Here is a 69,846-nt window from a genome sequence, read left to right on the forward strand (position 1 = left end):
TTGAGCTGCCCTCCCCGCTTCTGTAACAAAGACGCACAGGAGAGAGTGAGCCTTAGAGTCCAGTGGATCTCTGTCTGAGCATTTCTCTGCATTCAACCAGCTGTGTGATCTAAGGCAAATGATAGCCTTTCTGCGCTTTCGTTTCCTTAGCTGCACCTTCCTGCAGGGCTGTGTGATGCTTAAAGTAGAGCAAGTTTATAAAGCGCCTAAAGCAGGGTCTGGCACATGGCACGCACTCCCCAAATAGCCTTTATCATTCCGTGAACCTCCAGGCATGGATCCAACTCTTCCCTGATGAGCACAGGAGCTGGGAGTGCAGTCAGAAGGCCCTGAGCAATGGTCTGTGCCTTGCTGGAAGTCAGAGGCAGAGTCAGGACTTGTCCCCAGTGGGTGCCCACACTTGAGAGCCAACCCCTTGGGAACTGCAGACCTCTTATCTGCTTCCTTCTTATCTGCTGGTCAGGTGCTCATGGGGCCTGAATGGTAGGCAAATCCCTGAAAAGACCTCCATGTCCCTGGCCTCTCCCCCGACAGCTTTCCCAGGATGAGATCTCTACCCCTGAGAATGAAACTGGAGGTGGGGAAAGTTAAGGGAGAGAAAAGTGGGGAGCATAAATCACCATCATGCAAGAACAGCTACCGGTTACCAGCCACCTGGCTGTGTGCCTGGCAGCACGCTGGGTGCTTTACCTGGGTCCTTGAGTATAATTCTCAGAACAGCCCTGGGACATAAATACTGTTATCCCTGTTTTACAGACATGGAAGTCGAGGCTCAGAGAGGTTAAGAAACTTGTCCAAAGCCACACAGCCGGGATTTAAATGCTTATCTGTCTGGTCCCATAGCCTGTCTTCTTGACCATTGCACTCTAAGGCTTCCGGCCTGAAACTCTGGTGCCCCCTTCATGCCCAGTCATGGGGGTGGGGAAGAGGCGAGAGCTTTTACCTAAAAGTGCTTCTGAGTTTGTCTCTGAGTGGGTCTCTGAGCCTCTGTCCAGGAACTAGTGTGTGTGCATCCAAGCGTGTCACTCTGCGAGGCACTTTGGACGCGAGTCTGAGGGTCATGCGTGTAAGAGTGAGTGTGCAGGTGGATGACTCGCCCGCGTGTGTGCTCGGGGACTCTCCCGGTGGGTCTGCGTGTCACAGTGTCGCGGTGGCTCAGTCCACGTGTGGACGTGGGGCGCGGGGCGCGCGCCGCCCCCGAAGGTGCGGGCGGGTGAGTGCGAGCGTGCGCACGTGCGGCGGCGGTGTCCGCGGGCCTGGTGTCCGCCGTGCGGACTCCGTGTCCCCCCACCCCGCCGCACCGCCTCGGTGCTGATTGGCTCGGCGCCGTGACGGGCCGGCCCCCGCCCGGGGCGGCGGCGGCGGCGGCGGCGGCGGCGGGCGCGGGTGCCCGCGTGTGCTCTGCGAGCCGGCGTGTGCGCCGGTGTGTGCGCCCGGCCGCCGGGTGTGCGGGAGAGCCAGGGAGCGCGCCGACGCGCGGGCCGCCGCGGCCGAGCCCGAGGGTGCGCGGCGCCCGCGCCCGCCCGCCCGGTCATGGCCCCCGCCCGGGGCCGCCTGCCCCCCGCGCTCTGGGTCGTCACGGCCGCGGCGGCGGCGGCCACCTGCGTGTCCGCGGCGCGCGGCGAAGGTGAGCGGCAGCGGCGGCGGCGGGGCGGGGGCGGCCGAAGGGCCCGGGGCGCGGCGCGCGCTGCCCGAGGCTCAACTTCCTTCCCCTGGACCCTGAGCTCCAAAGGGTCTGGGATCCTCGGGCCTGAAGGTACAGGGATGGTACCGCGGGAGAGACCCAGGGCCAGGGATCAGAGCGATGGAGACGGAGACAGGACCGGGGCACTGGGACCCGAGGACTTGAGGATGAGGGACAGGGGCACGGGAGACTGGGGGACAGGGCTGAGGGATCTAGAGCTGGGGACAGAGAACTGAAGATCGGACATTGGGGACGAGGGACAGGATGGGGACAGAGAACAAGAGAAGGGGTATAGAGGAGAGAGGAGACAGAAAGGGCAGGGGACAGGGGTGGGGACAGAGAACAGAGTGACAGAGGGACACAAGGATGCAGAATGAGATTCAAAGGGCTGAAGAAGGAGGAGGCAAGGGATGGAATTGAAAGATGGGGACCCAGAACTGCAAAACAGGGACCAAGGAGAACAGGACAGGGTTTGGGGGAGACAAGAATGAGGGGCAGGGAGTGAGAGTCTTGCAAGTGGCTAGGCAGGAGGGCTGGGAGCGAAGGAGGGACAGCGGCCAGGGAGTAATAGGCGGTGGGGCGGCAGTTGTGGTAGGCAGGAAGGGGTAGCCTCGGGAAGAAGGGACAGTGAGGAGAGGGCTGAAGGGTGGGCAAAGGAACTGAGGCAAGCAAGGCCCTGGAGAGCAGAGTCTTGTCCAGGGGTAAGGCTGGGGCAGTCCAGTCACTCACAGGGGTGGGAGGCGGGATCAGGGGTTGTAAACTGAACAGTCAGGACTAAAAGGGTCTGGCGGGGTGGGAGGGGATAAGGAAAGCTGGGAGGGAGCACCCATCAGTTTTCTCCAACTCCCAGAGCCTCACACCTACATGTACATACATACAGGATGCTATCCTGGGTTCAGATCCCTGCCCCAGCCTCCGCCCCGGACCTCCTTTGCTGCCCAGAGGAAGCCTGACCTGGGCTGACGTCCTGGGTCCAGAGCCGGTCTCACCCTGGCAGAATGTACTGCCAGATTCGAGGGAGCTCCAGAGCCAGTGTTCCTCATCCATGCTTAGTTACACCACAGATCCACGCCTCCCCCCCGACACACACACGAACAGCTCATGGAGATACAGCTGTACCCTCAAGCACACATGGACACACATCGGGATTTACACACATAGACCCCAGCCTGTAGAGACATGCATGGACAGCGGCCCCTCCGCCCACTGTCAGATGCACAGAAGTGCAGACAGTACATGTGTGCACACATATGTGCACAGATGCATGCACTTGAAAAATATATACATCTGTGGGCAGACACCACATATATAAGGAGACCCTCAAACTTGCATTCATGCCCACAGAAATGCATGTGCACAAAAACAAAGTCATAATCGTCAGTGAAACTGGGGCCACACCGGGAGCAGGGACCATATAAGGGGAGCTGAGGGGTGAGATGGCCGGCTGAGGTGGGTAATGATGAGGTGCAGGTTCCTGTACATCAGGAGAGAAGGGGGACAGGTTGAGTAGGGGAAAGGGAACAAGGGGCCTGTGGGCTCTCAGAGCTGTGACCCGAGAAGACATTTTCCCCAGGGTTGGGTAGCCTCATCACCCAGCAGGATTATGAGGGGACCCACATCAAGGCTCTGGGCATTGGGCAGTACGCCATCAATTCCTTGATTCTACTGTCTACCCAGGGAGGAGCCAGTACCCTCCAGAATTACAGGCTGACAAACACCAGAGTCCCCTGGGGAGGGGACTTTAGGGAGGACAGACCACTGGCCTGGGAGAGAGGACGTATCAGGGGAGCGGCAACAGTTGGGGAAGAGGGAAGATCCATGAAGAAAGGCAGACGACGAAGTCTGTGCGGGGTGGAGGGGGCGTTGTCCAAGGGCCAGTCCGCACCTATCTGATCAACGCAGCAGCGTACCTACAGCAGGGCATGGGTGACGCATGCATGTGGGACAGCCATGGATAGAGACCTAAGGCATAGGTTCCACGTAGGACAGCCAGGGGTCCCTTCTGGCAGCGTCCTTGGGCTGGCCTAGAGCCAGGGAGACTATTGGAACTTGAGAAGGGGGCTCTGTTCCCAGCTAGGGTCCTGCAAAGGTGACAGCGCTCCAGGCTGGCCAAGTACCCCTACACCAGGTGCCTCTCAGGTCTAAGGGAGGGCCCTGCACCTGCAGAGATGCCCCCTGGGCAGCCCCATCAGGCTCACAGCCCATCGCTCGGAGGTGATCTCGGAGGCATTCATGTCCTGGCTGACATCCCCTGGCCACCCCGAATTCTCCAGCCTCACCAGCATGCACTGTGTCCTCAGGGAATGTAAATCAATTTAAGTATTAGTCTCAGCGAAATGGAATGGGGGAAGGTGACGGCGCTGGAGAAAAAAAGAAATCGCATAATGCCTTCCACAGTCGAACAGGAAAGGCTTAGGAATTATCCGTGCTTCTCAGAGCAGGAAAGGGACCCATCTGATCCCCAGAACAGCCAGGGCAGGTAGGCCCAGGAGGGATGCCTATGGACATCTCGCAGATGAGGAAACTGAGGCACAGAGGAGTTTAGTGATTTGCTCCATTGAAGGCTCTGAGAAACCATCTAATCCAACCCTGACATTTGCAAATGAGAAACGGACCCGAAGAGGGGAATGGATGTCACAGATGTCATACAGACCCAAAGTCCGGCAGTGTAAGAGGCAGGAGAGAGGCTAGCCCTGATGACCAGAAGGGTCCGAATCTGCTCGAGGACTCAGGCCCAGCCGGGTGGACCTAGTGCTGGAATTCTCTCCAGCCCTGATGAAAGCTCCTGTGGACCTGGAGCTTCCTGCGACAGACACTCTGTGTTTTCCCCACAGGAGGGAACATGAGGTAGGGTAAAGGGGGACAGAGGGAGAGGAGGGGAGGGGCAGAAAAGGCCCAGGAAGGTATTGGAACAAGCAGCCCTGGAATCCTGTAGCTCTTCTTGAATCCGATAGAATCGATTTTTGACTTATCTTTGGATTACCTGAGCCCCCTGGCTGGCTGATCAAGAATCCACTGCAAATGTGGTGGGGCTTCCCAGGGGAGGGGAGGGCCTGGAAAGTGAGATCTGCAGTGTGTTCCAGGGGGAGGAGTCCGAGCAGGGGACATTCATTCAGATGCCCCCTATGTAGAGGCAGGTCTGAGCTGCATGGAAAAGGGACCCTCCAGCTCTGAGCCCAGTTCAGGATGTGGGTCAGGGTCTGGGAGCCCACAGGGGTCCCCTTCTCCACCCTATCCCCAAACTAGGCCCTGCTGGTCTGGGGGAAACTGCAGTGCGGCCCCCCTCCCCCTCCCACCAGGCAGCAGGAGAGAGCTGCCTGACCCAGTTTTCTCTCCATTGCCTGAGAGGGAGGGAGGGAGGTGGGAAGGCTTCTCTGCCTGAGCCCCTGGTGTGGGGCCAGCTTGGGGAGGGGAGATCCTCTGTGGACATTGGCTCCATCCCCTGATCCTACCTGGCCGCGGGGGACTCAGGGCAGAGCCCAGAGGCCCCTCCCTGGTTCTGCAAACCCTTTCTCCAGCCAGCCTCCTCCACGCCCCTCCGACAATAGGGTGGGGAGGATGAGAGGAGGAAGAAGATCAACAAATAAGAGCGTCCTCACTCCAACATTTCCTGAAGACACTTGTCTCCATCTTTGAGGGGCAGGCACAGAGCTATGCAAATCTCAGGCAGAAGGACACCCAGCCTTCCTGCAGAAAGTTCCAGGAGAGCTCTGGCTTTAACCCTCTGTAACCTCCCCAAGCCTGCTTGTTGGGTTAGTTGGAAGCCCAAGATTGCTGGCTGGAAGAGGGGGTACATGGAAGAGAGAGTGAAATGGAAAGCTAAGGGACTGTGGAGCCAAAAGCCCTCTCACACAAATATCACTAGATAGAGCAAAGGAAGTAGGGGCCCAGAAAGGTAAAGGGACTTGCCCAACGACACACAGCAGTTAGAGACAGAGCAGGGACTCAAGCCCTGATTTCGTAACAGTTTTATGCATCTTTATCATTGTAAAGCGAGTAGGTGGATCTGAGGTACAAGGAGAGAGGCAGGAGGGACAGGACTTAAGGAAAAGGAACTAGCTTTTGTGCATTGACTCCAGCCAGGCTTTACAGTTTACCTGTAGAGATTATAATCCCCATTTTATAGATGAGGAAATTGAGGCTCAGAGAAGGGACAGTCACCTGCTACTAAGTAGCTGTATTGAGATATGAGTCCAAAGGTGTCTGGGTCCAATAGCAGGCTCTTTTTTCTACTGTGAGAGTCTGGCATATACTAGACTTGCTTTCTGGCCAGTGCTCCTGGCGTTAGTGGTGCTGTCTGTTGTTGCCGCAGCAGGTGCTCTGAATGCCAGCCCTGCCAGCTACACCTGGGGGATTCTGGGCACGTTCCCAAACTTCCCTGGGGCTCAGTTTTTTCATCCTTAAAATGGAGATGAGACTGACCACCTCTTGGGGTTGTTGTGCGGGTCACAGAAGAGGCATCTCCAGCTCCCCAGCACAAGAGGCAGCTCTTACTCTTCTAAATCCCTCCACGTTGAATGTGCACAGAGGACCTACTAGGTGCCAAGCACCTCCTGGGGGATACTGATGATTGTAAGGCTGGGGCCAGTCCTCTGGGGGAGGCATGACCTCACAGAGGGAACGTTAGTAGGGCTTTTGAATACCATCATGTCCCATGAGTGGGGCAAGGGTCAGGTCATCCTCACAAACCCTGTGGGACAGGAACTACTGTCACTTCCATTTTACAGAGGAGGAAAGTGAGGTCAGGAAGAGACACACAGCTCCTAAGTGATCCAGACCTCCTGAATTCTGAGCCCATCTCAGGTATCCCACTGAACCACCAACTGAAGCAGCCTGGCACTCGGAGCAGCTTGCGTTCTGGGAGTTTAGAAGATCATGTTTTGGCCGAGGTGGTAAAGGAAGGCTTCAGGGAAGAGAGAGAACTTGAACTGAGCCTTGATGGGCAGAGGAAGTGAGAAAGGGCACAAAGATATGGGGCAGACCTATTGGGGGCTGAGAGCTGACCAGTGTGGCTGGGTCAGGCTACTCTTGGTCCCAGGGATCTGATGTACTCTTGTCTCCTGTTTTGTAGTGAACTTGCTGGACACGTCAACCATCCATGGGGACTGGGGCTGGCTCACATATCCAGCTCACGGGGTAAGTGATGGGCAGTGGGGCCAGAGTCATCCCTCTGTGAATAGAGAAAGGCTACAACTCACAGAGGAAGCAGAGGCCCAGAGAGGTGAAGAGACTTTCCCAAGGATACACAGCAGTTAGAGACACAGCTATTGATTTTTTAACCGTTTAGTGCACACAGAGCCTTGGGGTTACAGAACCAGCCCTAGTGCTGGGCTCCCAATTCTTCACATCTGAGGCTCTAGATATGGGATCCTCGTATGTATGTCCTGGGCCTACAGATTCATAATGTGCCACGGCCGGGATCAGAGTAGCGTAAGATGCATCAATAACAAGGAACAAGACCAGGAAGGACCCTATCAAGTCTTTCGCTGCTTATAGATAGGTCCCCTCCCTCACAGCTACGCTGCCCTCGCCTGGAGCCCATGAGCCTGGTGGGCTCCTGGCTCTGCCATTGACAAGCTGCTGAGTGGCCCTAGGTCGCCACCTCACTTCTCTGAGTCTCAGTTTCCCTGTCTGTAGAAAGCAACGAGCATGTGATGACCTTGTGGGGTTTGCTGCAAAGTTGAGGGTAGATGACACATGATATTGGCACTGCGCCTGGCACATAGTGAGCCCTCACTAAATGTATTATTGTCGTAATCATTGTTATTAGTGTGTGTTATGGTTATATCTCATATAAATTTCCTGCCACCACTGTGCTCAGAAACACACATACGCATCCCACTTATAGACATGAGCACATCATGCATACACAGCTTCTTTCATGAATACTTTGGAGACAAAGGGATAATAATGTTAGTAATAACAACGATAAAAATGCCATGAGTTACTATTTATGAAGGGAGTCTTTACTGGGGAGTGGGGTTTTCATCCAGGCTGTCTGTGGCCTCTGGCCTGTGGCTAAGATCAGGATGGAGCCCTGGTCCTTTCTCTCTGGAAGTCTCATCCCCAGGTAGCAGTAAGCTGAGTTCGCTGTCATCAGTCCCCACTCACCAGGCTTCAGGGAGCTGGAGAGACAAGCCCTGGGGCCCGAGAACCAGAAGGGAACCCCTTCTCTGCCTGAGCAGGTCAGTTCTGCCTAAGGACAGAGTCTGGGTCCTCGAGGTGTCCCTTTACCTCCCTGGGCCTCAGTGTCTTCCTGTGAAGCGCTCCACTGTGTGTGCCCCAGATGGCTGTCTCTCAGGGGGTACGCATGGGTAAGAAAGGGCTTTGGCAAAGTGAGCCAGTTTGCCAGTGGTAGGGGGCCGACCCATGAGGAGATGACTGGCTGGCTTTTTATTGACTGGGTTAGCATGTTCCCTGAGACCCAGCAGCTAGGATGGAGTGGGCATGGTCCCAGCTTGGTTCTGGGTGTCTTTGTCCCTCTGTCCCACTCAGATCTTAGGACTTAGTTTTTCGAGTAACAAGGAGTGGTTAGGGTTTTAAGCAGACGAGGAACAAGACCGGACTCGTGTTTTGGATGATGACACTGGTAATCTAAGGTTCTCTGTTTGCAGGGCACTGTGAAGTATGGCTCAGAGTTATCTCATTTCATTTGGGAGTTAGAACAAATAATAGCTTATATTCACACAGCTCGTAACAATTCACAGATGTTATCCCATTTAATCCCTGCTAACAATCCCGCAATTAGGTATAGCCACCCCCTTTCACAGGTGAGGAAGCTGAGGCTCAGAGCAGTGGGAGACAACTTGCCTACCATTAGACAGGTTCCAAGGGATGGCCTGGAACTCATATCTCTCTGACCATGGAGCACACACTGAGTCCGTTCCACCCAGTTTGGTCTCTGTCTTCATTGTGAAGAGGTGGGAGGCAACCCTGCATTGTCCGCTAAGCCAAGGACCACCTTCCATCTCTATGGGGCCTGGAGACTGAGCTTACTCAGGGAGGGAAGAAGGCTGGATGAGACCCCTCATTCCCAGACTCTAGACCTTGAACCTGTGCCAGGCTAGCAGGTAGAACATGCAGATGCTCACATCTGAGGGTCTGGGAAGGGACCTGGGGAATCTTTGGTTTAATAAGCTTTCCAGGTGATTCTCCTCCCCAGCGGGGTGGGGGGCCTTTGGAGACGGTCCTTGAGGTTCCAGCCATCCCACTGGTTCTGGAGTCTGTTAAACACTCTGGGTACAAGGGTCATCCTAGGCTGTCTCCACCATCAGCAAAGTTATAAGATTGTCAGGCAGGCCACACATGCCTAAAGGCCATGGTGCTGGGTCTGGACATGCTGATGCTCTGCCTCCCCTAATCCGTGTGTCTCAGGCAAGTCCCTTACCTCACCCACCTCCTCAATTATAACACAGAGACAATTACAACCTGCTTCATGCAGTTGTCACCTATGAGATGGTGCATGAAAAGGACAGTTTACTAATAAGAAACCAGAAGCTCTGAGAGGTTAAGCATCTCTGCTAAGGTCGGGGGAAGTCTGGCCCCAGAACCCATGCTTTTAACCAGGCTGTGCCCCTCCCTTTGCATCCCTCCCTCCACCCACTGGTATATGCTCCACCTCTGGACCTAACAGCTGCCTTAGATGAGAGGACACATTCCTTCCCATTTTCTCACTTGATCCTCACCACCCCTGGAGTAGATGGAAGGGCCAGGCATTAGCTACCCCATTTCACATGTGAGAAGCCCAAGACTCAGAGAGGAGATGTGATATACCCAGGGCTGCCAGCCGGTTTACTGCATTCTGTTCAAGGAAGAGGACAGAGTTCCAGAGCAATGGTGGGGGTTGCGGGAGGAATATGCCAGGGGCTAGAAAGGCAGCTTGGGTGGGAGTGGCACCCAGCATAGGGTGAGGGCACCAAGGTAGAGAACAAGGCAGATTCTACCTTCGCACCAGCCTCCAGGAATTTGTGCCATTCTGGCGTCCGCAGCAGCCCTAGGGTTGGCAGGGCCAGGTCAGGCCGTTGGCACTGGCGGGGCAGCTGGAGCGGGCTCAGATAGAGCTGATTCATTTATCCCTGTCCCTGGCAGGAAACAGACAGGGAGCAGCTGGTTGGCTCTTTGGTGCTCCATTAATTGTGGCAATGACTTTAACCCCAGATGTGACACAGCACTGCCCAGAGACCCCAGTTGCAGGGTGGGGGTGCAGGACAGGGCTTCTCTTGGGGTGGGGGGTACAGGAGGCATGATCTCTTTCAGGTGAGGCTGGCATGCCCTGGATCTTTTCCCCAGTGGTCCCCAGACGCAGACACAGGAGGGCTGGGAAGACACCGCCAGTTCGGCATCCTGTCAGTCCCGCTCCTCAGGTGCCTTCCTGTGCCAGACCCAAGCTAAGCACTTTGCAGGCTTGTTCTCCCTTCAGCCTCTGATGCCTTGCTGAAGTGGGCCTGTCTGAGCCCCATTTTACAGATGTGGTTGCTGAGGGTCTAGACCAAAGAGCTGGCCAAGATGAGGTGAGAAAGAGGGGCTTTTGGCGTTCAGGAAAGACTTGAGATGCCCGTGGTTCCTTCTCTGGCACTTGTGGAACAGCTTAGAATCCCACAGATCCTCAGGGCACCACAAGGAATGGTCTTTATCTTTCCTCAGCCCCTGCTTATGTAATAGGATCTCTAGTTCAGGGACAATTTCACATAGAGGCCCAAGAGAAAAGATCTCTGCTGGAGCTGGACAGGGACCCCGGAGCCTGTCCCCTCCATCTGGCCTTAGTCCCAAGCCCCTCCTCAGGCCCCTCACAAATCCACTAAACTCAGCCCAACAAGGACTGCTCCTGGCCAATGAGCATTCTGCAGCTGAAGAAGCTGGGGCCCAGAGAGGAGCAGCGACTTGCCCAAGGTCGCACAGCAGTTTAGAGACTGGAGCCAGCTTATTTCCTCTAGCTCATTTCTCAACACTGCATCTTCAACATGATTCTTCTGTGTCTAAACTGGGCTGTTTGGTGCTCGCTGTCTCGGGGCTCTTCCCTCCCATCCCTGCACGAGGTTCCTGCTCGAGCCCCAGAGGAAGTTTTGCCTGCCCCGTGTGCCCGTTCCCTTTGGCATGTCACCGTCCCCCACCTTGTCTGTGAGGCACTCGAGGGCAGGGAGTATTTCTGGTATATTTCTGTCTGTTCTTTTAAGTTGCAGTAAAAAACAGGTAACATAAAATTTACCGTCTTAACTCTGTTTAAGTGTACAGGTCAGTGGCATTAAGTACATTCACTTTGTTGTGTGACCATCACTGCCATCCAGCTCCAGAACTTTTTTCATCTTCCAGACTGAAAGTTTTGTACCCATAAACTATGACTCCTTCCCCCTCCACCACCCCTTTTCCTCCGTCCCTGGCAGCCACCATTCTACTTTCTGTCTCTATGAATCTGACCACTCGTATAAGTGGAGTTGCGCAATATTTGCCCTTTTGTATCTGGTTTTTCACTTTGTGTAATGTCCTCAAGGTTCACCTATGTTGCAGTATGTGTCAGAATTTCATTCCTTTTTAAGGCTGAATATGATCCCATTGTATGGCTAGGCCACATTCTGTTTATCCATTCATCCATCCATGCACGCTTATGCTTCCATCTTTTGTACGCTATGAACATGGGTGTGCAAATATCTGTTCAAGTTCCTGCCTTCATTAATTTTGAGTGTACACCCAGAAGTGGGATTACTGAACCATATGGTAATTCTGTGTTTAACATTTTGGGGAATCGCCATACTGTTTTCCACAGAGGCTGGACCATTTTACATTCACGCCAGCCGTGCATGAGGATTCCAATTTCCCCACATCCTCTCCAACATTTTTTCCTGTTATTTTGATAATAACCATTCTGTTGTTTTGATAATAGCTAATGGGTGTAAAGCGGTATCTCATTGTACTTTCGATATGAATTTCCCTAATGATTAGTGATGTTGAGCATCTTTTCATGTGCTATTTAGCCATCTGTATATCTTCTTTGGAGAAGAAATGTCTATTCCATCCCTTTCTCCATTTTTAAATAGGGTTGTTTGTATTTTTGTTGTTGAGTTGCGGAAGTTCTTTATATATTCTGGATATTAATCTCTTATCAGATATATGATTTGCAGACATTTTCTTTCATTCCATGTGTCGCCGTTTCCTCTGCAGATAGCATCTGGTTTATTTGTGAATCAGTGATGCCTGACAAGCACCTGACATAGAAACAATCACACTCAACTTCCCCATATCCTGGTACTCTCTTGAGTGAGACCCAGGCCAGCCTGTGAGCTCCCAGCTTCAAGTGAGGGGCAGAGGGACCATGACACACAGCAGGGTAGAGAGTTCACCCATCAGTCACTGAACTAGCGCCAATTCAGGAGGCACTATGGAAGGACTTGAGGCTGGGGTGTGACGTGGTCTGGTTTGTGCATTAGAAAGATTCCTCTGGCAGCTGATATGGAAGTGATAGGAGTAGCCACATACAAACAAGGTCAGAGTTTTGTAGCTTTGGCATCATTTCCAGCCCTGGCTACATCGTTCACTAGTTACGTGACCTTGGGCACGTGGCTCGTATATCTGAGCCTCTATTTGCTCATCTGTAAACAGGCAACAAATAATCCTTCCCTAGAAGGACATGACACTCTGTGAGATCACATCTGTAGGGTGCCTGGCGTCTGGCAGCTGTGACAATCCACTAGAAGGTCAGCTTCTCCAAGCTGGAGACTGTTTCATCTTCTTCCCCAGGATACCTCCAGCTCAGTGCATGTGGCATGTGGCATGTGGCATACGCCAGTCAGCAAAGAGGGTGAGGTACTGACTCTCATTTCAGCCAGCTGTGCTCTCTCTGCCCACAGTGGGACTCCATCAACGAGGTGGATGAGTCCTTCCAGCCGATCCACACGTACCAGGTGTGCAACGTCATGAGTCCCAACCAGAACAACTGGCTGCGCACCAGCTGGGTGCCCCGTGACGGCGCCCGGCGCGTCTATGCTGAGATCAAGTTTACCCTGCGCGACTGCAACAGCATGCCCGGCGTGCTGGGCACCTGCAAGGAGACCTTCAACCTCTATTACCTGGAGTCAGACCGCGACCTGGGCGCCAGCACCCAGGAAAGCCAGTTCCTCAAAATCGACACCATTGCGGCCGACGAGAGCTTCACAGGCGCGGACCTGGGTGTGCGACGCCTCAAGCTGAACACGGAGGTGCGCGGGGTGGGCCCCCTCAGCAAGCGAGGCTTCTATCTGGCCTTCCAGGACATCGGGGCCTGCCTCGCCATCCTTTCCCTCCGCATCTACTACAAGAAGTGCCCCACCATGGTGCGCAACCTGGCTGCCTTCTCAGAGGCAGTGACGGGAGCCGATTCTTCCTCGCTGGTGGAGGTGCGGGGACAGTGCGTGCGTCACTCAGAGGAGCGGGACACGCCCAAGATGTACTGCAGCGCCGAGGGCGAGTGGTTGGTGCCCATTGGCAAGTGCGTGTGCAGCGCCGGCTACGAGGAGCGGCGGGATGCCTGTGTGGGTGAGCGCGCCATGCGTGGGCGTGGGCGGGCTGGCGGATGCGCTGGGTCTAGGCAGAGCTTCCGGGGGGTGGGGGGATGTACGGAGGGGCGGGGCGTGCCGTAGCCAGCAGGCGTCTGGGTGGTACACACAACACCTGGGAAGGTGGGTGACCCTCCACTGTCTGTGTGTCAGCAAATACACCAAGCCACCTGTATGTGTGTTGGGGTGTGGGGAGGAAACACGCTACGGGCCTGTGGTACCCTCCGGGGGCATTATGGGGAGGTACATCGACAGGCACCTGTGTGATTGGGTGTACTACTGGCTACATACCTGTGTTACGGAACGATACTGTGAGCTAACTTAGATCGGCATTGTTCTAAGCACTCTGCACATACTAACTCATTTAATCCCCACAACTACTCTATGAAATAGAAACTACTGTTATCCTGGTTTTATAGATGAGGAGGCTGAGGCACAGAGAGGCAGAGCAACTTCCTAAGGTCACATGGCTAGGAAGTGGCAGAGCTATGCTTTGAACCCAGAAGTCTGGCTCCAGAGTCCGTTCTCAAAACCACTAAGCCTCTAACCTACGCGTGGAGGGAAGTGGCACCAGGCCCTGGGCAGTGAGTGTAGTACAGGGCCATTTTGAAGGTATGCGGGCAGGGCACCTGAGGCAGCCTGCCTGTGTTCAGGCGGATCTTATCTAAGGACCTGGGAGAAGACAGCCGAGGTCCTTGTGAAGGAGGACAACTGAGGGCACCCGGGTCACAAAATAGAGTGGCACGTGCTAGGGTTCCCATGTTAGAGATCAAGAGCCAGGCCCAGACCTCAGGTTACGTGCCCTATGCCCTTCCTTGGCCTCTGGGGGCTGGGCACATGGCACATCAGCCACTCAGAGCACAGCAAAGCCTGCTGTTAGGCTCATTGGTTCTCCTGGGGGAAGAGGATGCGTTTATGCAGGGATCAGAGAGACTGGGGCCAGTCCCCAGACAGCCTCAGTGAAAACGGGAACGGAGCCCTGTCAGCCACCAGAAATGTCCTCACCGCTACCACACAGGCCCCAAGGCCACAGTTAGTGGGGACTTCAGGTCTCCTCAGCACCACCGCTCTGCCCCTAGCAGGCAGGAAAGGCCCCTCGGTGCTCACAGAACTGATCAGGGCACAGGCTGACAATTTCAGGGGATGCACAAGGTCATTCTCTGGGCCAGGATCTTTCATGCAGCCACTAGGCCCTTTCTGGCCCCTCTCTGGAGCTGATTTCCTTAAGAAACCTTTCTTCACACTCCCAACTTCTATGAGTCTTTCCCTCTCCTAGACCCTGAACTCCAAAGCACCTTCTGTGACATTTGCCTGTTTCTGGATTTGTTCCACCCTCTGTGGCCTGGTGTGCCAGGTTGCCCAGGCTTCCAGCCTCTCCTGGTTCCTATCATAGACATCCCTGTACTTCTCAACTCCCGACTGGGCAATAATAATAACAGACAGCACTACTGCCTTTACGCCTTGCAAGGGGATTCCTCACACAACAATTCATTGGTTCATCATAGCAAAGCAGGTATTATAATTCCATTTTACAGATGGGGAAACTGAGGCCTAGGAGGTGGCACCACCTGCTGAGATCTCATAGCCGGTGAGAGGTGGAACTGGGTGTCCAGTCAGGTTTGTCTTGTTCTAAGCCAGGCATAGGCTTTATACCCACCCCTGGCCCACCTCGACTACTTGCCCCGCCAGAGCCAGCTCCCAACACCCTCTCATTCTGATGGGGATAATAGCAACAATTTTCCAAGTGTTTGCCGTGTCCTAGGCACTTTAATAAGCACCTCTTACACATCATGTCAGTTACTTGTTCTATTGAGCATCTACTGTGTCCCAGGGACTAGGGATATAGGCACAAGGATGTCCCTGCCTTCAGGGAGCTCACGTAATTTCTCATCCTTACAATAGTCCTCTAAAGTAGGTATCATATCCCCATCATACTCATGTGGGAAAATGAGCCCCCTCGACTGAAGTCACAGAGTAGGGATCTGATCTCAGGTTGTCTTACTCCAGAGCCCAGAGCTGCTTCCTCTGTCTACAAAGCCCTCTTCCCTCCTCCCTGAGTGACATTCAGACAGTAACTGGTGCACCGGCTGGTGGATATTTGCCCAAGGTCAGCAGCTGCCCCCAACTCTGCATTCAGCCAGCGAGCACAGCAAGTCACTTGTTTGTCCAGAGTGTACTGAGACACTTGTCCGTAGGTGGGAGACTGGTCCTCCTGACTTTAGGGTTGGAGCTTTGCTCAGAGGTCTTGGGAACTGTTCCAGCTCCATGTCTGACAGAGGCAGGAAGCGAAGCCCAGAGAGGGAATGCATCTTGCCCAAAGTTTCACAGCATGTCAAGGGCAAGGGTCTTGGTAGAATCCTCAAGGCCTGAGCAGTGGAATCTCCTGGGGTTGGGAGAGGCCAAGGCCACTCCCATTTCCTGACACTGCTGGCACGTTAATAAAAAATAATAAAAAGAAAAATGCCAAAGCATTAGAGAATTGCAGCATATTTTGAATTTTACATTTAAATCACAATACAGCACAATTATGCCAGTTGCAAGATAATTACAGGTTTAATAAAAAATATAAATTCATAGTGCCCTGCAGGAAATGAAGTTTAAGGGCAGAATGCCAGTTTTCAGTGACATGGAGAGAGACTTTTCTCAGCCCTGTGGTGGGCTTCTGTGATTGCGTAACCTTTGAGGAAGCAGCACCCATCCAGCACTGAGGTCCACAGATGGGAGCCCCGAGCCAATGTCCCCCATCCCCACCCTCTCCTTGGGTAGCCTGAGAGTGGGGAGGATGGGGGCCAACCAGAAGCTGGGACCTCTGGGGGTGCCTTTTCTGGGCTACTTGAAGGGGGTCCTCTCAGAGCTGCAGCCCACCCCCTCGCCCAACCTGAATGGGGCCCCTGGCCTTTTCCGTCGGACTGTTCTCTGAACACACAGTTGAGAGAAAAGGCTGAGACAGAGGTTCTGACTTGCTCAGCCCTGAGCACCACCCACCTCTCCTTCTAGTGATGGAAAGGATCCAGCGCTCAGCCCTGCAGCAGAGCCAGGCTCACAGTGACAGCCGCCCCCCGGCCTCCGGTTCCCATCTCGCTGGTTTCGCCCTCATGGGGCCCCTCAGAAGTAGCTGTCAGCACTCGATTTTACAGAATTGATTAGAAAGCCCAGGAGTGGGGAGCTACCCGGTCACAGGGCTCTTTAGAAGCCTTACTACAGGCTTCAGGGACCCACAGAAGAACACCAGAGCCATGCAGAGCTAGTTCAGCGTACCACTGGGGAAATGAAGGCCCAGAGAGCTGAAGCTACTGGCCCAAGGGCACACAGGTAGGAGTGGATGATCGAATCCCAAATCTCCTAACTTTGCGACCAGAAAGCTCTCCAAGCCTCACAGTTCCTGCCCCAGGGACCTCTCCCCATACCTGGCTGCACTCCCCACCCCCTCACTTCAGAGAGGAGAAGGACCTCTCAGAACATCACCCAGTGGAGCAGCAGCCTAGTGTCTGAAGTCCCAGTCGCTCTCCTTCCTGTCACCTGGACACTGAATATAAATCACCCTCCGAGGCCCTAATCATCTTTCTATAAATATCGGAGTCTCATTTTGAAGGAGGAGCATGAACAGCGAGCTCTTTTGCCTCATGACTGTGTTTAAAATCTGAGTTAGAATTAATTTCCTTTGGTCGTACACTGGCAGACACCTTATTTGTCAAATCTCGAGCTCTTCATGGGGGAGCGGAGAGAGGTGGCCAGGGCCTCTGGCAGCTGCCGGCCTGACAGGCGGCCTGGGCAAGGGCAGGAGCCCCTCCTGGCCCACCGCCCAACACGGTGCACACAGACTCCGGAAGCGCCTGGGGTGCCGGGCAGGGCCAGGCCTCAGCCCAGAGCTGCTCCATCTGTCTCAGCCATTAATTTCCAGCTCTGCCTCCAGGTCGTGGGGCTCCCCGAGGCCTGGTGATTAGTATTCTTATTAAAGATTATTTTATTTCATTGTGCGGATTAATCTGGCCTTGACACGTTAGAGCCATATGGGTATTAGTGGTGCTTGTGACAACCACCCGCCGGTAAGCGGCGGCATGCGGGGAAGCCATTGTGACACCCTGGACGGGCGTTGAGAGGCTGGTGAGGGAAAGACCCTGGCTCCAGAAGCTTCCCCCTCTGAGTTTGCATTCTGGCTTGAGGGGACCCCAGGGCATGGCACTCAAGTTCTCCAAGCTTCTGTTTTCTCTCTGCCAAACAGATGTATTAATTCTGACTATAGAATTGTAATAAGAGCCAGTCACTGTCCTGGCATGAATTCATGTATATTCACTCATGTCATCCTTACAGCAGCCCTAGGAGCCCCCATTTTACAGATGAGGAAACTGAGGCCCAGCAACTTGCCCAGCGTCACTCAACCAAGGGTTAAGGGTGAGATAGAAAAAGGAACCTGGCAGCCTGCTCCCATGGCTTGCTCTAAGCTGACAAGGACTAGGTGAACTCTGGACAGTCAGGGCTGGGGGAACGAGGGCTGTCGTGTGCTGCTTCGTGCTGCACATCACACCAAGATGTCACCACGTGTGTGCTTGTCTGACCCTCACTGCTCTGAAAGCTCCTTGAGAGCAGGACCAGCTCCTATTTAGCTCGGGTCTATAGAAGCTCAATAAATTTGGGTGAAGGAATAAATAAGAGGCGAAACAAGCAAACAGTCCCTGAGACACTAATCGACATGGGTCCGATTATTATGGTGAGGGTGACTGTCATTCAGTTCAACAACGGATTCAACAACTATTTGCTGACCAAGTGCAGAACCTGCATCCTGGGCTCAGAAGGAAGCTCTTAGGCTGTGCTCCAGACTGGACCTCCTGGGGGGCTTCTAGGAAGAGGAGGCAAGATCACAGTGTGTCAGTTAAAGGCCCCCACAACTCCCATCTCCCAGCCCCAGTCAGAACTGAGCCCTCTTGGGACCACCTGGGGAAAGGGGGAGAGGGAAGATATCTCAAAACCCGGGCACATTTTCCTCGACGCCTCAACCTAGAAGCCCCTTTCAGCTCCACGGACTCTGAGTCTCTGAAGCAATTTAAAGACATTCTCGTTTCACCCGATTTCAGGTTTTCTCTCAAGTTAGCAGAATTTTACAAATTAACCTGATTTGAGCTATTATAATAAAGAATGTAATTTTTTAAAAATATGACATGATAACTTTTCAAATGAAGCTTCTCTCAAGCATTGAGTTTTTCAGAATAGGGCTTAGTGGAGAAAGACTCCAGGGAGCTTCCTGGTGGTCCCTATTACACAGAAGTTCAGTCCCATGGGTGGAGCTGGGAGCTGGCTGGCTGGCTGGCATTTGGTCCTCTTGAACCCCTGGGGTCTCGCTCTACCCAGAGCAGATAATGGTGGGGTTAGCCCACTTCGAAAACTCCCACCGGCACTGGAAACTTCGGAGCCAGACACTAGGAACTTTGAGATGAATGCAACAGACCCGGGGCCTTATTCACAAGGACCTGTACACAGGGGCCTTCTGGTCTAGGCGGAGAGTCAGATACACAGACAAACACAGCCATAGTGTTGCAGGTGATGAGACTGAGCAAGGACTGCAGAAGTAGAGAGGGGAGTTGTCATCTGTGTGTGCGTGTGTGCGTGCACGCGTGTGTGCGTGCATGCCGAGAGGTCTAGAAAGGCTTCCTCATAAGGATCATTAAAATGAATCTTGAAAGAGTTCTACAGGTCGACAAAGAAGAAAAGACATCCCAGGAAGAAAGCTCACACACACACATACACGCACACACACAGAGCACGTGCAAAGGCCCCGAGGGAGGACACAACCTGCTCGTTGTAGGGAATGACCAGTCCTTTAGCTCAGGATGGAGAGCGAGAGGTGGCGCTGATGGCGACTGCAGGGAAGGCTTTGAATGCCAGGCTTTATTGCTCAGGCCGTGGGAAGCCCATGGGGTTTGAACTGGCAGTGACAGAGGTGTCATTTTAGAGAGTCCCTCAACCTACTCCCTACATGGCTGACTCATTCTTGCCCTTTAGGCCACAGTTCAAGTATTGTCTCCTCAGGAAAGTGGGAGGGGGAGGTAGCTCCCTTTGCCAAATTTACCCTTCGCCAAATCATCCTCTCTATTTCCTTCCTGGAAATGATCACGGCCTTTGGATTGCATATTCCCCCCCTCTAAAATGCCACTCTTGAGGGCAGAGACTGTGGATTTTGTTCGTGGCTATGTCTCCAGCCCCCAGATCAGTGCCTGGCACAGAGCAGGTGCTCACAGACGCAGGCAGAATGAATAGTGAACACACCAACCTCTGGGATTGGGGAGGCAGGGCTGAAGGCTGGGTGTGGAGGCTGCTGCAGTCATACAGGTGTGACGTGAGGCAGAGGCAGGAGAAAGGTCCAAATATGAGTCAAGTCGGTCCCAGCCACGGTGACAGTGACATTGGATCTGGGAGGAGTAGGGGGCCTGCAATTTCTGAATGGTTAGCATTGCATAGGAAGCTTATAAAACAGATTCCCACCCCACTCCCCAGCCCCGACCCCCACTCTTATCACATGTGTCTCTTTTCCGGGCACATTTCCACCACCCCCATTCTCTGTCCAGCTTTCACGTCTCACCCAAATGACATCCCTGGGGTTTTGTCTCCCTTTTGATTCTTAGCCTCTTGGCCCCTACCCCGGAGGCTGGTGTCTCACTCAAGGCCAGTGTCCTGTGAAGAACAGAATCAGGCAGGAGATGGGGTCTTGGCAAGAGGGGCTGTTGGAGGAGAGGCTCTTCCCGGTGCTAACTTTGGGGCTTGGACTCAGGTGTCAGAGTTACAGCCTCAGCTGTGCTCTCAAATTGCTGTACAACCCTGAGTAAGTCACAGGTCCTCTCTGCTTTAGTCTCTCCCTGTGCAAATGAGAAGAGGACTGGGTGATTCTGAAGGTCTGCACCTCTGTCCCTCGGGGGACTCCGCCCAGGAAGCCCTGGGTCAAAGTAAGAGCTGTCCTCGAGGCCCCCCACAGTGGCCCAGCCAGCTCACCTACAGCCACCTTCTCTTCCACAGCCTGTGAGCTAGGCTTCTACAAATCGGCCCCTGGGGACCAGCTCTGTGCGCGCTGCCCTTCCCACAGTCACTCTGCAGCCCCTGCTGCCCAGACCTGCCGCTGTGACCTCAGCTACTACCGCGCAGCCCTGGACCCACCATCTGCAGCCTGCACACGTGAGTACCAGCCCTGGACCCCAGAGCCCTCGAGGCTAAGACTGGGCCAGGACCTTGTCCTCAGTCCCACAAGCTGTAGGGAGCCAGTACTCTGCAGACAAGGCAGGGCAAGGTGGCTCTCCTGGGTCAGGGGCAGTCTGGCGTGGGAGGTGACTCCCAGTTTCTTGTCATAGGTCACCTGCCATCTTTCCCTCCTTTGGTCTCCCCTCTCTGCTTCAGAGGGCAGGTGAGAGCTGACTCCTGTCCTTCTCAGCACTGGGTGGCTCTGGTCATCTTAAGCTGGGGGTTCGCCCATGAGGCAAGAGGGGTGTCAGAGGAGCCCTCCAGCACCATCATCCTTGATGAATTGGTTGGAGCTGCTGTGTGTGTGCATGAGTATTTATATGGAGTGCGTATGGCTGCCTGCTTGGATGACGACATGCATGTCTGATTCCGTGTGTGCCCTGGACGCTTACAGTGATTGTGTGTTTGTGTCAGCAGCTGCTCCTACAGAAGATGCCTGCATAGTATCTGTATGCCTGAGTGTGAGTGTGCAAGTATTTGTGCACACATATGTAAAGGATTCTTAAGAGGGCATTTACACACATGTGTGTGCACATCTACTACCTGTAGGGGACTCCTAAGTCCCCATAGAGCTTGATGAACATGCCTTGTGAGCTCAGCATGCGCACGCCTGGCCCTGCAAGGGAGGTGTGTGCCTGGAGCAGGTGTGGTTGCATGCGTGCATGCTCTGGGTACCTGAGGGGACTCCGAGGATGTCTGACGCTGAGCCTGCAGGTCTATATGACTGTTTGGGCTTTCTGCTGCAACAGTTTCTGCATTGCCTTCTGTCCCCTGGCGTGAAAGGGCCTCACCCTCCCATCCTAACTGGGGAGGGGCTGCAGTCAGCTCAGCTCACCCCATTTGCCAGCTCTGGGCTCTTGTGGTAGAGTGAGGGGTCCTCATCTTTCCATCTACCCCGCCACCTCCATCACGACGCAGCCCCAGGCTCTCTGCACATGCACATAGCAAGTGAGGGCCCATGTATATTCACACCACACACACACACACACACACACACACACACTCCTTCCCTCCCTCCGTACATTTCCCCACGTGTGAACTGCCAGGGCACAAAGGATGGCTGAGCGATACGGTAACAGCTATGGACTCCTCGACCAGGCGAGCCTGGCACTAGGTCCTGAACATTCGCACTCAGCTGGCCGGACTCTAGTTTCTCTCCAAATTCACAATTCAGGTTCTAGAAATCTTAAGACTGTAAAAGGCTGGGCTTTTAGTATTCCATACCCTTCAGCTTTTAAGACTCTCTATGATTCTGAGATTCTACAGTTCTGTTTTCTTAAGATGTAAGATTGCCTCCCTGGGATTCTGAGAGTTGGAATTCTGAGGCCCAGGGGTCTCCATAGCCCCCAGGCCCTCCTGGCTCAAATCTCCACCCTCATGGGACTACCTCAGCCCCACCCCTCTCTCTAAACTCCTTGTGCTGCCTAGAGGGGTGGGGGCGGGGTTGGGGTCACCTGCTGGGCTTTGGGTGGGGGGCGGAGCTCGAGCACAGGGAGTTAAGGAACAAAGATGGGACACAAATGACTGAGGCATTTCACACCCTGGTGGCTGCTATGGGCACTCCCCAGGGCTGTGCATCTCTCTCTGGCTCTGGATGAAAACTTTGGGAAGCACAAACCCCAGGATCTCTGTGGTCCTGTGCGGGGGAGGGGGTGTAGATTTCTGTGCCCAGACTCTGACACTGTGGTCCTAGTGTAAGGGCAGAGACACTGCCTCCACCCTTGAGGAGCTTCCAGAGGATGGAGTAGGTGTGACTTTATCCTTAGGGAACCCCAAACATCACGGAGGTGCCAGAACCATTCCCTGGTCTGGCGGGGGGAGACTGGACCAGCCCAAATAAATACCCTCCACCCCACCTGTTATTCCCTGCTCCCCAGGACCACCCTCAGCACCAGTAAACCTGATCTCCAGTGTGAATGGGACATCTGTGACCCTGGAGTGGGCCCCCCCCCTGGACCCCGGGGGCCGCAGCGACATCACCTACAACGCCGTGTGCCGCCGCTGCCCCTGGGCGTTGGGCCACTGCGAGACATGCGGGAGTGGCACCCGCTTCGTGCCCCAGCAGACGAGCCTGGTGCAGGCCAGCCTGCTGGTGGCCAACCTGCTGGCCCACATGAACTACTCCTTCTGGATTGAGGCCGTCAACGGTGTGTCCGACCTGAGCCCCGAGCCCCGCCGGGCTGCAGTCGTCAACATCACCACGAACCAGGCAGGTAGGCGGAGACGCTCTGTCCCTCCAACTTCCCTGGCCCCTCGCCCTCCCAAGTGTCAGAGCACTGTCGCGGGCTTGCTGTGGCCTTTTGGGCTAGTGCCTGCCTCTTCTGGCCCTGCTCTCCTCACTAGGACCTGGAGCTACAGGCTCCCTTAGAAAAATAGAACATGTCCTATGATCCAGAAAGTACAGAGGCAGGCGATTGTGGCCACTACAGGCCTGGATCCCTCTCTGCCTGTTTCCTCCCCGGTGTGCTGGAATTAATAGTAGCTGCCTCAGGTACTGTTACAAGGCTTAAGGGAAGGAAATGAAAATGCTTAGCCCAGCACCTGGCCCATGGTACATGCTCAATAAATGTCATTAAAAAAATGAAATCACTCTGATTATCATTTTCCAGAACAGCTGCCACTACTGCCCAGGATGGATTTGGTCTCACTGGTTTGGACAACAGCCAGCCATTTTTCTGTTTCTAGCCAGTTGTTGGGCTAAATTTAGCCCGTGGAACCTCTTCCTTTCCAAATTTTGGTGGGTCCTGCCTGACAGGTGAAAGCCTGACCTAAGAGCCCACCAAGGCAGCTCCCTGTGAACGCCATCCTGGTACTCACCCTGGACCCCTACAGCTCCTCACCCTGTCTCCTCCCTACACCACACAGGCCCAGCAGACACCATTCCCATCACGTCACAGATAAGGAAACCGAGGTGCAGAGTGCCACCCAGTGTCTCTGTATAGGAAGTGACAGAGTTAATTCGAACCCAGGTCTCTCTCACTCCCAAGTGAAACAGGCCTCCCTTCTCTGAGCCTAGGGCACCCTCACTCTGATGCCAGAACTTCCTCCATTCAAGAGACTCTCATTCAACCAGCATTTATGGAAAGCCCACTAAAAACAAAGCTCTGTACTCAGTGTTGGTGACATAATGAGGAGCAGACTTCTGTGCCCGGTGCTCAGGGCCCTGACTTAACCCCAGTGGCTGAGGTGACTGACACGGGTGTTTAGCTGGTCGGTGGTGGAGGGCGAAGCAGAGAAGCCAGTGGCATTCAGACACCATTCAATACGCTCCATAATTTAAAAGAAAAACCCTCCCCTGACCCCACGCTCCCTTCCAGCCCCGGGCCATCTCTCTTCACATGAAAACTTCCTGAAAGGGCTTCTGAGCAGCTGCATCTGCATCCTCAGCTCACTGGGCCTCCTCCAGCGACTCCAGTTAGGCGCCCTTCCCCACCTGTCTATAGAAACTCAGCAGCCCCAGGTGGCGTGGACACTTCTCTCCCTGTTCTTCTTTCCCCCTTCTTGGAAGGACTTTTGCTGCCTCTTGCCTTCCATTGTTGCTGTGGACCACCCCTCCCCCAACCCGCCACTTCGCATTTTTTCTGTCTCTCCATCTCTGCCGGCCCCTTGTCTCTAAACAACCTCCGAAGGCTGAAAGACCCGGGCTCTTCCTAGACCCTCCTCTCTTTCCTGTTTACCCAGGTCTATCTTTTCTAAGTGGTCTTATCAAGGCTCACAGCTTTGATTCTCCTTTGATGCTGACATCCCCAAATTTATGCCACCGGAGCAGACCTCCCCACTGAGGTCCAGCTGTCCACTCCCATGGATGTGTGCTAAATGAACAGCACCTCCCAAACCTGCGCTTCCCACAGGCCGCCCACATTAGGACATGGTACCATGGTTCATGGGGTTGCTTAAGCCCCAAACCCAAGTTGTCATCCTCGACTCTCTCTCGCTCATGCCACGGTCATCCGCCAGCCAGTCTTACTGGGTTTCCCGTCAACATGACCATCTCTACACTCAGTCTCCCCACCAAAACTCCATCTGACTTCGTGTGCTCAGGCTGCAGAACAAAATACCATCAACAGGTGGCTTAAACCACAGAAATTTATTGCTGGAAGTCCAAGATCAAGGCGCTGGTTGATTCGTTCCTGGTGAGAACCCTCTTCTTGGCTTATAGATAGCTGCCTTCTTGATGTGTCCTCACATGGCAGAGAGAGAGAGAAAGGAGAGAAGAGAGAGAATTCTCTAGTGTCTTTTTTTTATAAAGGCAGAAATCCCACCATGAGGGGCCCACCCTCCCAACCTCATCTAAACCTAATTATCTCCCTGAGGTCCCAGCTCCAATTATTATCATGCTGGGGGTTAGGGCTTCAGTATATGAATTTGGTGGGGTGGGTGTGAGAAGACACAGTTATATCCATAGCACCATCCATGTTCCTATCATGTGTTGCCTAGGCAACTACAGGAGCCCCCTCCCACCTTGCCCTGTAATTGGTTCTCACACCACATCCTGAGTAAGCTTTAAAAATGTGAGGATTCCCTTTTCTCCATATCCTCTCCAATACTTGTTATTTCTTGTTTTATTATTAATAGCCATATAAACAAGTATCCCATTGTGGTTTTAATTTACATTTCCCTTGTAATTAGTGATGCCGAATATCTTTTTATATATCTGTTGGCCATCTCTCTGTATGTCCTCCTTGCACAATTATCTATTCAGGTCCTCTGCCCATTTTAAATCAGATTGTTTGTTTTGTTGTTGTTGTTGAGTTGTATGAGTTCTTTATATATTTTGGGTATTAGCCCCTATTGGAGGTATCGTTTGCAAATATCTTTTTCCATTCAGTTGGTTGCCTAAATTCATATAATGTTATTAACCAATGTTACCCAGTGAATTTAATTTAAAAAGGAATGTGCGATCAGGTCATACATAAGCCCTTTAACAATTTCAGCCTGAGCTCACATACAATTCAGACTCTCCCGGGCCCACTGGGACCCATGTGGCCCAATCCCGCCCGCCTCTCCAGCCTTTCCCTGTCCACTCTCACCTGGCTCCCTCCCTTCCAGCCACACTGGCCTCTGGTCCTCATCCTGAGCACGCCAAGCCCTGCCTCTCCCTGGGCCTTGGCCTTGCTTCTCCATTGCAATGACATGCTCCTCCCTGTGGCATTCCCATGGCTGGCCCCTTCAGTCCTGAGCTCAGCTGGCCTCCTCACCCTGGGTGAAATGGCCCAGTTCCCTCCAGACCCCTGTGGAAGGTCCTCTCCATCACGACGCCTTCTTCATGTCTTTCACGGAATTTCACCAACCTGTAATCACGCATTGATTTTCTTAGTTACTTAGCTCTGGGCTGGGGCTTTGGGGCAGACAACAGCCCTGAGCAAACGGTTGAGGTTTGTCCTCAGAGACTGCTTGCTCCACCCTGACCTCTCCCCTCTCCTCCACAACCCCCTCTTTCCCCGGAGCCCCCTCTGGTGTCCATGTCCATTTCTCTCCCACCTCTGACCCCTGGTCTCCCTCTCTGTCTGCCCCACTCACACCTCTTGCCTTGGAAATTTCTTCGTTTTTAAGAGGCTTTAGTGTTCCTGGCTCCCTCTGTGTCCCTTGCATACAAAGGTCTCTTCTGATCCTCACCTCTTCCTGGCAGAGGGCGTCCACAAGCTTAGCTGCCCTCTGGATGGAGAAGCTGCAGCCATGAGACAGTGATGGTCCCAGACAGCAAGAAAGGAGTTGGGTTATGACCTAAGTCCCAGTCTGTGGGACCTCTCCTGTACCACACTCTCCAACTTAACTCTGGAGTTGCTTCTTAATTTTCCATGTCAGAGTCATCCACAGCATTTATTGGGCACCTACTATGTGTGGTCCCTGCCTTCAGGGGATTCCCAGGCAAGCCGGGGTGACAGGATGCTTAGATATGAGGCAAGAGCTGGCCACTTGGGGCAGGTAGGGAACATGGGAGGTGCAGGGAGCGGGGTGAGCAGAGCGGGAAGAGGAGGCCTGCAGGCTAGAGGAGCAGGGAAAAAGGGATCGCCGCAGGGCAGGCACTTCCTGTTAGGCTGCGACCAGGTCTCTGTCTGACACTTTACAGCAGACTGGCCTTATGGGTAATCTGTGACCTGCAGGACACAGGGAGGGAAAGGATGAATGAGAGAATGGGTGCATCTGTCAATGAGTGAGAGGCAAATAGGTGGCCTCGTGTGACTTTGAGAACACCTGAGCCGAATGGTCCAGGCTCTGCTCATGTCCCTTCCTTACATTTCCAGAGCTGCCCCACTCGTACCTCCAAACCCAGCAGTGAGAGTATGGGTTCCTTCGATTCATCCCCTCCCTTCCTCCTTCCTCAAGCATTCCCGAAAGCTGCTCCATGCTGGGCTGGGGGTGGGAGACATGGAGATAGAGACATCAGATGATGAGACCCCAGGGTGGACAAGAGAGTCTGCTCGCTGGGGCTGGCGAGGGGCTGCCCTTCCAGTGGAGAGACCCAGCCAGAGAGGAGAAGAAGGAAGCAGCGAAAGCTGGGGCCATTAGGCCTTGTCTGAGTCAGGCCAGCCCAGCATCGCAGGCCAGGGGCAGGCTGTGTGGACTCCAGATGACTGACCAGGGCAGCAGCCTGTGATTTTCCAGGAGGACCAGCGGGGCAGAGGCAGGATAGTTAGCAAGCAGGGCCTGAGAAGCAGTAGGACAGAGGCCAGCCCCGATTCTCACTCATTCGCTCATCTGACTGCAGCCGGCCTCCCTCCCCTAGCCCCATCCCAGGTGGTGGTGATCCGCCAGGAGCGGGCAGGGCAGACCAGCGTCTCTCTGCTGTGGCAGGAGCCTGAACAGCCCAACGGCATCATCCTGGAGTATGAGATCAAGTACTATGAGAAGGTACTGCCCCTCAGGGAGGGAGGAAGCAGGAGGGGAACCAGGCAGGGGTCCCCTCAGCTGACTGCCCCTTCTGTGGACAGGACAAGGAGATGCAGAGCTACTCCACCCTCAAGGCTGTCACCACCAGGGCCACCGTCTCAGGCCTCAAGCCGGGCACCCGCTATGTGTTCCAGGTCCGAGCCCGCACCTCGGCAGGCTGCGGCCGTTTCAGCCAGGCCATGGAGGTGGAGACCGGGAAACCCCGTGAGTGCAGGGAGCGGGGAGGGCAAGGGAGCTGGGCCAGGCCAGGTGCCAGACCTGTGTGCTCAGAGGAAGGGAACTAGCACATGCTGGGCTGGTGCCTGTGCTGGATCAGCATTTTTGCAGCTGAACAAAACCGAGGCTCAGAGAAGGAAAGTGACTTGCCCAAGGCTTATAACATAAAAGCCCATAAAAGCTGGCTTTTACTGAATATCGGTGAGACTTGGGGCATCATGATGCCCTTTGCTAGCAGGAAAGCCTTATCCTCATCCCAGAGACCCTACGAGAGAGTCAGCATTATCCACATCCCTATTTTACAGACAAGGTAAATGAAGGTCGGAGCAGTAAAGTGAATTGCCTGAGGTGACCCAGCAAAGCAGCAGTAATTCTGTGCCCCTCCCCCCTGTAGGGTCCTGCCCTCGGCCTCAGTGTAGTCCAGGACCAGCAGCATCAGCAGCACCAGGGACCTGTCAGAAATGCTGATTCTCAGGCCCCACCCCAGACCTTCTGAATCAGAAACCTTGGGCGTGGGGCCCAGCTATTTAGGTTTTATCAAGCCCTCAGGGTGATTCTGAGGCACATTCAAGCTTAAGCACCCCCTACTCCCATCTCCATCCAACTCAGGTCTTTTCCTATACTCAGCACCCTCTAAGGGGTGGTACCAGGATAGTGGGTTCAAGGCTGAGTTAAAGACCCTGCTCACCTGCACTCCCTCAATGCTTGTATGTCTCGAGTGCTCCTAGGTCCCATACCACATTGAGACTGCCCAGCGGGGTAAGAATGCTGCCTGGGTCCGTCCCATGTACTGTGTGGCCTTGAGTCAGAGCCTCTGTTTTCTTATCTGAAAATGGAAGCTAATACTGGGCTACCCCTGGAAGGGATGTGGGAAGGTTAATTGAGACTGAAATATGCAATTCTTGGCAAATTCAGCTACGTTCCTGTTAAATAACAGGCAAGATGGGCACTTTTTGACTAATATTACATGTGAGAAAATAGAGGCTCAGAGAAGTCCAGCACCTCTCCCCAGGTCACACAGCCCCAGGAAGTGGTGGCACCATGTTGGGACACCAGCAGGATCTTGAAGGGGAAGCTTAGTAGAGGGCAGGTGGGGTCAGAGGAAGCAGTGGCCTGTGCCCTGACTCTGGGCTGGCTCATGGCTGCCCGCCAGGCCTCGGAGGGCCACCGGAGCCGTGGGCCTGAGGCCAGGGCTGAGAGGCTGCATCCCCCCCGCCACTGTCCCCCACCCGCCCCGGTTCGCCCCTGCAGGGCCCCGCTACGACACCCGGACCATCGTCTGGATCTGCCTGACACTCATCACGGGCCTGGTCACGCTTCTCCTCCTGCTCATCTGCAAGAAGAGGTGGGTGGTCGTGGGCCCCAGCCACCCCAGCCCTTCTCCTGGAGCGCTGTGTCTCCTGCCTGTCCTCAGCCCTGTGCCCGGGGCTGGGCTTACTTACAGATGCACCTGTTCTTCTTTTTTCCTTCTTGGAAGAGACATTCTTCTCTTGCCTTCCATGTCCTGGCCTGCCACCCCCATCCCAAGCCATTATTTGTCCACCTGTCTGGCCTGTCCATCTCTGCCAGTGCCTCCTTTCCAAACAACCTCTAAAGGCTGGGGGACCCTGGGCACATCCCCATCCCTCCTCTCTTTCCTATTTTCCCTGGTCCATCTTTTCTGAGTGACCTTCTCAGGTCTCACAGTTTTGGATTCCATTTTCATGCTGACATTCCCATATTTATGTCACCAGCACAGACCACTCCCCTGAGGTCCAGCTGCCCACTTCCATCTCTATTTGGATGTGTTTTAGACAAGCAACCCCTACCCCGAACTTGCACCTCCCTCAGGCCCCCCATCTTAGGACATGGCACCATAGTTCATGGGGAAACTCAAGTCCCAAACTGAAGTTGTCACCCTTGACTCTTTCTCATGCCACATCTATCCACCAGCCAGTCCCACTGGGTCTCTCTTCAACACAACCACCTCCATCTCATTTAATCCTAATGACACTCCAGTGATGTAGAGATTCTGACCTCATTTTGCAGGTGAGTAAACTGGAGATCAGAGAGGTTAGGCCATTTGCCAAATAGATGCCAAAACTGGAACTTGAACCCAGGTCTGTCAAAACGAAACACTATGCCCTTAGTCACTCTCTCCTCTCCCCCTCCATTCCAGAGGAGGTAGAGATGGGACATTGTGCTCATGTGGGCTTAGGATCCCAGACAGCAAGAACCAGAAGGATCATCCAATAGATGGAGAAACTGAGGCCCAGAGAAGGGAAGAGAGGGGTTTGCCAAAGTCATACAGCAGAGCTGGCATCAGAAACCTCGGCTCTCAACCCCTCTACCAGGCATAGTGTCATGTAAAATGGGGCTAATAACCCATAGACTTTTCGTGAAGACCAAGCAACTCAACTTTGCAAATTGTGAAGTGTTATATAAATATCAAGGATGTCACCGTTCAACTGGGTCGAGAGCCTGAGGGTGGGGACTCCCTGCAGCAGGGGCAGGGGCTGGGGTGACACGTGCTGACCCGAAGGGGGAAGGAGAAGACAGGGGAGGAGTCCTCGCTTGTCCCTGAATGGGGTCAGCGCTGGGGCTAGAGAGGTCTGGCCTCAGGCAGAGCCATGCACATGCTCCACAGGCACTGTGGCTACAGCAAGGCCTTCCAGGACTCAGACGAGGAGAAGATGCACTATCAGAATGGGCAGGGTGAGTGCCGGGGCCCAGGGATCTGAGAGCAAAGAAGAGGTCACAGTGGGAACCAGTGCTAGTCTGGGGCTGGGAAGGAGAAAGGTGCTCACAGAAAAGACCAGAGCCCCAGAAATAGAGACTCGGAACTCTAGAGATAGACAGCAGAATGTCACAGAGACCTGAGACCCCAAAAGTGCCATGCTGTTCACCTTTCCGGAGTCGCAGACCCCACTGAAAATGCTAGAGACCCTCTCCCCAGGGAAATGCATAAATGTGTGCGCTTACACACAGTTTTGCATACAATATTGGAGGCAGGTTCATAGACTCTTGGACAAGAACCCCGCTACGGTTTTTCAGGACCCTGCAGAGACCCCAGAAAACAAGGCAAATGTGGGGCTCCCTACCTCCACACCCTACTTCCGTGCCCATGTAGACATTTGTCTCAGTCATGGTACCAATTCCCATTGAGCCCGAATGCAGCCTCAGAATCCTTAACACAGTCATCTAGGAAACCACTTTCCATTAGTTTGACACTTGTGATGAAATCTTTTTTGCCACATTCCTGCCTCAGAACAATTTAGAAAGATCTTAAGGACTCTAGAAAATGACAGACATGCTCCAAACTCACTGGAGACCCCAAAGTTTCCTAGAGACTCCAGAGCTAGTCCATAGAGACCCTTCTTTCACTTGGCAAGAACTCGCTGGGTGCCTACTCTTCGCTCCGACATCCTGAGATTCCCAGAGATACTCCTTGCCCCGCCCCCAGACCCGCCCCAGACCCAGGGAAGGATGGGAGGGAAAGTCTTCCTGGACCCCACTGAAGGCCCTTCTTCCCTGGCCCCTCAGCACCTCCACCTGTCTTCCTGCCCCTGCACCACCCCCCGGGGAAGATCCCAGAGCCCCAGTTCTATGCAGAACCCCACACCTATGAGGAGCCAGGCCGGGCAGGACGCAGGTTCACCCGAGAGATTGAGGCTTCCAGGATCCACATCGAGAAAATCATCGGCTCTGGTGAACCTCGGATGTTATGGGGGTGGGGACAACGTGGGGAGGTGCCCAGGGGAGGAGACACCCGGGGCAGAGGGGAACCGAGGAGCCTGGCACGGCCGGGCCCACTGGGGCACTCGGGTGTGTGAGGCTGGGGGAGTACAGGGGTCTCGGGTTGGGGGAGGAGGGTGCCACTACCCTCCCCCTGCCTACCCCTTGGGGTCCACAGGAGAGTCAGGTGAAGTCTGCTACGGGAGACTGCGGGTGCCAGGGCAGCAGGACGTGCCTGTGGCCATCAAGGCCCTCAAAGCCGGCTACACAGAGAAACAGCGACGGGACTTTCTGAGTGAGGCGTCCATCATGGGTCAGTTTGACCACCCCAATATCATCCACCTTGAAGGTGTCGTCACCCGTGGTAGGTGCCGGGCGAGGGCAATCTTACCCTGCAGGGCCCCTATTGCCAGGGACAGGGATCTGGGTCCATCCTCGCCCCACCCCGTTCTGCCCCCGCCCTGCCGCTGTTCCCTGGCTCAGGTCCCCAGATGACTCAGTCGAGGAGGGGCCCCAGAGCCAGGAACCTCAGTGGGAACCCTCGCCCCCCTGGGGCCCTCAGCACTGCTGCAGCTCCTGGTAGCTCACGGTGGGCTACACGTTTCTGGGGTCCCTGATCAGCAGTCCTGATCTCCTCACCAAGAGCCACAGCCTCCTTGTCCCCCTCCCCAGGCCGCCTGGCAATGATCGTGACAGAGTACATGGAGAATGGCTCTCTCGACGCCTTCCTGAGGGTGCGTGCCCCGCCCTACCTTTCCCATGGGCTGGCGGGGGGCGTCCAGTCTGGATGTTGGGCGACCACGTGAGGCCTCCAAACATCCCGGGAGCTTGGACCCAATAGCCCTGGGGAAGGGCTGCCGGGTGCAGGGTCCTAAGGATCAGCCAGTCAAACTGCCTTTTAGCCCTATCACATGTGAATCCCTGTGCTGCACTGCCGTGGCCCAAGGTGGGGTGCCTGTGTGGGGACCCAGGGCCCCACCCAGAGGGGAGGCATGGCGGCTGTGATGAAAATCGCTGGAGTCCCAGCCCCCGCCCTGCTGTATTTGCTGGGTACTCTTAGGCATAGGACTTAACCTCTCTGGGCCTCCATTTCTTCTGCAAAATGAACAGTCCTTTGCGCCCCACCTACCCCTCAGGGTTGCTGTGAGTGCGAATGAGACCAGGGGGATGAACCTTAACCCGTCACATGCTTCCTAAGCAGTGAAGCACTTTGCAGACTGCAGAGAGCCTTCCTGCAGCCCACGCTGTGTCCTCTGCAGACTCACGACGGGCAGTTCACCATCACGCAGCTGGTGGGCATGCTCAGAGGGGTGGGTGCTGGCATGCACTACCTCGCAGACTTGGGCTACGTCCACCGTGACCTGGCTGCCCGCAACGTCCTGGTCGATGGCAACCTGGTCTGCAAGGTGTCTGACTTTGGGCTCTCCAGGGTGCTGGAGGATGACGCCGATGCCGCCTACACCACCACGGTGAGTGCGTGGCCCACTCCCCTTTCTAATAGGCCCAGGGTGGGGCAAAGCAGCACAGAAGGGACCCCCACCTGCCATGCAGCAAAGTTGGAAATTTCTGGGTTGCCTTGTACCTGGGGCAAGTCCTGCTGCTTCTCTACACCTCAGTTCCTCCCTCTGGGAAATGGGAACAACCTCGCCCCCTTTCCTCTGTCACTGAGTGGGTTCTGGACCTCAGGGCTGGTCTCCACTGTCACTAACTGGGAGATTTGGGAAGAGTTGGTTGGCACATCTCTGAAACACACATCCACTTCACATCTGTCTCTAAAGTCTGGCTAAAATCAAGCATTTTCAGAATGTATTTCATGGAGATCTGGTTTTTCCTAGAGGTGTCTCAGGGCTGCCTTAGAGGCAGGAGGCTGAGTGGCAGCGGCTCTGGCCCTCCACCCCCGCCTCAATCAGAACCTTCCCTTTGGATCTTACCCACTGGGCCTCTGAATGAGGTTTCACTTAGAGAAAGGATTTGTGACCCTCCCCAAAAAGAAGAAGAGATTGGGCAGGGGCAGGGAAGACTAGGCCATGTTCTCAGATTCATCCTTTGTTCAGGCATCGACCCCTTGACTGACACTTACTGAGTATCTACTGTGTGCCAGGCGCTCACACAGTTTCTTCGTTCAGTCTTCACAGCAGCTCTGTGTGCAGGCCTCCTCCATCAGAACAGGTGCCCTTAGAAGGCGAAGGCCATGTTTCCCCCGCTGAGCTGACAGTTTCCCAGCCTGAGAAATAGCACCCCAATGTTCAGCTCCCTGGTTCTGGCTGGAAGAAGCTGGACACTCCTGTGTCCATTGCAGGGAGGGAAGATCCCCATCCGCTGGACAGCCCCTGAGGCCATCGCCTTCCGGACATTCTCCTCGGCCAGTGACGTGTGGAGTTTTGGTGTGGTCATGTGGGAGGTGCTGGCCTACGGGGAGAGGCCCTACTGGAACATGACCAACCGTGACGTGAGTACCAGGCCCTGGCTAAGCAAAGGCGGTGTGGGCCTTAGAGGGAGGGACAGCCTCAAGCCTGGCATCGTGCTCCCCCTCCCCAGGTCATCAGCTCTGTGGAGGAGGGGTACCGCCTGCCGGCACCCATGGGCTGCCCCCGTGCCCTGCACCAGCTCATGCTCGACTGTTGGCACAAGGACCGGGCCCAGCGGCCTCGCTTTTCCCAGATCGTCAGCATCCTTGATGCGCTGATCCACAACCCTGAGAGCCTCAGGGCCACGGCCACTGTCGGCAGGTGCCTGGTGCCCACCCCAGCTCCACCCCAGCCCAGCTGTCCTCCCAGCATTGCCCTGACCTAGTCCAGGCCTTGGGACAGTTCAGCCCTGACTCCTCAATCGGACCCGCCTGGGTCCCGACCCCTGTTCTGCCTGGGCCTTCCTCAGCCCTCTCCTTCCAGCCTGTGGTCTAGCCTGTCAGACCCCTTGCCCACTGCTGAGCCTACATAGAGGCTGAGGGTGGCTAGTGCCAGGGTTCCCAAGGAAGGCAGAGGCCCTGGTAGACCGCTTACCGCAAGCTCCTGTGCCTCAGGTGTTCGGCCCCTGCCTTTGCCCAGAGCTGCTTTGACCTCCGTGGGGGCGGGGGCGGCAGCGGGGGCCTCACCGTGGGGGACTGGCTGGACTCCATCCGCATGGGCCGCTACCGGGACCACTTCGCCGCTGGTGGTTACTCCTCTCTGGGCATGGTGCTTCGAATGGACGCCCAGTAAGTGGTGGTCCCATGGGGGTGGGGGCACGGGGAGAGGGCAGGGGGGCAAGATGTAGGGCCACTGAGGAGGCTGGACGCTCCAGGGGATGAGTGTGTCCCTGTCTTCACGGCTCCCAGCCTCCCGAGGCAACCTGGTCAGCACCATTCTTCCTTTACAGGGACGTGCGTGCCCTGGGCATCACCCTCATGGGCCACCAGAAGAAGATCCTGGGCAGCATCCAGACCATGAGGGCCCAGCTGACCAGCACCCAGGGACCCCACCGGCACCTCTGACCAAACCGAGCTAGCCCCAGGCCATGCCAGCTGCCAGAGGCCTTGCAGGGTCGGCCGGCAGTCAGAGCAGCCCCAGGCGTCTGCCCTTCCCCTTGGCTGCCTTCCTGTCAGGCGCCTGTGAGGCCAAGGACTCCACTGAAGGACCTGGAGTTGTCAGGGGTCGGCCACCTGGGAAGGGACCTTTGGTGCTCAGCACAACCAGAACACCTGCGCCCAAGACAGAGAGCCTTCTTTTTCCCAGAGGCTGGGGCCTCAACACCACTGAGCCCAACAGAGAGTTCACTCACCTGCCTCTGCGTGTGTGTGTGCGTGTGCATGCGTACGTGTGCTCCTGTGCTGTGTGGGGTGTGTTCTCACAAGGTCATGGGACCACATGTGCGTGTGCTCATCTGCCAGGTCCCAGCATGTGTGCCAGTTGTGGTACACATGTTTATTCATGACTCAGAACACATGTATGCAACCATGGGTGGCATGTCATGAATGAGGATGAGTGTCACGATACTGTGAGCAGGGAACTTAGTGTGACACTGCCCATTGAATGCGGGCCTAGGTCCTGGAACCCACAGGGCCTGGAGAGAGGCTCAGGCCCACCTTACCCCACAACTGGAGGCCAGAGCCAGGGGCCACTTCCGATCCACACCAGCACCAGGCCCACCCTTGTCTCTCTCCGGGTGAGCCCACCCCGGCTCTATCTCAGGTCCGAGCCTTCCCTCTAGCTGGTGGGGGCCACCTACAGCCTCCGCCTGGCTCCATCGCTGCTTCAACAGGAAAACAGGGTTCCCGGCCAGCCCCTTTGGCCACCTCTGTGTCGGCATCACCACAGGGTACATGAGATGCCCTCAGCTGGACTTGGCTGCCTGGCTAAGAGACAGGGGCCACCAAGTTCCCTCTAGTCGCTGATGCCCCTCCATAGCCCAGGGCTTCTCACTCAGAATTCCTTCTGCCAACCTCACTGTCCCCCAGCCCCATGTCTGGGGTCAGGGACCATTAGATACTAGCTTTTCAGCCTCAAGTCACTGTTCCTGTGCCATCTGGGCATCACGAGGGAGTGTGCCTTGTCCAAGGTCACACAGCAGCCGAGTATCCAGACTAAGCCTCCTCCCAGGGCTCTCTCCCCGACACCATCCTACAAGGACAGCTGTGGGTGGGAGGGGCTTGGGAAGCCCTCCCACTCAGACACTGATCTTGTCCCTTATGGCCCACCAGGGTATGTAAATATCTTTTTTCTACCATGTCAGAATATTTTTTTCCTCACTCCTGACAATGCAAAAATGGTCTTCAAAGCACATAAAAAGCACCCAGGGTGAGAAAGCTCCATCCCAGGGGAAGCTGGCGGGGCCCAAGGGACCCGACCAGGCAGGATGCCAGGCGCCCCCCGCCAGCCCTGAGGGAGGGGCAGGCCCAGCTCCCACCCCTGGCCCAGCCTCCCCTTAGCCAGCACAGCTGTTCTGCGGAGACACCAGCACTGAGTCCCCCTCTCCCTCCTGCAATAATTCGGGGAGCCTCAGCCCCACCCAGGTGCCGCGGCCAGCTCTCTACACCTCTATATATTATATTACTATATAGCCGAGCTGTTCTTTCTTCCTATGGAAGTCGGAAACATGGTCAGGACACGATCCGGGGAGGACCCTGTCTTCCTCCCGTCCCCACCCCACTCTCACCCAGCTTCTGGGCTCTGGACCCTCATAGTCAGTGGGGGACATAGTGGGGCTGGCATTTACAAAAGTGTGGCCCTTACCCCCGACATGAGGTGCCCCCCAGGGTCCCAGGGACCTGCCTCTCTGTGGTCTCCATAGTGAGTCTTGAACTTGCCCACAATGAGAATAAATTCTGCCTCATCTTTACCTGTGTCTCTCATTTTTTCCCATCCTGACAACCTCGACATCTGGCCAGGAAGGAGCAACCTTATGCTGTGTACCTACGGTATACGTTCCATGCATTTCTTTCTCTCTGGTCTTCTCATCTCTCCCAGGAGGTAGGATTCATGTACCCATTTTATGTATGGGGAGGCTGAGTCTTACAGAGGTCAACTTGCCTAACGCCAAGTTTGTGGGGGCTGAATCAGAACCCAGGTTTGTCCAACTTCAGAGCCCATGATTCAGAAGGAAGCACCCCCGTCTGCCCCATATTCTCACTTCCAGAATGTTCAGACAGTGCTTAACACTGGAGCACGGTCCCTTGCAGCTGGACATTGCTGTTGCCTCTGGTTCTCTGGGGGAAGAAAGATGGCCCCTAGAGGAGGAACACAGAAGGAAGGAGCATTTCATGGGAACGACCTCCTCGGGACCAAGGTGTCCATCGAGAGACATGGGTGCTATGGAGCAGCGAAGGGAAGATGGGGTGCAAGCATCTTCCATAGTTACATCAGGGGGCTGAGGACCCACCTCTGCTCCGGGAGAGAGGGGACAGCAGCAGGAGCCATGGTGGTGGCATCGGAGGCTGGGAAGGAGGCAGGGGCAGAGAGCACAGCCCGTGTCCATTCGAGTCAATGGCTCAGCTGTTTGAGAAGATGCCCCTGGGATCTTACTGACAAACAAGTAAATGATCTCCAGCAGCTGAGAGATCAGCTGACAAACAAGTAAATGATCTCTGGCTGAGAGAAAGGTCTTCTTCCCTGCACCTAACACCTTTAGCATATTTCTAAAATCTCACTAAAAATCCCAACAGCCCTATGAGATTGATAATACTGCTTCCCTCTTACAGATGAGCACAAGCATGCACAGAGAGGCCACTTTCCCACACAGTGCGACCACCACACAAAGCCAGATACGTCTGATTTCAAACCAGGTATATTTCCCCCTGAAACTTCAAACTCCATTTCAGGGCCCCTCCCCCACAGGGCCAGCTGTTTCCTCTGAGGAAGAACCTGTTACTACACACATCTTTTCCCTAAAGACCAATCATCAGAGTCTATTGAGCACCTATTGTGTACTGGGTGCTATTGAGGATACAAAGATAAAGGTGATGCAGCCCCTTCTATTCAGAAACTGAGACAAGGTGGAGGTACAAAGTGCACTAACGTGGCTCCCTCAGTCAGATCCAGTGTGCTAAGTATCAGGAAATGGGGCATAGAGAAGGGTTAGAGAAGGTCAGAGGAGAGAGAGAGAGAGAGACAGAGAGACAGAGAGACAGACAGAGACAGAGAGAGACAGAGAGACAGAAGGTGGAGGGCCAAGGCTGTCTCCAAGGACTTCCCGGAGGAGGCATTCAGCTGGGCATTGAAAGATGAGAAGGGTTTGGAGGTTCATCTCCTAGGCAGCCCCCTGTTCAAGAATGAAATGCAGAGGGGAGGAAGAGTACAGCCAGAGGAACAATAAACTATGTATGTAGATGGGAAGCCCCGCTATTATAAAGTTGGCTAGTTCTTTCCTATTTAATCTATACATTTACTTCCAATAAAATTTGCAATGGGGTTTTCTCTGCGACTTGACAAAGTCATCTCAAAATGTATATGGAATAATAACCCAAAATGGCCAAGATAATTTTGAAGAAGAAAGAGAAGGAAGAGGAAGGGAACCCCACCCTGTCAGATATCAATAATTATTAGAAAGCTCTAATAATTAAAATAGTTTGATTTGGTCCCAAGAATAGAGAAAGAGATAAAAAGAATGGAGAATATGCCTAGGAAGTGATCCAAATATGTATGGGAGTTTGAAACATGACCAGGGTAAAGGATGATCTAGTTAACGGGTGATATTAGGACAATTAAATACCCTCCTGGAAAAAGATAAAATTAGATCCCTACTCCCACCACTCACAAAATAAGTTCCCAGTGATCAAAGTCTTCAGTGTAAAAAGTAGACTATAAAACAAACAAACAAACAAACAAAAAAAAACAGGAAAATAACTTTATCAGGAGACAAATGATAAGGGAAAGCCATGCTAAATCTTAGTTCATTAAAATCTAAAAATTCTAAATAACAAATAAATTTGTTAAAGCCACAGCTGGAAGAAGATATTTGCAACCTATATAACCAACCAAGAGAGAATTAGTTTCCAAAATAAAATTTCTTTAAAATTTCAAAGAATCGATTTACCAAAACATTCCAAAGCAATAGGAAAATGGGCAAAAAATGAACTGAACAGACAAATAACAGAAGAAGAAATTTAAATGGCCAATAAAGATATAAAAAGATTCTCAGCATCACTAGTAAACATGGAAATGCAAATTAAAATAATAATGAGAGCATATTATACCAATCTGATTGGCAAAATTTGTTTCTAACGCTAGTATTGATGAAAGTGTGGGGGGAATAGTAATGTTTATAAACTGCCAGTGAGAATATAAATTGGTACAACTTTAGAGAGCAATTTGGAAACACTTAGCAAATTTTGAGATGAGCAAATCTAGGACCCAGCAGCTCCACCTTAGTGTGAGCCTGTCTTAGGTTAGGTTACTAAGCAGTGCCTGAGATTCTTGTGCAGGTGGTTTATTTTGGGAGAGCTCTCAGGTGAGAGAGGGGAAGGCAGAGAGGCTGGGAGGCAATGCTAAGCAATGATTCCCGGTGAAGACTAGCTTCAATCTGATGCAGCAGGGAGTTCTAAAACATTAATAACATCACAGAGTTGATCCACCTTGAGGCAAGGGGGTCCAGACTTTGGTACCCCCCATTTTCATCGGTCATTGCTTGTATGCTGCCCATGGGGTGGGAGAGGTCATGTCACTTTCTGGGTGAGAAAGTTCCCAAGAAGGGAGCAGCTATGAGATCTTAGCAGCCAATATAGGGCAGATAGAGGATGACGGTACCCACAGGTCAAAGGAATCTGGGTGCAGCACCTACAGTGTTTTCTATGCATCTCATTTCATACTCATATGCAAAAGGATACATGTCCAAGGATGTTTATTACACCTTAGTATGTAATAAAAATGAGGGGCAGCCTAACTGCCTCTCAACATGGGAACAGGAAAATAAGCTGCTTGATAAGTACAATGAAATTGTCTATCGCAGTTAAAATAAATGAACTAGATCAACATGTACCAATATGGATAAGTCTTCAGAACATAATATAAAGTGAAAAAATAAATGACAAAGGAATATGTATAGTATTATACCATTTAGGTAAACTTTAAAAATAGACGTAACAATAGAATTACAGGTTTTAAATGCATAACTAGATAATGACAGGACATGCCTGGGACAGAGAAACACCAACTTCAGTTCAGTTACCTCTGGGGAAGAAGGGTGAGGAGGGAGGCAGTGTCGAGCTATATCAACAAGAGTTTCATTTATTTTCTTTTTTTAAAAAGAGAGGGCTCTGAAGCAAGTATGGCAAAAATGTTAACGCCCGTTTAATCTCGGTGGGCACATATATGTCTGTTATATTATTTTCTGATTTTTCTGTATGTTGAAATAGTTTATAATTAAAAATAAAAATGTTTTAAAATCACAAAGGAGAGGTTTTGAGATTTGCCTTCAGGAATCACCGTGCCTCCTGAGAAACGGGAACCAGCCCCTCCCGGGACACGCGGCGTGCGCTGTCCATGGTGCTGGATGCCAAGGACGGGCCGTGCAGCAACCAATCAGCGGGTCCTGCCAGCTCTTTCTCCAAACTATCCTAAATCTAAACGCTTATCTCCTACCACCTGCCGCCTCCACTGTCCGAGCCGCTACCGCAACCACCTCTTCCCCGGAAGTCAGCAGGAGCCTCCTCTCTGGTCTCCCTTCTTCCCTCGCCCCCGTAAATCTATTTTCCACAAGCAGCCGGAGGAATGTTTTTTAAAAACAAACCAGATCATGCCACTTTTCCTAGTTTCAGCCCTCTGAAAGATTCCGATCACGTTTATAATGACATCTGTAACTCTCATCTGGCCTAAAACACCCTACACGATCTGCTCCTGCTGGCCTCTTCGACTGGCCTCCGGCCATCCTCCCTCTCACTCACGCTCTTCTTTTTGCCTGGGATGATCTTCCATGTCTGCAAACGGTTCAGTATGAGAGGGACCACCTTCTATCTGAGTCATTTTCTACCATGTTACCCAATGCTATGATATTCATGGAACTTATAACTAGTTGACATTATCTAGTTTATTGTTTATTTGTTTATTTTATGCCCCCATCATTCAATATGCTCTAAAAAATCAGGTACCTCATCTAATTTACTCAGTTCTTTAAGCACACAGCACATTGTTGGCCTTCTGTGTGCAACAGATATTTATTGAATGAATGAATGAATGAATGAATGAATGAATATTTACTGAGCACCTCTTCTGTGACAGGCCCTGTTCTTGGCTCTGTGAATTCTGGAATAAATAAGATAATTCTTGCCCTTAAGATACTCACAGGCTGGAGATAACAGAGAAGCCAACTCATGGGATCCTAGAATGTTGGAATAAGTCCCTTTGCTTTTGTTATAGAATTAGAGAACTTTAAGGGAAACAGATTTGCACTCTCCACACCCTCCTTGTTTCTTAAATAATGAAATCCAGCCGTATACAGGGAAGGAAAAAGACTCACCTAAGTTTACACAACATCAGAAGCATACTCTGGATCTGCACTCAGGTCACCTAACTTCTTGTAGTTTGCATTTAAAGGAAGGTTCCCCAAAGCACTTATATTGCACTGTGACAGATCTCCCATCTTCACCGCGGACTGATTAAGGCCAGAACTATTTCCATTTAGCCAGAGAACCCCAGTGCCAAGCCTAAACTGGCTCCTGGGAGGAATTCAATGAATGATGAAAGCAGAGGCAAATAACATTCATTTCCTGGGGCGCTTGGTATCTGTCCTATCATGGGGTCAGTTCCTTCATCCTTCCCTTCCATGTGATCTTGAGCCTGTCACTTCTTCAAACCTCGTTGCATCACCTGTAATACAGGGTCGATATTTACATGCACTGCACAGGCTTGTCATGAGGATTAGAGGATAATATGAGGGTAAGACACAAGGACAGTGTGAGGTGTTGGTCACTACAATAGGAGGACGGCGGCTGGATATCTCTGGGATGGTGTGAGGACAAGGCTGTTGGTGAGTATGGGTGAGGCTTTGGAAGCAGGAATGGGCGGCCCAAGTAGTCTAGGGTCCAAGCCCCCAGGGCAGCCCCCTCATAGTTATCTTCTATCTTTCACTCCACCTGGGGAGTGATGGTCTAGGCCCATGGGCTGCCACCTCTCACACTCTATCCCTGAGGCTCAGGCACCTCATTAAGACACTTCCATCTCTCCAACCCTAGGCAGCTTGGGAAGGGTCATCTGCTGGTATGAAATTCGCAGTCCTTGGAGGGTTTAAATTTCCATGTCTCTTGTGTTAGGGCTTGTGGTAGGTAATGAATAAAAGATGGGAAAGGGGGGGAGATCCTGTGGCTTTAAGAGAAATGTGATGAGCATTCAGAGTGAAGAGATTAGTGCAAGATCTTCTCTCTGAATACAAAAAATGAGGGGTCCAGCATCAAATGTAAAACAAACCAAAATAAACCAGAAAGCCACCTTCCTGACTTGAGGTGACTAGAGACCCAGAGAAGAAAAAGGCCTGGGGGCCTTGGCTGGGGAAGGGGCAGAGGTAGAGGTGATGAATTCTCAAGAGAAGGGAGCCACAACCATCGGGAGAGAAGTTCAAGTGGAGACATGGCCAAAGTGACCCAAGGGCTGGTGCCAGGGCTGGGAGGGGAGGAGAGTCAAATGCAGATCCCTTCCTTCCTTCCTCTTTGGATGCTAAAAGTAATTATCCTCCCCCAACCCCCACACACACACACACACCTGTGAAGGGGCTGCGAAGAGAAGGCTGTCTGTATGGCATCTACTGGGAACTTATGTGGGTGGCTTATTGTTATTACTAATAATGAGTCACTATTTACTGCACTTTTATCACATGACAAGTGATTTCCATGCATTACACTTTCCAGTTCTCACAGTAGCTTTGTGAGTGTTACTGTTACTATTCCCTCCCTTTTGTCAGTAAGGAAACCACAGCACCAAGAGGTTATATAACTTGCTCCGTGTTACACAGCTAGTGAGTGGTGAACCAGTGTTTGAACCCAAGTCAGCCTGACTCCCTGGGGAGGAGCACAGTAAGGTGTGCTAGAGGGGTGGTTAAGGATGCGGGCCCTGTCCTAAGCTCAGGAATCACCAGGCCAGAAATCAGGTCAAAATTAAATTCAACTCAGACAGTTTCTCCTGCGGGAAGGTATCCAAAAACCACTGGCAAGATGATGCGTGATGGGGCAGAGAGTTGGGCCCCATTGTTATGGATTTGTGCTTTGATATAAGTAGGAGACTGTGAGGAGTCGTGTGGAAATTTTTTGTGCATGTGGTGGCATGTGACCGTGCAAAAAGGTACATATGGCATTATCTCCAACAGTGTATCACTGTTGGTGTATAATTGTGTGTGTGTGTGTCTGTGTGAATATGACTGTGATGGATAAGTATATGCCATGAAGGTGAGGGTGGCTGAAGTTAAATGTGTCTTTATACACAGAACACAACAATTGAATAGTAAGTGTGTGTGGTTTATATGCCTTTCTATGACTGTGACGCGGGCCAGTGTGTGACTGAGTATGTGAGTGGTGTGTCTGTGTGTAGAAGGAGGTAGGAGTGCGTATGTGCGTGCCAAACCTAGATGGTCACATCTGATTCCCTCTCTCCTCCCCGACCAGTCTCTCCCCAGTGACAGAATTCCGTGTCTGTTGATATAATCAGAATAAAAATCATTCTGCGTCTGTTTAAAGATTCTCACAGGGACACCCAGACATGGAATGTCCAATTGCAGATGCACAGTAGAGCTCCAGAGTCCGAGTTAACAGATGCATTTGGCTTCTCCCCTGAGATCCTCTCAGCATCTCTCCTAAGCCAGGCAGATTCTCCTAGCTCTATCCTCAGGAACACCAAGTCTCAGAAGAATTATGTACCAGGCCATCCTTCCTCCCATCCTTTCACAGCTAGGGAAACTGAGGCTCAGATAAGTTAAAAATCTTAACTCCAACTTCAAATCCAAATTGCTTTCCCCCGAGGTCTCCTAATTATCTGGGCGTTTGCACCATAATTTCCCCCCAAACTCTCGTCCTGGCTGAAACCAAAACACTCAATTATCCATTCAACAGTTATTCAGCACTTCTTGTCTGTCGTCAGACCACCTGATCTGTCAGCCTGTAACCAACTCCGAGAACGCTGGCAGTCACCTTTCCCCAACTTCCCGAGCCACTGCTGCAGCTCGGCTCCGCTTTTGAGCTGTCCGTGGTGCTGAAGCTGCATCTGCAGGCGCTTGCCTCCAGGACCTGGGTGGGGGCCATTTCTGATTTTCCTGCCTTGCTCCTTACTGGCCTGGTAGGTTAGAGCCTTGCATCTCTTCTTCCCTGAACACATACTGTGAAGTTTCTAGGGCTCTGGTGAGCCTGATGCAGCTTAGGCCCTGATTCAGTAATATTTGCTGGACTGAGCCGAAAGAGAAAAACAGGCCCTTGGGTGTGTCCAGGAGAGGATACCAGAGTGGAGGAGGGATCTAGGAGCCAGGGCAAGGAGAGATTGTGGCAAGACCCTCGTGAGGACATGGGAGCATCACCAATCATTGTCTTCAGATCCTAGAGGGGCTGTCCTGGGAAAGCGATTCAGGCTATTCTTCCCAGAAACAGACAGTGAAGGTTTCAGGAAGACAGATTTCAACTCTATTTAAGAAACCCTTCTTACAGTCAGAATTCCTCAAGCGAGGGATCATTTTGCTTCAGGAAGAGATGAGCTTCCTGACAGTGAGAAAGACAAACTATGCCATTTTCTAGGGTCCACTTGAGAGCAGACCAGCCCTTGGCACAATGGCTGCCATGTATTGAAGACCTATTACATGCCTGCCACAACCCATAGGTGTATAGATCATTAGCCTCGAGTTACAGATGAGGAAACTGAGGTTCAGAGTGAGGAGGTGACTTGTTCAAGGTCACATGGCTAGTAAGAAATTGGGCTGAACTCACATCCAGGTAAACCTGCGCTGTTAAACTCTGTATTACAAAGGCTCCAGAACAAATCTAGAAGGTATAGAATTCCTACCTTTTCCCCCAACATCCCCCCGCCCCATAGCCTTCTCTCAGCTCCCACTCCTCTTCCTCCCCAATGGCTGAATTTTAAAGAAGAAATAAATTTTAAATGGATGAGGTGCCCCGCCCAGGGTGCGAGGCCAGATCCGATCAAAACTGATGTTTCTCGCAGGAGGAATGGGACAGTATTTCTCATCTGCAGCAGCCCAAGGCAGTGGAGGAAACTGTCTGTAAGTCACTGAGGCCACCTGCCTCCCAGCTCTTCGGGTTCTTTGACCTGCCCTGCCCCGCCATCTGCTACCACGTTGGCCTCCTCGCATGTTCCCTATGGCCCAGCCACAGCTCTCAGAAGCCCCACCAAATTCTAGCTGTACCTCCCAGACGGCCTGGGGCAGCAGAATAAGCCTGGGCTTTGAATGCAACCAGGGTCTAGGTCTTGGCTCGGCCTCTTAACTATGGGACTTTGAAAAGGCCACGTGAGTTTTGGCTTTCCCTCCAGTAAAGTGGAAAAGATACCTGGCTCACAGAGGACCCTAGAAAATGGTGTAGTTTGTCTTTCTCACTGTGAGGTGTGAGTTAATGTATCTAGGGCTTGGAACATAGTTTATCTTCTCTTGGTTAACAATTGGCCATTACTGCTACTACTGCTGTTGCTACTATTGTTACTGCTACTGTTGCTGCTGCTGCTGTTGCTGCTGCTGCTGCTGATGATGATGATACTACCGCTCCTACTAATACTACTGCTGCTGATACTGCTATTGCTACTCTAGTAGTAATAATGCTGCTACTATGATTACTATCATTATATTAATGAATGGAAGTATTTCTTGTCCTGAACACTTGATAACCAAAAAGAGAAATGAATAAAAATCAAAGTGGTGGGAGTTAAGATCCCATTCATGGAGGAGCAGGGTACTCCTTAGGAAATCAGCCATGTTCACAAGATGGGGAGAATAAGCAACAGGGAGTCAGACTGACAAGGGCCCCAGTTATTGTGGTTTGCCCACCTGACTTGGCAACTAACTGAGAGACAGATAGAAATCCCTCAGAGAGCAAAGGCATCTGATCACTAGAAAAGCTAAAGGCTAGTGGGTTTCCCACAGTGAACCCCAAGGTTAGACAGACTCAATGCCCAACCATGAGGGCTCTGGATCTGGCAGTCCACCAACTGCAGAGGAGCAGAACACACATGGGCCTCCTATGGGCAGCCTGGCTCACAGAAGAAAAGATCCTACTACCCTCATGCTAAGAGTCCTTGGCCTAAGTGCTTCCCCTCTCTGAGCCCCAGTTTGCTACTCTGTAAATGGGGGTAATAACAGAACCTACCACACTGAGTCATGGCTAGGGTCAGATGGTGCAAATAAAGCAGGGGGTAGCAGGCCAGAAAACTCCCTCCAGGGCTTCTCAAACCCCCACACACCCAGGGCTAGGATTCTTCACTAGGTCTGAGCTCCCAATTAACACCCAGGTCCAGGTGAACCACAGAGAGGTCAAGGCACTGCCCCTACTCCCCACAATGGAGCAGACCTCAGCAGCAGCTCTGAGTCTCCTTGCCTTGCGTGCCAGATGATGCACGTGGCTGTGAGGAAGAGAAGGAGGGGAAGAGGCTGGGAAGCCTCGGGCCCAGGGGAGCACCCCGCACGCATGCCAGTCTCCCTCACGCAAGGGGCTTGACACGCGATGTGAAGGCATCCACCAGGCCTCCTCCTCCCGCTCCCTCCCCTCACCCTAACTCCCTCCTTCACATTTAGAGAGGGTCAGCAACCCCAGCCTCTGCCCCAAGTCCAGCCTCCACTGCCTGCTGCCCATCAAAGTCCATCTGTCCATCTCACCTCTCAACGGGCAGACTGGCTTCCACCTCTCCCTTGATCTGCTTCCTGAACTGTCACTGTGCCCATCTGTCTGTTGTCAGGCTTCTTGTGTGTCAGATCGGCTGTCCATCTGTGCATCAGTCTGTCTATCTATCGGTCTTCCTCTGTATTTTCCCATTAAGTCTGTCTGTCCTTCCAGTGGTCAGACTGGCCTCCCATCACTCAGGTCACCTGTAGTCTGTCTTCACAACCTTCTGTCAGTCTCTCTGTTTATCCTCTTATTGATCGGGCTGGCTGCCCGTCTGTTTTTCAGTTTCTCTTTGTGTTTTCCTCTGTCTACCTGTCAGTCGGTCAGTCCTACCTTCCAATCTGTCCACCTGTCCATCTACCTTGTTATTCCCTGCCCCCATTCCTCCCCATGTGTGGAGGTGAGTTCCCTCATCACCAAAGACCACCTCTCTGCCCTGATCAGGGCTGGCTGCCCCCAGTGAAGCAGAGCGGGCAGTCCAGCAAGCCCAGGAGCCTCCTCCAGCCCTCCAGCCCCAGTTTCCCCACCCCTCAGCCTCCACGGCTTAGCCTCTCCCTTCTTTCAGCCCCTGCCCTCCTCTCTCCAGCCCTGGAGTTCTTTAGAAAGATTTAGTAAATGGTATTTAGTGAAAACTAGGTCCAAATTAATGGTGAGAATAAGGTTTTATGATTCCATTTCAGTTTTATTCCTCGACTGATTTTCTCTATTACCACTGAGCATCAGTTGAGAATGGCTGTTCTCTGCAGTATTTATGGTAATGCAGGTTAATGTCTGAGTTCGAGGAGCTCAATTAGCAAATTCATGGACAAGGAGGTCTGTTCGCACTTCTCTCGTGAAGCCCCGATGATTCATTAGCCACAGGGAGACGCTGAGTTTCACATCGGCATACAAAACGCCAGCCGCTGTTCTCCCAGGCATGTGGTGCCTGGCTCAAAGTTGGTGCTCCGGGAGCCAATGGGCCTTTGTTTCCTGTCGCCATCGTAGTGCTTGGCACAGAGTAGGGCTTCAATATTTGTTTGGCATTCAGCACAGGGCACATGCCAGGTGCCTCTAAACATTGAATAAACCAATTAATCACTTTGTCCCAAGCCAGGCACAGAGCTTAGAACAGAGGAGGTGCTTAATATTTTTTAAAGAAATTGACACACCCTGATCTCCTGTGCCTAACATGGGGTTGCCATGTGTTAAATTGTGCATGAGTGTTTGTTGACTGGTGAAATAATTCATAACAAATGAATTATGAATGAATGAATGAATATCACTAGTCTTCTCCAGCAGCGAGGCTACCTAGATTCCCAGAATCCCACCCCAAAGGTGACTAGAAAAAAACAGAATTTCAAGGAGGGGGTTTTAGTCTGGAAGTTCTAGGGCTGAAGGAGACATACAGAGCTGTCACCTCCACTTTAGGCCCAGACTTCAAAAGGTGAAACAGCCATTTCTAGGTTTGTGGTTCCAGAGTATACTGGGCTGGGGCCGCCACACTGAGTAGAAGTGCTACAGGTGGCACACATGTCTGCTGTGCTAGTTGCCCAGGCCCGATCTCAGGGGAAAGCAGCTGCACAGGGGGACAAACCCTGTTCTCTTACTGTCTTTCCAAGACTGCCCTCGCAAGAGACTCATCTCTTGGTGATGCAAAAGCTAGGTGACTAGTCTCATTTTGCAAATGTGGAACCTAAAGCCCAGAGATGGGAAGTGCCTTATCCAAGGTAACACGGGGAGTTAGTGGCAGAGCCAGGATTTGAACACAGGTCTTCAGTGTTCTTCCTTTGCTTCCTGCTGCTGCCCAGCCCCCTTCTTTGTTTTTGCTGAGCCTCTGATTTCCCACCCCTCTCCCATTAGAATGTCACCTCCATAAGGACAGAGATCTTTTCTGCGTTCGCTGATGTCTCTCCGGTGCCTGGAACTGGGCCAGCAAATTATAATAAGAGTGTAATAAAGCTTTATTTTGTTTTTTAAAGTTTTCAGTTGTAGAAACTGAGTTTAGAGAGGCAACTTGACTTGTCTCAAGTTGCACAGGTAGTGAGTGAAGTCAGGGTCAGCGTTCCAACCCAATTCATTCTGTATCCAAGCCCTGAGCCCATAGCTACTGGACACCTGCCTTTTGCAAGGTTTAAAGCTAAGCCCACCCAGCTGCCTACTCACCATCTCCATTTAGGGCCAGACCCTGAACTGATGGCTCCCCAGCCCCAGGCAACCTTCAGGGTCACCTCCTGGGGCTGGAGCCAAAGTTGTGACAGGGAGACCAAGAAAGGCTGGGCCCAGAGGGAGCGAAGCCAGGCCTTTGGCTGCTCCCTGCCCACTCCACCAGCCGGGGGTCTCGTCAGTGTCAGGAGAGGCCTCTCAGCGAGATGAGGTTGACATTTTCTGCACAGCCTGCCATGGGCTGCCTGTCTCTACCAGGAAGGGATTCTGGTGGGAGGGGGTGTGGCATGAAAGGCAGATGTGACAGCCAGGCCCAAGAGACTGTCACGATGTACCCTCCTTCTCCAAGAGCTTGACGAAGAAAACAGTGTGGCTCTAACCCTATGCTAAAGGCTTGTAAGAGTAGCTGCCAGCATTTGAGGAGGGCTCACACATGTCAGGCATGATGCTGAGTGCTTCACATGCATCCTGTCCATTGCCCTCATAGCTATACATGAAAGAGACACAAAGAACAACCCCCTTTTACAGTCAGGAAAACTGAGACTCAGAGATGTGAAATGAATTGCCTAAGATCACGTCACACGAACAGCACAGCAAATGCGAGATCAAATTCTGTTTGATCCCAGGGTCTCCACCCTTAAACTCCACTCTCAAGAGCCTCAGTTGAAAAATCTACATCACATAAACATGGTCCTTGCTCACTGGGAACGCCCTCCTGCAGCTTAATGAGGCAGGAAGAAAAGCCCCTGGCTGGAGAGCTAAAGACACAGATTTAATCCTGTTTCTATCATGGATTCCCTCACTGTGTGACCTTGGGCAAGTCACTTAACTCCTCAGATCCCCAGCTGTGACATCCTCAAAATGGAGATTTTATGCATCCATGCCTGAAAGGGATTATTTTGCTCTTCTGATGCCTGNGCCCTCTCTCTCTCTCTCTCTCTCTCTCTCTCTCTCTGATTTTTTCCTGGGTCAAGGAAGACTTTCACGTTCAGAAAGAGGAGGTGGTCTGTGGCAACAAGTCTCGAGTCTTGGGAAAAACAAACAGCACAAAAAGTTTCCCAAATATGGAGTGGAACAGACCCGTCAGACCTTCATCAGGGATCTGATGACCAGAGACAAGTGACTTGCCCAAGGTCACACGGCACATTAGCATCCATGAAAGGATTCCCAGCTTAGTACCTTCCCCCATGCAGCCGCCACAGCAGTAAAAATGTTCAAAGAAATTTAAAAGCTTTACCTTTGGCCCTTGTTTTATTTTTTTTAATCTTTACTCCTTTTTCTTTGAAGAAAATAGCACATTGGGATTCTTGGAAACTCTTTTTTTTTTCCTTTTAAACAAAAAATAAGCAAACTCAGTCTAGAAGACTCTGAAGACAGAAATGGCATCTCAGCGTCTTCTCCCTACCCGCCCCCCAGACCCGGTGGCTGTCTCCCCGAGTCCCTGGCGGCTGGCACCGTCATGGAAAGGCCCAGCAGGGGGACTTGCCGGACCAGCTGCTGCATAAACAGCAAGCGACTTCAGACAGACTGGAAAATCAGGCACCACTTCAAAGGCGCAATGACAGGCGGTAACGGTGGTGGGAGCATGGAGGTGGCCTCCCCTGACGACCAGCTATAAGCAGGAGGCTAGATGCGCTGCTCTGTTCTCACAGAGAAACAGCTGACAGAGGACAGGTACGGCATCCCCCACCAGCGAGGAAGCTCTTACAATATTTGTCAACCCCTGAGCTCCAGGGGGGCGGATGAGCCCACTTGGGGGCTGGGGGAGAACAGAGCACTGGCCCATGGGATGGGACAGCTGAGCCTGACTCTTTCCAAAGCCAAGTTCACCTGCAGAGCTGCGGGAAAAGGGCAGAGGACTGGGTGGCTGGGAGCCTAGCATGCCCCTGGCCGGCCGAGATAGAGGAGGAGGAAAGGCCTAGCTCCTCACCGCATCCCTCTCAATGCTAGGCAGTATGCAGGCCACAGCAAATGTTGGGGACACATGGTTACTCCCCCCTTTACAGATGAGGGAAAAGTGGACTTGCTGGTCCTGGTGAGGCAGCAGGAAGCCCCACTAGGAAGGGTGGAGTAGAGCAAACATAGTGGGTGTGCGCATGTTGTGTGTATGCCTGTGTGTGCCTGGGTATGTGCACACCCACACATGTGTCTTTAGTACTCCCTCTTTCCTGCTCACACCTTGCTAGTAGTGCTCCCCAAATCACTCATCCCACCTCAGGGCCCCTCGCCTCTCTCTGTCTTCCCTCTCTTTCTTCTGTGTCACCCTTAGAGAGACTTTGGAGTGAGATAACTCAGGTTCTGGATGCAGCCCATCACTCCCAGGTCATGTGACCTCAGACAAGGGACTCGACCTCTCCAAGCCTCAGCTTCTCTGTCTGTAAAATGGGACATGTTGCTTTGCCTTAATGGACAGGTGGAGATGTGTGAAGCTCTGAGCTCGTGCCTGGCACACACAAGCCCCTGATGTATTCAGGTCCGTCCCTCACCTACCTTCCCCTCCACCCTCTTCTTGCTCCTTAGTTCCCAACCGCTCTCAGTGCCTCTGTTTCCCCATCTGTAAAACGGCGGTAATGCTACCTATCTCCAAGGCTGGTGGAGAGGCTTAGGAAAGATATGTTTAAGCAGGGCCACATTCGTCATCATCCTAATGTCTCAATGCCCAGCACATAAATATAAGTTGTTATTACTGAATGAGGGTGGGGCGTTGGCCTGTTTGTGTAACTGTGCACGCATAACTGTTTACACTACTCTTCAGTGTACAATAAGATGGCTTAAGTACATAGGAATATGACCACAAAACCACCACCCAAATCAAAACGTAGAGCCTTCCCAGCATCCTAAAATATTCTCTCTCTTACCTGTACCCACCAGAGGTAACCACTATTCTGGATATAGGCAACGTTTTAGGCTAGAAAAGCTACGGGGTTAGACTGCAGGGAGGAGAATGGATTAGACGGGCAAGGGGAGGCAGGGGAACCACGGTGTGAGTGTCCAGGCAGAGATGTGCAGAGGTTGCATTTGGGGTGAGGGGGTAAGAAAATGCTGGCTGTCAAAGAAGGCCTCTGAGCCTGGGGTCTCAGGGGACCCCTTCTCCAGGAGCTTCTGGCTGCCCGAGGGAGAGGCAGAAAGCACACACGGTGGCTTGTGAGCCCATGCATCTGGGGACTCTGGGCTGGGCCGGCCCAGCAGAGCCTGAAACATGGGCGGCCGCCGCCCTCGGGCCTTTGATGTGACAGAGATGGAGACACACACAGGCCCGACAATTAATTAATTGTGACTTTCACCGCACAGCAGCCGCTTCCTATTGATCTCCGCCCGTCTGGTGTGAGAGAGACAATTAGGAGGGAGCACGGCGGCAGCAGCTAATTACCCACAGAAAGAAAACCATGCCTTTCAATTTATTAAACTTTTATCACAAAAATAACCTGGCTGCCCCCTCCTGCTGAGAAGCAAAGGGGGGTACTCTGGAGCGGCACCCCTCAGTTAGCCCTTCCTAAATACCAAAAGCCTTAGGAAGTCGCAAGCATCTCCTAGTCACAGAAGACCCCACACATACCTGGGCTCTGAGAAATAGAATTGGGAGAGTAGGCACCCCCCATGTCATCAAAACCAGCCCCAGGGCCCGATGCCTGAGTTCTAAGTAACATCAGGAAGCAGACCAAATGAAATCAGGCAGAGGCCTTCGAGGAATCTGGAGGCTTAGATGAAGGTCTGGAAATGTCCAAGCCAAGCTTCAAAGGCTCTTGGAGATCACCCAGTCCCGCCCTTCAGGTGACAGAGGCAGACGGGTATGCAAGCAGGGCCCAGAGTTCATGCAGCCCCTGGAAAAAACCTCCACCAAGCCTCCTAGGATTGTCACTGCCTTCGTTTAGTTCCTGCATTGGAGAGACTGCCATTCCCATTTCACAGATGTGAAACCCGAAGCTCAGAGAGGCCCATGTGCTTGCTGAAGGCCACACAGCTGTATGCTAAAACCCAGTTTGAAGCTCCGCTCTCTTAGTCTCTTAGTGCATGGCCTGGGGTGAGTGACATTACTTCTTAGAGCCCCTTTTCTTACCTGTAAACTGGGGGAGGGGAGGAACCCTGCCTGCCCTAAAGCATGGTAACTGCCATTGCCATCCACAGTAGGGAAACTGAAGCTCTGAGATGGGGTCGCTCACGCGAGGCCAATGCGTGGGTTGCGGGAAGAGTAGAGGATCCCCAGCCAGCCCTCTCTCTGCTCCATAAATGTCTCTAAGTTCTGACCCAGTTCCGCCTCTTGCTGAATGTCTGTGGGGAATCTTGAGCAGGTCACCCACTGACAGAACTTTGATGCCCTTAGATCTGCCTGACTTTGAGAACACTCCTTCAGGAGCATCCTCCACGGAGTGTTCCCACAGCCCCACGAGGCAGGCGGGTTAGGGCATGTTAGAGACGAAGACAAATGACACCTTAGAAGGAAGGGAGGAAGCTGAGGCCGTCCAGGCAGAGCAAGGCTGAGCACCCAGTCTTCAAGCTCCCAAACCAGGGCCCTTCTCAGGCACCTGGGCAGATCGAGTGCCCCAGCCAGGCTCTAACGGCAGCTTGGAACCACACCCCAGGCTGGAACCACATGCTGACCCACAAGCCTTTGCTTCCTCTCCTCCCTGCCAGGTCTAGCCAGATTCCAGAAAGCTCCCCGCAGCCTCCGATCCTGCAGGAGACGGTGGGAATAGAGGGAGAGGTGCTTATCTCACCAGCTCCTACCCCAGTCTCTGCCAATTCTCATCCAGAGCTCCCAGCAACTGCCAGGCTGCCTGGAGCCAAGAGACCGGAGAAATCGAGTGGGGGGCCCCAGAAAGGACTGCTCAGAAGCCCCTTTTCCCAGAGGAGGAAATAACTGAGCCAAGGGCCGTTTGCCCAGTTCTCCAACCCTCCCCTCCCCTCCCCTCCCTTCCCCTCCGTTTCCCGACAGCCAGTGCCTTCACTCCAAGTCCCCAGAGGCACCTGCCGACTCTGAACCAGTTCTGTTTCTCCTTCTGCCTCTTCCCAGTGCCCCAGACCGAAGGACTACAGGTGTTCTGGGGAACCTGAAGGTTAGCCCCTATTCCTACTCTGACCCCTCCAGACCCCTAAACCTGAGGAACCAGGCCTCTGAAGTCAGGGCCACCATTCCCAGAGCCTGTCCCTAGTCAGCAGCCAGGGCTAGTGGCTCTGACAGCCTTTCCCAGGAGCCCGAAAGGGGTTGATTTGCATACTACAGTGTCATTTGCATACTACTTAGGAAAGCCTTTGCTTTTCCCACCTGCAGCAAACCCCAGGCTGATTAGTTCTCCCCACATTGGAGAGTTAATTACTCTCCCGCATAGACCGGGTGTTTATTTGTAATCAGCAGAGGGCTGGGAGGAGGGGAAGGAAACAGGGCAGAAGCAGCTGTCGTTAGCCCAAATTCCTGAGCAGCTCCCTGGCGGAAAATGAGTGCGAACTGGAATGCCACAGACCCAGCCCAAATCCCAGCTCTGGCCTGGTACACTGTGTGACTCTGGGCAGGCTCAGCTCAGCGAAAGGAGAAGGGGTGATTGACCCAAGGTTAGGGGAGTGTGGGACTATTGCCCGCAGTGAGCTGCTGGCAGGACAGGGCAGAGATGGATGAAGGAAGGAGCTCCCAGAACCCAGGAGCCTAGGAAGGGACGAGGCTGGGATAGGACACTGTCTATCCCAGACACCTCCCAGGACTAGCCTAGCGTGGGGCTGGTGGGCAGAGTACTGGCCCCAGAGACTGGAGACTGGACCTGCTCTGCTGTGTGACACCGGGAACCCACTGTCCTCTCTGAGCCACCAGTGCATTGGGGACAACAGCAGTCTCACCAGTCCTCTCATAGGGAATCGCGTGAGCCAGGTAGGGCCATGAGAAACATAAATCTCTACTCAGATCCAGGAAATCTTTCTCAGTTCCCAGGCTGGAAAGAGTCTCGGCCCCAGGGGGAGATTTAGTGACCTTCACTCCCCCACAAAACCGAACTTGCCCCTGTCCTCCTCCCTGAAGGCATTTAAACCCTTTAGCAATTACTTTCCACTTGTCAGGTGCTACAAGGTCATGTCCAAAGGTCTAGGGTGGGCCCAGCCAACGTGTCAAGGTTGGAAGGACTCTCAGTTGCTTTCAGAGCTCCAGAAAGGGAACAGGCTGCCTGTCTCAGATCACCCAGGATGCCTGCGAAAAATGCAGAAATCTCGCCCTAGAGATTCTGATGCAGTAGGTAGGGGTGCGGCTCAGGTTATAATATTCTTAACCAGCTCCCCTAGGTGACTCTAACACAAGGAAATCACTGCTCTGTTTCAACACCTCCCTATTTTTACAGATGGGGAGACTGAGGCCCAAAGGGATGATGTCCGAGGACACACAGCAGAGCCAGTAATAAAATCCAAGTCCCCTACCTCCAGCCCACAGTGGCCTCTCCTGATGAAAATCTGGGACAAGGAGAGATACCTAGAGGGTGGCCTGCCATGCAATGAAGTAGGGGTCATGATAGGGGAACCCAGCTGGGGTTGGTGGCTAGCCCACAGGAGCAATGACCTTGAAGCCTACGTAGGGATTAAGGCTCATATTCCTCTGGGAAACAGAAAGGAGCATCCCCTTCAGCCCATCCCTCCCTACCAAGATAGGCTTTCCAATGAGCCAGAGAGATCTCTGGCTGCACGATCTCCATAGGTTGCCAGATAAAATGTAGAACGGATTTTTTTTTAGTGTAAGCATATCCCATCTATACTGTTATTTATGTGAAATTCAAATTGAATTGGGCACTCTATGTTTTTATTTGTTAAATCTGGCACCCCTGGACCCATAAACAAGTCATTTCACTTCTCCGAGCCTTAGTTTCTTCATCTTTGAAAATAAACCAAATACCCTGTAAGTATACTGTGTCAATTAGTGAGATGACGTATGTAAAATGCCTGGCACAGGGGAGGTAAATTTGTAAAGCTCGCAAATCTTGCCTTCAGGGTTCCCATATCCAATACTTTTATCTCTTCTCTTCTCCTGCCCTTTTCAGAGTTCCTGTTGTAGGCTCCTGATGTATAGGGTGCCAATGAAACATCTTCACAAAGTTATCTGATGCGGTGGAAATAACTCTACCACGTATTGGCTGTGTGACCTTGTGAGAGTTGCTTACCTTCTCTGAGCCTCTGTTGCCTCTCGTGTATAAGGGACTTGTCAGTTACAGCACTCCCTCCCTGGGGTTGTGATGACGAAATGAGATAATGTATTAAGCACTAGTGCTAAGCCTAGTGCCTGTTAACATCTTACAAATGCACTAGGACACATCTTCAATTGTAAAACATCCCAGAGAAGGCGATGCTCGCCCCATGGAAACAATGGATGAAGGTAGAATTTCAGGCAGGTGACTTGCAGATGAGGGGGGAGATCATTTCTGCATGGTGAGCTTTCCCCTGGCCGCTCACCTCCAATCTTCACATCTGTGTAAGCTAGCATCATCCTGGCCTCTGGGTGCTGCTACCCGTTCCTGACTGTGGGGTCTCACAGCCTCCAGGACCCAGGGCCTGGCCCCCACAAGGGAGAAGCAAAGCCTCCTTGCTGGCTCCCACAGCCTGCTCTGTTTGTTTTCCAAACGTTCTCCTAATCCTCTTAAGCTTTTTTACATCTCACCTGCCTGCACCCCTGGTGGCTTCCATTAGCACCTTCCCAGCTAGATCTGCAAGTTGGGAACTTCTCCCAGAGTAGCTCCACCTGGCCGCTGGCAGGCTTGGCCGCTTCCTCTTGGCAGCCAAGATGCTGGTCCCCAGCTGGGGCCAAGAGTTAGGGAGGCGGGGGCACTTCTCAACTAGTCACCATGCCCAGGAGGGGATAGAAGGAGGAGACGGGGACTTCTGCTAAGTGCTGCCACATGCCAAGGACAAGCCACACTGATCTGAAGCCTGGCCACGGTTTGAAGGATGGTTGTCATCCCCAGACACAGAAGTTCTCTCATGCAAGAGCGCATGACAAAGGGGAGGGAGCCCTGAATTTGAACCCACACTGTTTCCACCTCCTCAACAAATTATTTGTTTATAATCTCCTCCGTTTTTCATAAAACAGTTCCAAAAAGTGCTTTTATCTGCTGAGAGAGGCAAAGAATAAAGAATGGACACTGAAGACATATGCAGATTCTCACGGCTTCTTCCCAATTCCCAGACACCCTCCCCCTTTTGCCAACAAAATCCTGATTGTATGGGGTGGGGGGACTGAGAATAGAAGGAGGAACCCAGAAGGCCCCCAGGAGGCCAGCAAGACAAGATTAAGACAATCTTCATCATAAAGAGCAGGGAGAATGAGAAGAGTAGGGGGGAAGGAGGAAAAAGTGGCTCAGGCAGAGGGTCCAGAGGGTTTTTATGTTTTTTGTTTTGTTTTGTTTTGTTTTTTAAGAAAAAGGTTGTTAAAAAAACACATTTTGGCAAGGATGTGGAGAAAAAGGAACCCTCATACACTGTTGATGGGGTTGCGGATCGGTGCAGCCACTATGGAAAACAGTTTGGAGGTACCTCAAAAAATTAAAAATAAAACTACCTTTCGACCCAGCAATTGCACTTCTGGGTATTTTTCCAAAGAAAACCGAAACATAGTTCGTAAAGACCTATGCACCCTTATGTTCACAGCAGCGCTATTCACAGTAGCCAAGATAGGGAAGCAACCTGAGTGTCTATCAATAGACAATTGGATAAAGAAGTTACAGTACATATATACAATGGAATATTACTGTTATAAAAAAATGAAATCTAACCATTTGTAATAACTTGGATGGACCTAGAGGGTATTATGCTGAGTGAAATAAGTCAGACAGAGATGAATACCATATGATTTCACTTATATGCGGAATCTAAGGAACAAAAGAAATGAACAAACTAAATGAAAACAGACTCACAGATACAGAGAACAAATTGGTGATTGCCAGAGGGGACGGGGTTTGTGGAGGCTGGTGAAAAAGGGTGAAGGAATAAAGAAGCAAATTAGTAGTTACAAAACAGTCATGGGGCTGTAGAGTACAGCATAGAGAATATAGTCAATATTATTATAACGGCCGTGTGCAGTGCCAGGTGGGTGCTAGAGTAATCGCGGATAATCACTTCATAAATTATATAGCATTGTACTATATACCTGAAACTAATAGAAAATAATAAAAAAAGAAAAATCGGTTATTGTCATTTGGATATTGATAGTTTTTTATAAAGAACCATGTTTATTTTCATTTACAGCATCAAATACCATAAATAAAGCTGTATGTATGTGTGTATGTATGTATGTATGTATGTATAAGATGACACATTTCTGGCTTAGTATTTGCCTAGCTAGGTAATCAGATTCTATCAAATTCATGCTCACATTTGAAAATATTTATGGCGCTTTCTTTTATTACCAATTTCTAAAGTTCCATGAGAAACGTATTTGCCTTTCTGACGGTAAAGAGCAGCATCCACTGGTCCACAGGGAAGCTGCAGGTCAGGAGCCCCTGACGGCCGGGTACTTTACTTGATCTCAGTCTGAGCTGTGACTGAGAGTCTCCCCAACCCAGACCCCTGGCCACAGATGGAATTTATATCTATTTTGTCTAAAAAAATGTTGTTTATGAATTAATCACTTTTAATAAGATTCCTCCTTATAGAAGTATTAGAAAATATATTTAAATTGTTAACATATTATAACAAGCAAAGTATTTCATTTCAATGTAAGATTTGTAGAAGAAACATTTTCTACTTAAAAAACTTAAAAGTGTGTCTTTTAATTTTAAAAAAAAGAAGTTGTTGGAGAGAGAGGTGTGGGGCAGTGGATGGGAAGAAGGGGTATCAGAGTAAAATCAATGCCCCCTTCTTGGTGTTCAAATGGTACAGCAGAAGATTTGCATATGTTCACAGGGCGTTGTGGGGAGCAGAACTTGCATGAGAATGTTCTAAGCAGCCTTATTCCTCATGACATCCAAAATCCAACTTGAACGGGGGTGGGGGGTGGGGGTGGGGCAGTAAGAGCTGTGATGGGGGTGGAAGGGCTAAACAAAGGATGATAGAGGCATACAATGGAATACTGCTCAGCACGAACAACAACTGACACCTGCAACAACCCAGATGAATCTCACAAGCATGTAAGGTGAAGATGCCAGATGCAAAGGACACATATTGAATGATCCTCTTCACATGAAGTTCAAAACAGGCAGAAGTAACCAAGGGTGACAGAAGTCAGAACATACTGGTCACTTTGGGAGTATGAGGGTTAATGCAAGGGGCACGAGGCAACTTGCTGGGGTGATGGAAATGTTCTATGTTCTGATCTGGGTGTTGGCAAAGACTGTATTCATGCACGTAAAAAGCCAATGAGTAGTACACTTAAAGCTTGTGCATTTTACTGTATGTAAATTATACCTCAATTTTAAAATTAAATAAATAAATACAAGAACCTCTAAGTTTCATTACATTCGCATTTGACTACCTGCATTTTGCCTACTAAGACTCAGAGAGAGAAAGATCTAAAGATACCAAAGATACCAATTTAAAAAAGATAGGAAATGCTGCCGTCACTCCAGACCCTCAAAGAGCCTATTTCTGGAGTGAGCGTGGACAGGGAGACCTGCCTGGACCTGCTGTCCCCAAGTCCGCCTCAGATCCTACGAGCTTTTCATGGTCTAAACATTTCACCGCTGAGTATGACTCCGATCTTTAAAGATTCAATTCCTTTTTCATTTTTTCAAAAAAGGGAGCATCTACATTAGCCAACTGATACTCAGCTGAAGAAAGAGAAATCTGTTTTAATATCAAAACCAGAAGTGACAACATAGAATGATTGCAAAATGGTAATACAGTATCTAACATGCTATTTTCCTAATATTGACCACCTACAATTTTTGCCTAATATGCTGATTGTGGAACTCGGCTTTTGAGATGTAACTTGACCATGAAGAATTTGAGTAATTTGGAGAGGTTTTGTTTTGTTTTGTTGTTGTTGTTGTTTGTTGTTGTTTAAGTTATTCCATAGATTCCTGACTACACTCTGAGATAGGGCCTCACAGACGATGGCTTTACAAGCATTACAAGGTGTTTCCTCACATCCTTCCATCCCCTGCCTCCCCTCCACAACCCTGACTCTGGACAAATGGAAGAATACGCCCATCCCCTCTGACTGAAGATGTCCCTGTAGTGACATTCACAGGCCATTGCTGATCCATTCACTTTTCACATTAATGATATGTTCATTACTATTGACGCCTTTTATTTCTTGGGAAGGGTTTAGAGTCTTGCAAAAGCCTGATAAGTAAAATCATCTAACACTTGGAAATAAGGCAAATAGATAACTGGTGTCCTTTCAAAGTCAAATGAGAGCAGTGTCTGACAAGCCCTCCTAAGGGTCATCTGACACTCTAGGGGAATGTCACTTTGCTTGACTTATTGTTTACTATTGATTGGGCCTAGGCTCTGTAAAGATAGCTGTTAGCTGGTAGAAAACTGATAAGTTGCAAATTATTTTTGTCTGGTAGAGATGCAAATGATTTCTTTTCAATCGGGAGGAGAACCCCAACAGTTATCATTTTATTGCCCTATAGGACATTAAGCAGTTTTGTATCTAATTTAGCGACCTTATGAAAATTCCAGAATTCTTTCTGTGGTTGTTGCTATTGTTGTTTTTGTTTTTACTGAATCTCTCTCTTCTCTCTCTCCATATGTAGGTATATATAAATATTCTCCCTCTTCATGGAACCAGCTTTGTCATCCTACTGGTTCCTCCATTAATAAGCTACAAAAAAAAATTGATGTGTGTTCACTATCTGTTTCTACAAGAATTGTGTATTTACTATTTTGAAAACTACGCTTCGAGAGGCCTTTCACAGTATTTGGCTTTTCCTCCTGCCAACTCGGCCACTCTCTGTGGAGGTGAGTCTGTCTTTGGTTTTTAGTTTCTTAATCTGTAAGATGTGAGCATTCAGGCCGACTGTTCTGACTCTGACAGGTGATATTTCTGACTCTTCTTGCAGGGAAGCAAGACTGACACGGTGCAGTCAAAGAAGGTGGATGCTGGAAAAATTGTTACAGACCATTTGGGGCAAAACTCCCATCCACTATCATCCTGATAGATGGAGAAAGTAAGGCTCAGAGAGGTTAGGTAAATGGCCCATGGTCACACAGACATTATTTATAATGATGACTTATTTTAATGTGGTGTTTGACAGTATACATTTCCCCATAAGTTCACATAATCCCTCAGCAGTCCAGATAATACGGAGGAGGCTGTAATATCCCCATTTTACAGATGAAAACCTGAGGTTCAGAGATATTATGTGGCTTGCCCAAGGTCACACAGAGATTCTCCCAACCTCCTGAATTCCAGGGAGCAAAAGAGGAGCTAGAAGGAGTAGCTCTGTTCCCCTTTCCTTAAACCAAAGCACCTCTCTTTGTATCTGTTGGATATCTACTGGGTGCCCCACAAGATTGCAAATGAAAAAGGAGTCCCAAAAGCTTGAGAACCCCAGCCCCGGGCCGTCTATCTGCCCATGTTCAACAGTCCTTCCTTTTCTCCTCCTCTTTTTCCTCTCCTCCTCCCTCCTGCAAAATCCTTAGGAGGTGGGGGAAACAGTCATGAGAAGAAACAGGAAGATGTGGCCAGCCCAGGCCCAGACACATCGGTTTCCAATCTGGGAGAGACAGAGTCGCCCAATCTAAAGAACAGTGTTCTCAGGCTCGAAGCGGGCAATGATGAAGTAAGCTGTACTGTCGGGTAGTGAGCGCCCCATCGATGAGAGCGAGTAAGACTAGATGATCCAACCAAATGTGAACGGTGACTCTCCAGATGGTAGAATTTATGGGCTTTTGTCACTATTTTTTAAACATCCATAAAAGCTAGTTAGTAAGCATTTGCCATGCACCCAGTGTTTTCGTATGCATATTATGTCATTAAAACTTTATAGTAATCCAGTGAGGTAGATCTGTTGTTCCCAGTTCACGACTAAGAAAACCAAGTCCCTGGATACTCGATAAATGTTTGTCGAATGAGTGAATTTCAAAAAATGGTTACCTGATTACATTTTCTAAGCTATAATGTTAATCAAATATCACGAACAAAGGTAAACAACTACTAGAAAAATCCATCCTCAATTATATTTCTTGTAAAAGGGGGGGGTGGGCGGAGAGAGAGAGAGAGAGAGAGAGAGAGAGAGAGAGAGAGAGAGAACCAAGGCCCCAGGAGGTTAAATGCATTTCCAAGGACATGCAGCTAGGAGGTGGCAGGTCTAAAAAGCTGATCATTGAGCTTCTCATTACTACTGCACTGTTCTTCTTTCTTCGTGCTTTTCTGTATTTTACAAGCTTTTAACAATGCATACCCGTTGCTTTCACAACCCTGAAAAAGTCTTACAAGTTACTGATTTTAAAACAGATTCTTTCACGTCTCCGGTTCTCCCAGCCCCGCCCAATACCCTCTCCACTGCCTCCATCCTTGCAGACTCCTGCTTTGCTGACCATGCCCCCGCACCAGCTGTGGCTTGGGGTAGGATGTCCGATGTCCCAGTCTTGCTGAGGTCTGCTCAAAATGTCCCTGGCGGCCTCTGGCCCCTGGGGCAATTCCGGGGCCATGTCCAGAGAAGGAGAAGGGGAAGTCGGAAGGGATGTGAAACTTGGCCACTGGCCGGCACCGCCCCTGCTGGGTGTCCCACAGGGGTCCCCGGGTGGACAGCAGGAACATCCAGTCAAGTTGACCATTGGAGGCAGGTGAGGCCAGCCTGACCGGGAGGGGGCTATGAAATTCAGGGAACCAGGCAAGCAGGCTTAGGAGGCTGGATAACTAAGGCAGGGAGGGAGGGAGAGCACCACTAGCTGGTCTGTGCCAGAATGAGGTTGGGTGGGGCGCTGATCCAGGACTCAGAATCTGGGACTGGGGAGCCCTTTACTCCGTGGGCTTTAGGGGAGGGTGGGGGTGGTGAAACAGACCCATCAGCTCTAACTAGAGTTCCTGGGTCCTGGCCCCCCAAAACACAAGAAGCTGGGAAAAGGATGAGAGGTTCAGAGCCCAGCAGAGGGGTCTCACTGACGGGACAGGGGGTGACAGTCAGCCTGAAAGAAGCCAAGTGTGTGAGGGAGTGAGCAGAAGTGTTGTGTCAGGTGTTTGTGAATTCCTGTGCGTATGCACAGCTCTGCCATCTGAGTGAGAGAATGTTAATTAAGCAAGGAGCAGGCTCTCAATAAATATTTGTTCAATGAAATTGATCATCTGTAGGAGTATATGAACGTGTGTGTCCAGGTGAGTGAGGGATGGAGTCTATCTGGGTGTCAGTTTGTTTGTCCCTGAGTGTGTGGGAGAGAAGTGATTTGTGTGTCTGGGTGTGTGACTAAAGGTATGCTCAGTTGCATGTGTGTGTCTGTGTTTGTGTTTCTATATATATACACGTGTGTGTTCCCTGGAGAAGGGAGGTGTGCATTGGTGGTGGGAGGATGTGTATATATCATTGGGGAATGGGGGGATTCGAGCGTGTGAGTTGGGTGGGCACGAGTGTGAGATGTCCAGCCTGCCCAGGCCCTGCCGTGTCTCCACAGTGGCATCATGGAGGCTCCATGGGGCTGGCTGGTGGTCGGTGTGCTGGCCATGTCCCTGGCCTCTACAGTGACCCAGAACGTGTGCCGAGCACCAGATGGGAGGGACGGGGCTGCAGGACCACCTGGACGACCCGGGAGGCCAGGCCTCAAGGGAGAACAAGGGGAGCCAGGTAAGCACCTCCCCCTGGACCCCAGTCCTTCATCCCTTGGCCTGACCTGGCCCCCAGGATGGAGGCTTGGGAGTGGCACTGAGAAGCAGGAGTCTACCAGGGTCCCCACATAAAGGTTCTTTAGTCTGCACTTGGTCCCAGGGGCCGAGGGGGCCCTAGCCTTCTCCCTGGGCCATGTGCCCAGACCCCCAAGCCTCTCCATATCCCCCTCCCCTGACTGCCTTCCTCTCCTCTAAAGAATAGGTCACTGCAAGCAATGAATAAGAATGGTCCCAAAGCGTTGCCCAAATCCTTGGTGATTGTTCAGTTACCAGAATAATTAATGCCCTAAGTTTCAGACTCAGGAGCCCTAGTCTTTCTGTGTGACCTCAAGCAAGTTACTGACCCTCTCTGAGACTTAGTTTCCTCATCTGTAAAATAGAGAAATAACCCCAGCCGGCACATAGGAAGAGATCAATTAATGGCAACTACCCTGTTTGTTTTTTTCTACCACCACCCCCAACTCTGTTCCTGCTTCCCGCTTCCTGGCCTCTTCAGGCTTCAAAAACTCTCTCATTTCAGAAAAAAAGCTTGGGGGTGAAGGAAAAGGGAGGAGGACATGACAAGAGTGGCAAAGGAAAGTGTTGTGTGATCCCCCTGAGTTCCCAGTCCCCAGCAGACCAGAAAGATCTGCAGACATTTGCAATAATTTGCCTCCCGGCATCCTACATGTAGTTCTCAAAATTGAAGAGGTTAGGGTCAGTGGCCTGATGGGGTATGGGATGCAAGGCCATGAGCACAAACACAGTAAAGGAGCCAGTGCCCTGCTTTTCGTAGAATCTGACACTTTCCCAACTGCCTGTTCATACTTCTCTCCATTATATAAAGAAGCTGAGGCTCAGAGAGGTTGAGACACTTGCCAAAGGTCACACAGCCAGCCATAATCAATGTCTTGAAAGCCCAGGCACACCCCTGTCCTCTATCCCACAGCATCCCAGGGTCTCAGCCATCTCCCTGAGGACGAGCAGACACTAGACTCTCACTCCCGACCTGGCCTTTCTCCCAACAGGAGCCATTGGCATCCGGACAGGCATCCAAGGCCTTAAAGGAGACCAGGGGGACCCTGGCCCCTCTGGAAACCCTGGCAAAATGGGCTTCCCTGGGCCCAGTGGTCCCCTGGGTGCCCCGGGCATTCAAGGATTGAAGGGCAGCAAGGGCAGCCAGGGAAATATCAATGACCAGCCTCGGCCAGCCTTCTCAGCCATAAGGCGGAATCCGCCGATGGGCGGCAACGTGGTCATCTTCGACATGGTCATCACCAACGAGGAAGGCCGCTATCACAGCCACTCGGGCCGGTTCATCTGCGCTGTGCCAGGCTACTACTATTTCACCTTCCAGGTGGTGTCCAAGTGGGACATCTGCCTGTCCATCATGTCCTCCAGGAAGGGCCAGTTCCCACGCGCCTTGGGCTTTTGTGACGCCAACAGCAAGGGAAACTTCCAGGTGGTATCTGGGGGCACGGTGCTCCAGCTCCAGCAGGGAGACCAGGTCTGGATTGAAAAGGACCCCGCCAAGGGCCGCATTTACCAGGGTTCTGAGGCAGACAGCGTCTTCAGCGGCTTCCTCATCTTCCCATCCACCTGAGCCAGGGAGGATCCCCTCCCTACCCTTGCCTCATCTGCTTCCTGCTGTGTGACCCAAGCCTACTCATTCCACCTCTCTGGTGTGTCTGCTCTGCTCTGTAACGTGGGGGTGCTGCTCTTTTAGCTGAAGAGAGATCATTCCCTAGGACTCTTCCTGGAATAAATATCTGAGTCCATGTCTGCTGGCTCGAGATTCCGTTGCTACGCTGAGCATTGGAAGGGAGGCATAAGAATGACAACAATTATTGAGTGCTTACAAGGCAGGCCCTTATTTAGTATTTTACATTATATATTTGGCAGGTCTTGGGAGCCTCATGGACCTGAGTTCAAATCCTGGGGCCATCATTTACTAGTTCTCCAGCTGTGTGCATGTTATATAACTTCAGCCAACCTCAGTTTCCTAGTCCGTAAAGTGGGAATAATAATGGCACCTACTCCAACGGTTGTTGGGAGCATTAAATGACTTACTATATGAAAATTGCAGAGCAGTGCCTGGTCCTTCGTAAGGGCTTCATAAATTTTAGCTATCATTATATTTGTATAATCCTTACAATTGAGCTCTGAGGTGGGTATATGGCCCTATTTTACAGATAATGAAACTGAGGCTGGGCACTGGGGCGGACACAAAGCCTAAAGTCAGTATTTAAGAAGAGGAGCTAGGATTTGACTCCAAGTCTTAATAATGTCCAAGCCTGTGTTTAACTGCTATCCTCGCCAACCTTCACAGCCAGACACCTGACAAATGACACACATGATTTCCAACCCTGAACCAGAAAGCCTGGAGCAGGGCTCAGAGTGGGGAAGTAATTGGCCCAAGGGCACCCAGCCGCCCACTCTGTGCAGTTTCCTGAGTCCAGCCCTGGGCTTCCGCCCCGGCAGGCATAGAGGCTGGGGCTGCTGCCTGCTGGGCATCTCGCCTGGGTTGGGGACTTGGGATGGTGGGTCTGGAATGTTTGTGGTTCATTCCCAGGGTCCCACATAGCCCGTCCAGAAGCTGCTTAGAAGCAGGAAGCCCCACTGTGTCCTTTCTCTGTGAGGAAAATAAGGAGATCAGAAAATGTCCAGCGCCCGGTGCATTTTCCCAGAGGGAGCCAAGCCAATTTTATCTCACGCTGCACACGCACGTACACACACCCGATTATACATATGCACACCACCAGGGCACACACACCTTCCTCGAGACATACGTGGACTCTCATTCCTGGACCAAAACTCAGCCTCTCCTCACCAAAATGCGGGCACAGTGGTCCCCACCTCAGCACACATCCACTCCCTGCACCTCTCCTGCACGGCCCTGGACGCGGCCACGCGAGTTATGCCCTCGAACTCACAGACGCACCGGGGATACACGTGCTGTGGTACCTATACACCCCTGATTCACACGCTCAAGTGCCCCTTATAAACCATCAGACGTATTCCTGCTCACACACCTTGAGACATGTGTCCAGACACTCCTCTGACACAGATGTACACATTCTCCTCTGCTAACGTACCCGTGCCTTAGAAACACCCATGTTTTCTCACACGCTGACCACCACACACCCTGACCCTCCCAAAGGGACTGTGTCTCTCATCCACAGGCTGACACACAAGCAGCCTTGGAGTCCTTACATACATACGACGCCCCATGCCCACCTCCAATATGCCCTGAAGACCTTCTCCTGGGGCCGTCCCGCCAACAGCCTTTGGGGGTCAGAAGAAGAGAGTGACCCCTCTGTAGATTGGGGCAGTGCTGGACTACACACAGCCCCTCAACCCCCACTGGGTCTCCAGTCTTCACCAGCTCCCCACCCTGTTCCCCAGAACATACAGAGCCATGGACTGGGAAAAGAAACAAATTCTGAGCATCTACTATATGCTGGGCATTTCATAGCCACGGATGCATTTAATCCCAGCAAGATCGAGAAGGACACTGAGGCTCAGAGAAAGGAGACATTTCCCCATGGTCACACTGCTAGAAAGTGGCATGGCCTAGATCTGAACCAGCTCTGCCTGACCCCAAAGTGGAGGGTTTCTTTCATTGCAGTGGGACTCAAAGAAAATGTCAGGGACGGGGGCCCCATAAGTGGTAGAAGAGACCAGGCCATAGAAATGGTGGGAAGGGGCTGCTCCTTACCCTGAATTCCACCCCTATCTACCCACGTCCGCGGTGGCAAATCGCTGGCCCTGGGATGCAGGGACAGAGCTGGGCCGGGTGGGTGGGGCAGGGAAGGACTGAGTGTGGGCCAAGGCTGCCATCTGCTGGACAAACCAGACTCAGGCGCAAATGAGACGAGGAAGATAGGACCTCAGGTGCCATCCAGCCTGTCAATGCCCCTGCTCCCCACCCCCACCCCAAGGTCTCCCAGGGTCAAGTGCATTCACGTCCTCGCTCTCGTCCCACACTCTGCAGCCCCGTGCTAGAGGATGGGAGGACAGATGGGGAGACTGAGCCCTGAAGGTCACTTGAAAGGCAGGGGCAGGGCTCTGCTCGCCTGCACGTGCCCAGCATGGGGCAAAGCATCAGTGTGCATCACACAGATTCCTCGCCACTGCCCTGCATGGGAGCTATTAGGAGCCCCCACCCCCATTTACAAAGGAGGATCCTCTGCTCAGGGAGGGCAAACCACCCACCCCGAGTGACATTGGGGGAAGGAGTGGGGTCAGGATTGGAACCGTTTGTAGCCTAACAACTCCTTCCACCCTGGATTCTCATGTGAGGAGAAGAGAAAAAGAGCTGGGGCGGGGGGTGAGGGAGGCTCTGTCAGCTCGGCCAACCTGGCCCCGACTGGCAATGCCTCACAGGCCACAAGGGACTCAAGGTCAGAGGCGGAGGTAGTAGGGATGGAGGTGAGGAAGGTGGTGCTGGCAGGGAAGGTGGGGTCATCAGCAGCCCTAGCAAAGGGAGGGGTGTCAAGACGCAAAGCCCCAGTCTCCTCCACCACCCAGTATGCGGATGGGAAGACTGAGACCGTGAGGGGTCAGTGGTTTGCTGAGGCCTTAGGGCAAGGGGGTGGCAGGGCTGGTAGGAGACCCCAAGGCCCCTGACTCTGGAGCCAGAGGAATCTGTCCACCACAGCAGGCTGCCCAGCATCTCAGCTTGCCCACCCTGGGTGTCCGTCCCCACGTACGACAAATGTGAGGAGCATATGGAAGTTCCTGTGATAAGGCCTACCACTTGACAAGTGCATGCGAGGCTGATTTCTGGGAACAGCTAAACGGGAGTCAGGGCAAGGCTCCGGACCCTGAGAAACCACTGACTACGTGACTTTTGGCAAAGGCTTTCACCTCCCTGAGCCTCCGTTTCCTCATCTGAAAAGGGGGGTGGTTTTATAACTTCCTTCTGGGGATATTGTGAAATAACTGAGTCTCAGGAACAATAAATGCCAACAAATGGGAATGGACATTAGATGGGCTGAACTTAACTCTAGGGGAAGTCTGCCCAGGAGACTTATGTGTACACACACACACACACACACACACACACACACATCCTTCACCAGATCCGGCGCTATCGCCATTTCCTCATTTCGGACACTCATGACCCAGGGGTGGGGGGACACAGGGGCGTCACTGTGGTCAGCCTAGCTCAATACCCCAAAGAAAGTATTGAGTCAGGGAAAATTGTGGGAAAGGGGATGTGGGAATGTGGGGAGACAGTGAGAAGGGGCCGCCCAGTCAGCGCTGGGCCCTCCTTGCTGTGTCCGCTCTGACACGGTGTCCTCTCGCCTAGGAGAGGGGAAGCAGATCTGAGGACATCTCTGTGACCAGACTAGAAACCTCCTACCCCCAGGTGAGGTCAGGACCCCCATTCAGACAAGGGCAAACGGCAGTTTTCCCCCGCCGGCTTCCTGAATCATGGTCCCAGGGACAGCCTGCTATGTGAGAAGAAGGAGGGTCCCCATCTCCGCTGAGCGGAGAGCCCGGGCTCCAAGAAAACACCCCACTCTCTAGCTATCATGCGGTCCCAAGGGGTGAGGGGCCCGGGAAAGGGAGGTAGGCTCCTGAGGACAGAGAGGGAGGAGCGCTGCGGAGTGGGATGGTGAGGGGCTGGGTGGGCCAGCTGAGCTCTCTCCCCATCCGGCTCCTTCTCCAGGATGGACAAGGGCTCCATCTCGTGGCCCCTCCTTGGACTAGACCTGCTGCTCCTGCTGGCACTGCCGTCTGGGGGCCAGGCCGGCACAGAATGCTATGGAATCCCCGGAATGCCGGGCCTGCCTGGGGCCCCAGGGAAGGACGGGTACGATGGACTACAAGGGCCCAAAGGTGAACCAGGTGAGTCTGCTGGCCTGGTGGGGAGGGGTCACCTAGGGCCTGCGGGGAGGGGGCAGAGTGCAGGTCTGGGGCTGACGCGGGGAAGGAGGACGGTAACTCGATGGCAAAGAGTGCTGACCCTCCTGCCACAACTTCTCCCAGGGCAGAGTCCAACTCTCACGGCAGGTGTAGCCCCTCTGTCCTCAGAACCCAGATCTCGAGCCTCCCCAGTTGCCTCATCTGATAGCGGAGGAAACACAAGCACCTGCCCCAGAGGCGGCGGGGGAACCACAGGACACGACCCACGCGAAACCTTTGGCAAACTCTAAAATGCTAAGCTACCGTTTTATTACAACCCCTCTACTACTTGCCCTGCACCCCCGGGGGAAGGCGGAGCCCACGCGGTGAATGTACACGATGCACAGACCGTCAAATCCCAGCCCCACCACTTCCCACCATGCAAACTTGTACGAGCGACTTAACCCTGCAGGGCCTCTGTGTCCTCATCTGTAAAATGGAGAAATAGCAGCACCTACTGCACAGGGCTGCGGTGACGATTAATTAAGTTTAAATATAAAACAGTACCGAGCACATGGTAGATACCAGGTTAAGTGTAGGCTATGGCTATTATTGCTGCTTT

The 69,846-nt window shown here is 52.2% G+C and overlaps 3 protein-coding genes across 5 annotated transcripts in view; all 3 read left to right on the top strand.

Annotated features, from left to right (window-relative positions):
• The first annotated feature begins 1,533 nt into the window (after nucleotides 1-1,533).
• Nucleotides 1,534-35,044, top strand: EPHA8 (EPH receptor A8). The gene is made up of 17 exons (XM_039854418.1): nucleotides 1,534-1,627; nucleotides 6,756-6,820; nucleotides 12,526-13,189; nucleotides 20,215-20,370; nucleotides 22,311-22,646; nucleotides 27,161-27,285; nucleotides 27,366-27,528; nucleotides 28,792-28,885; nucleotides 30,167-30,234; nucleotides 31,063-31,227; nucleotides 31,433-31,618; nucleotides 31,927-31,988; nucleotides 32,514-32,723; nucleotides 33,554-33,703; nucleotides 33,793-33,983; nucleotides 34,277-34,450; nucleotides 34,612-35,044. The coding sequence occupies exons 1-17, from the start codon at nucleotides 1,534-1,536 to the stop codon at nucleotides 34,724-34,726; spliced, it is 3,018 nt and encodes a 1,005-aa protein (XP_039710352.1). The 3' UTR covers nucleotides 34,727-35,044.
• A 27,160-nt stretch (nucleotides 35,045-62,204) lies between these two features.
• Nucleotides 62,205-65,153, top strand: C1QA (complement C1q A chain). Of its 2 annotated transcripts, XM_039854359.1 has the most exons (4): nucleotides 62,260-62,359; nucleotides 62,865-62,888; nucleotides 63,182-63,351; nucleotides 64,400-65,153. In XM_039854359.1, exons 3-4 carry the CDS (start codon nucleotides 63,189-63,191, stop codon nucleotides 64,972-64,974), a joined length of 738 nt encoding a protein of 245 aa, XP_039710293.1. In that variant the 5' UTR covers nucleotides 62,260-62,359; nucleotides 62,865-62,888; nucleotides 63,182-63,188; the 3' UTR covers nucleotides 64,975-65,153. The 2 variants fall into 2 exon arrangements, with proteins under 2 accessions (XP_039710292.1, XP_039710293.1); XM_039854358.1 differs by lacking the exon at nucleotides 62,865-62,888 and having other exon boundaries at nucleotides 62,205-62,359.
• Nucleotides 65,154-68,595: 3,442 nt separating this feature from the next.
• The window catches only part of C1QC (complement C1q C chain), a 4,549-nt gene continuing 3,298 nt past the window's right edge, over nucleotides 68,596-69,846 (top strand). Inside the window, exons 1-2 of one of the 2 annotated variants that reach the window (XM_039854360.1) lie at nucleotides 68,596-68,745; nucleotides 69,037-69,227. In XM_039854360.1, coding sequence (XP_039710294.1) covers nucleotides 69,050-69,227 — 178 coding nt within the window. In that variant the 5' untranslated portion in view covers nucleotides 68,596-68,745; nucleotides 69,037-69,049. The remainder of the gene's footprint in view (nucleotides 68,746-69,036; nucleotides 69,228-69,846) is intronic. The other variant, XM_039854361.1, reaches the window with a different exon arrangement.

This window comes from Pteropus medius, unplaced genomic scaffold (assembly GCF_902729225.1).
Source record: "Pteropus medius unplaced genomic scaffold, Ma_sr-lr_union100, whole genome shotgun sequence".
Lineage (NCBI taxonomy): Eukaryota > Metazoa > Chordata > Mammalia > Chiroptera > Pteropodidae > Pteropus > Pteropus medius.

Bases quoted from the DNA above. Each gene is read 5' to 3' on its own strand.
- EPHA8 (XM_039854418.1), top strand. From the start codon at position 1,534: ATGGCCCCCGCCCGGGGCCGCCTGCCCCCCGCGCTCTGGGTCGTCACG. The intron at 32,724-33,553 runs GTGAGTGCGTGG...TGTCCATTGCAG, and splicing joins ATGCCGCCTACACCACCACG to GGAGGGAAGATCCCCATCCG. The intron at 33,704-33,792 runs GTGAGTACCAGG...CCCCCTCCCCAG, and splicing joins GGAACATGACCAACCGTGAC to GTCATCAGCTCTGTGGAGGA.
- C1QA (XM_039854358.1), top strand. From the start codon at position 62,223: ATGTCCAGAGAAGGAGAAGGGGAAGTCGGAAGGGATGTGAAACTTGGC. The intron at 62,360-63,181 runs GTGAGGCCAGCC...GTGTCTCCACAG, and splicing joins AAGTTGACCATTGGAGGCAG to TGGCATCATGGAGGCTCCAT. The intron at 63,352-64,399 runs GTAAGCACCTCC...TTCTCCCAACAG, and splicing joins GGGAGAACAAGGGGAGCCAG to GAGCCATTGGCATCCGGACA.